This window comes from Styela clava, chromosome 3, assembly GCF_964204865.1.
Source record: "Styela clava chromosome 3, kaStyClav1.hap1.2, whole genome shotgun sequence".
In the NCBI taxonomy this organism is placed as follows: Eukaryota; Metazoa; Chordata; class Ascidiacea; order Stolidobranchia; family Styelidae; genus Styela; species Styela clava.
In genome coordinates, this window is record NC_135252.1 from 7,759,666 (window position 1) to 7,814,110 (window position 54,445).

General features: G+C 34.7%; 6 protein-coding genes and 1 long non-coding RNA gene across 7 annotated transcripts in view; 4 read left to right on the forward strand and 3 right to left on the reverse strand.

The window, feature by feature from the left end:
- Positions 1 to 4,842: 4,842 nt before the first annotated feature.
- On the forward strand, positions 4,843 to 6,632 carry LOC120342919 (uncharacterized). Its single transcript, XM_039411967.2, has 4 exons — positions 4,843 to 5,162; positions 5,462 to 5,570; positions 5,944 to 6,061; positions 6,423 to 6,632. Exons 1-4 carry the CDS (start codon positions 4,921 to 4,923, stop codon positions 6,515 to 6,517), a joined length of 564 nt encoding a protein of 187 aa, XP_039267901.2. The 5' UTR covers positions 4,843 to 4,920; the 3' UTR covers positions 6,518 to 6,632.
- Positions 6,633 to 16,320: 9,688 nt separating this feature from the next.
- LOC120342866 (uncharacterized) lies at positions 16,321 to 18,252 on the forward strand. The gene is made up of 4 exons (XM_039411856.2): positions 16,321 to 16,592; positions 16,923 to 17,031; positions 17,315 to 17,432; positions 18,024 to 18,252. The coding sequence occupies exons 1-4, from the start codon at positions 16,372 to 16,374 to the stop codon at positions 18,116 to 18,118; spliced, it is 543 nt and encodes a 180-aa protein (XP_039267790.2). The 5' UTR covers positions 16,321 to 16,371; the 3' UTR covers positions 18,119 to 18,252.
- Positions 18,253 to 20,232: 1,980 nt separating this feature from the next.
- On the reverse strand, positions 20,233 to 21,687 carry LOC144420803 (uncharacterized). Its single transcript, XM_078110462.1, has 4 exons — positions 21,434 to 21,687; positions 21,201 to 21,282; positions 20,990 to 21,077; positions 20,233 to 20,408 (listed from the first exon to the last, which is right to left on the reverse strand). The coding sequence occupies exons 1-4, from the start codon at positions 21,580 to 21,582 to the stop codon at positions 20,395 to 20,397; spliced, it is 333 nt and encodes a 110-aa protein (XP_077966588.1). The 5' UTR covers positions 21,583 to 21,687; the 3' UTR covers positions 20,233 to 20,394.
- Positions 21,688 to 23,380: 1,693 nt separating this feature from the next.
- On the reverse strand, positions 23,381 to 24,785 carry LOC144420977 (uncharacterized). The gene is made up of 3 exons (XR_013474829.1): positions 24,687 to 24,785; positions 23,781 to 23,895; positions 23,381 to 23,536 (listed from the first exon to the last, which is right to left on the reverse strand). It is a non-coding gene; the product is annotated as an uncharacterized LOC144420977 (long non-coding RNA).
- Positions 24,786 to 30,062: 5,277 nt separating this feature from the next.
- LOC120342642 (uncharacterized) lies at positions 30,063 to 31,901 on the reverse strand. The gene is made up of 3 exons (XM_039411560.2): positions 31,673 to 31,901; positions 31,146 to 31,411; positions 30,063 to 30,692 (listed from the first exon to the last, which is right to left on the reverse strand). Exons 1-3 carry the CDS (start codon positions 31,862 to 31,864, stop codon positions 30,521 to 30,523), a joined length of 630 nt encoding a protein of 209 aa, XP_039267494.2. The 5' UTR covers positions 31,865 to 31,901; the 3' UTR covers positions 30,063 to 30,520.
- A 4,114-nt stretch (positions 31,902 to 36,015) lies between these two features.
- LOC120342677 (uncharacterized) lies at positions 36,016 to 39,336 on the forward strand. Its single transcript, XM_039411612.2, has one exon. The coding sequence runs from the start codon at positions 36,596 to 36,598 to the stop codon at positions 38,273 to 38,275; it is 1,680 nt and encodes a 559-aa protein (XP_039267546.2). The 5' UTR covers positions 36,016 to 36,595; the 3' UTR covers positions 38,276 to 39,336.
- A 12,686-nt stretch (positions 39,337 to 52,022) lies between these two features.
- The window catches only part of LOC120342990 (uncharacterized), a 3,389-nt gene continuing 966 nt past the window's right edge, over positions 52,023 to 54,445 (forward strand). The window contains exons 1-5 of the mRNA XM_039412052.2: positions 52,023 to 52,111; positions 52,193 to 52,395; positions 52,892 to 52,933; positions 53,628 to 53,846; positions 54,107 to 54,199. Coding sequence (XP_039267986.2) covers positions 52,084 to 52,111; positions 52,193 to 52,395; positions 52,892 to 52,933; positions 53,628 to 53,846; positions 54,107 to 54,199 — 585 coding nt within the window. The 5' untranslated portion in view covers positions 52,023 to 52,083. The remainder of the gene's footprint in view (positions 52,112 to 52,192; positions 52,396 to 52,891; positions 52,934 to 53,627; positions 53,847 to 54,106; positions 54,200 to 54,445) is intronic.

Genomic DNA, 54,445 nt, shown 5'->3' on the forward strand with positions numbered 1-54,445 from the left:
AAAATTCAGGCCAGGTCTTATTTACGGGGAAACACGGTATTACTTTAAAAAAACAAGAGAGCAACGCTCAAATATATGGACACGTAGACGAGAGCGAATCATTCCTTCTTACCGGTACCTTTGACGCAACCGGTACCCTCAAAAAAGTTCCGGATTTCCAGTAGCAAGGTTTTTGCAAGATCAAAACGTACATCCAGTCATCACGCGGACTACTTCTGTGTTCCCATGGATAAATATAATACAGCGAAATTTTGGACGAAATATCAAATTTCATAGAATTTATACAAAATTTAGAAATAAATAAAAATAATAGCCTTCTGGAGAAAAATTCCATCTTCAACCACTGAAAATTTCAAAGCAGTTGGTCGAGTAATCGAAGAGAAAAGCGACTTTTTAATAACTATGTCAAAGAACAAGCATAAAAACAACAATAACAACAAAAAAGCTACGCCCAAATATATGGACACGTCTGTTCGCAGTACAATATGGTTTACCCAACGACTAACATATCGTACCGTCAAATCACAGTCTACAAATATGTTCACACCAAGCGAAGCAGTACAGTAGGACACAAAATGGCGTACGATGTCCGCAGAACGTTCGGTGACGTCATAGCAAACAAAAACAAATCTCACAGAACTAACAGAAATATTTGAAATAAATAAAAGTAATAGCCTTCTGGAGAAAAATTTCATCTTTGACCACTAAAAATTTCAAAGCAATTGGTCCAGTGATTAAAGAGAAAAGCGCTTTTTTAATATTTCCACTAGGTGTCCAAAAAGTGTCAAAGAAGAACAAGAACAACATAACAACAAAACGATCGTTATGTCCACTAAACGTGTCCAATAAAAATACAAGAGAGCTACGCCTAAATATATGAACACGTCTGTTCGCAGTACAGTACGGTTTACCGTATCGTCAGATCACAGTCTACAAATATATTCACACCAAGCGAAGCAGTACAGTAGGACACAAAATGGCAATCGATGCTCGCAGAACGTTTAATGACGTCATAGCAAACAAAAACAAATCTCACAGAGCTAACAGAAATATTTAAAATAAATAAAAGTAATAGCCTTCTGTAAATGTAATTGTAATTTGCTGAAATTTTGGCTCAATTACACTTTCAATTTGACCAGAGGTCACCAAACTACGGCGTCCTTTCATCTGGCCAGCAATAATACGAAAACGGGCGAAATATTTTCCCAAAGGGCGTTTCCCAAGAATCGGCTTCCCTTTTTATTCGTAATATTAGCCAATCAGCAAAATGCGAAAAAGTGACGTAACAATATGCCTTTTCGCATCCGTTTTAGTAGTTTAAGACACTTAGACAGATTTTCAGTCGTGGTTGTAAACAATACCACATTTTGCGATTTCGAATGCTATTCGTTAGTTTGCAGCTTGACGAAAACCCAATATTGTATTGGAAGAAAAAATCTGAGGAATTTCCCAGGCTTGCTTCTTTAGCCAAGGATTATTTATGACTAACAGCAACATCAGCCCCGTCAGAAATTGTTTTTTCAATTGCGGGTAACTTTTATACGTCAAGAAGAAATTTATTGGGGTCAGAAACGTTTCGCAGCCTAATTTTTATCAAGTGCAATCCAACAGTTTTTGAGCAAGTGAAACTGTAAATATGAACCAGAATGTTATTGGACAGGTTAGTGGACACAATTATCGTGTTGACCAAAACTTTGGGTAATTTGTGTTGTTGTTCTTGTTCTTCGACATAGTTATAGAAAAGTCGCTTTTCTCTTCGATTACTGGACCAAAATTTCAGTGGTTAAAGATGGAATTTTTTTCTAGAAGGCTATTACTTTTTTATTTCTAAATTTCGCGTGAAATCTGATATTTCGTCCAAGATTTCGCTGTAATATTTTATCCATGGGAACACTGGCTGTCTGGTTTGATTCTTGCTACGCGTAACTCGAATTTATTTGAGGGTAGCGGTAGCGTCAAGGGTAAGAATTGCTTTGCTCTGTTGTAGTCACTTGTAATGTGTCCATATTTTATTATATTATCCATATTAATTTTAAATGTAATTGTAATTTGATATTTTTTGCACAGAGTAACTGTGATGGTAATTGTAATTGAACTGAATTACTGTAATTGATCCAACTCTGGTCGGAAGACTTAACTTTGGTCAGAATATAGAATGAGAATAAAATCAAACAAGAGAGCGATGCTCAAATATATGGACACAAAAGCCAAAACGAGTATGTATACGGGTACGGGTATACATCTGTCCATGGGAAGAGTAAGTCAAGATGTGTTCTGTATATACATATTTTCTGGTATAATCTGACGGTGAAATGAGCCGGCCTCCGATTTACCCGCCTCTGGATTGTGTGTAACAGACCCGTGAGCTATGTTTCATGATTATTATTGTCCTAACTTATGCAGGAACTAGATGGCACTTTGCAGTGTTTCTATTCTCGCAAACATTGCTGGTTTGGGAAACATAATTTTTTAGACCAAATCAACAACCACAGAAATCTGAAATAACAATAGAGAAATCGTAGTGATTTTAAAATGCGGTTGAAAGCCGACCGAAAATTCGAATACCCAGGTTGGAGTTCCCTTTCATGAAATCGTTAAAAAATTTGTCGTAGCATCATTAATGTGTTTGTGTTACGGGTATTCATATGCGTGCAAACACACATACATTTTCATAAAATAGGGTACTCGGCGTATATATATTTTCATTATTCATCATAAGCACTTCGCAATGAATGCATTTCGTGCCGACCAAATATTGATCACACTATATATAAATATAAGATATAATATAAGTTAGTACATTTAGTATCCAGCATATAGCTCAAATATCGGATATATTCTCCTTCCTGATACAGTGCTGCATGTGTAAAGCTCAAAACTGCACAATACCAACCAAGGAGTATTAGAATCTATAAAAGGTGCAACAGCAAGTATCTCATTGGTGCAAATTAAATTTTATAATAATATATATGACGCATAGTACTATTTTCTACAATTAAATATATTTACGACTCATTCATAAATTCAGCTTTGCGATCCATGTGGTAATGTATCGTATTTCAATGAGAAGTTCATAACAGCCCAGTTATCGCGCTCTGAAGGTTCACAAAAAGTTGAAGAATTTTATTTGGCCAACTATACGTTTCCTATTTACTAAGTGTAGGCTACAATATCTGTATCCATGCAAGTGGCCAAAGCTCTCAATTGCATTAATGACCCCGAACCACATATCCGTCTCTATACCATAGGTTACTGTTTATATTCCGGTGTTAACGACTATTTCAAATATCTTGATATCGATCTTGCTGGTTTAAAATATTTACACTTTCTATTTTTCCAATAACATACCAATGCCATATGTAAACATTTTTTATTTTGTTAATAGGTAGCCTGACGTAAATCTCTGTTTTCCGGGATCTAAAAACAATATTATATTAACGTTGATACCATTAATTCTGAAAAAATAAAAACGTAAGTATTTTGAAAGTATTTCGAACTAGAAATAATTGCCACAAAGTTAGATGGATTCACTCCTTTTGAATTATTGATTCGTCAAGCAAAGCAAATGTTAATATGGAGGCATACATACAAATGAATAGACGCTGTTTTTTTGTTAAGTCTGGAGGGAGCGATACGACCAATACGATCATCCAAGTCACCAAATTAATTGTTACTCATAGGATTCACAGTTATTGGATGAATATGTGTGTAAAGGCTAATTATTTGAGTATCATACACATAACATTGTTTCCCCGAGAATAGGACTGGGTCTTATTTCAATTTTCTCTCTTTTCTTTCGAAAAATAACACCAAGGCTGGCTTATTTTTGGGGAATGTTTTTTGTTTTCATTCAGCAATAACAAAATTACAAAGTAGAGAATTACGAGATTTTTAAATATACAAAATATAAAAACCGATATCCATTTACTTATAAATAACACGTTTTTATTTAAAAAAAATTTGCGCTATCGACTAGATCTTATTTTAGGGGAGGACTTATATTAAAACCATTTTTGAAATTCAGGCTAGGTCTTATTTACGGGGAAACACGGTATTACTTTAAAAATATAAACAAGCACAAGTATGAAGAACTAACGATTGAACGTCCGATATGTCGGAAGACCTAACTTTGGTCACAATATAGAATGAGAATAAAATCAAACAAGAGAGCTAACGCGGAAAGGCCCCAAGATGTGCAATTTTTAATTTTGATGGCGTCATCGTACACAAAAAACGAATTCCATACAGCCAACAGAAATTTTTGAAATAAATAAAAGTAATAGCCTTTAAGCGAAAAATACAATCTTAAACCAAATAAACAGGTTTTATTTATTATTGTTGATTTGTGTAGTTTGCGTATTTGTATAGTTCTAGCTGCTGTTGACCAATTTATTTTATCACGCAAAAAAATAATATTTTTGAAAAGCTTATTAATATCTGCTATCGAAAATAAAATCCCAGGACATCAGTTTCCTTTGGTAAATTTCCTTCAAAACGTCGCGGAGGTGTTATCTATCCGTATGGGTTTCGACTAATATGTTGAGTCACGACAAAATAGGAAACGTGCGCCTATAAAATGCACATCGTGGTTACACTTTGCCAATCTCGGTAAGATTCACACAATAGCAGAGTAAATTTTTGCGTGAAATGATATGATAGATATTCATGATCATACTCACCAAAAAGTTTATTACGGTGCGTGTACATATTTGGTCAGTGTTGCGATTTATTTTCCTGTCCCTGACAAATTGTTTAGGAAATATTGAATGGGTAAATATTAAATAATTACTTTCTGCACGACAGACTTTTTCATAAACTGTGTACATTTTTTTTTCACATTACCATATTAATATTATATCCATCAACAAAAAATGTATAATTATCGAAGTTCAATCAGGCATAGGTTGCACAAACAGCACGATGAATGTGAAGCTTGTTTTTGTTCTTCTTCTGATTGCAATCATTGCAATTGATTCGGGTGATTCTTGGAGACGGAGACGAAGACGGAGAAGAAGGTATCGTCCTGTTCAAGTGATAAAAAGAGTGGCAACAAGAGTGAAGAGAGTCGCTTATAGAGTCGGACAAAAGGCAGTAGGAGCTGTCAAAAAAATCGTTGGAGAGAAAGTTTGGAAGTTTGGGCAGAAAGTAATAAGTAACTGGAGGTTTGTCTCTATAAAAAAAAATTGTATAACAGATTGGTAATTGTTAAAAATAATTACGAGGTGAAATTTTGATATAAATGACCATATGGATTAAATTGAAGTAAACATTTGAACAAATACCTTGAACATTGGCAGCCCAAAACGTATCTTTAACTTCAATAAACCATATATATATAAATGCATGTAAATTTTCTCAATTTTGATTTACTTCAACAGTCTTTAATTAAAATATTTTCTGCTCAAACACTAAAAAACAGGCGTGCTTTTATTTATCTTTTTATTGTTATTCATCTTTACAGTGACATCAAAAAGTTGATTGACTGCTTCAAAACTGTGAAAAAATTGCTGACGACATTCGGAGTATTGGGAGACAACCCTCTAGAGCAGTTAAAGACTTTGCGTGATACGGTGACTATATGATGATAATAATTTTACATTTTAGAATTATATATATGCCAATATTGGTAGTAAATTGCCATTTATTTTTCAAGATTTCAAAACATAAATATAGCAACAAAACCATGGCAATACCTAAAATATTATCAATTTATCTTTAATTGCTTTTTCACATCAAAAAGAAACAAAACACTGAAAAACAAATATTTTTGATTTCGGGCCAACAACCCCACCATTTATTTGCATCAACGATTTTTTATCGCGGGTCATATTTGTCTGTACAAGGTGAGCATATAAGTCACATGTAATAATTTTGTTTTTTAATTCACCGTAAGTTTATTGGACACGTAAACCTGAATGTATTGAGCTAATCTTTTTGTAATAGGATCCCCACGCATACAATGACATCATGAATGAGGTGGAAAATGTCGTTCAAGAAGAATATGGAGAGGAAGCTGACGAAATGATGCGTGGATTTGATACAGTCATGGAACTAGAAATGGGTACGATTTATTTTAAAGATGTTGTTAATTACTCATATTGTCGAACGCGTTGACTGTATATTATTCCTTTTTGGGTACTCTGGAATTTTACATTTTGCCGGTATATCGAATACAATTCGATCTCTAAAAGTTCATTTGCTGCTATTTTCATAAGAGATATTTTGATAATATTTGCATGGATTTTTTATGCTTGCCAAGTGCGAATAAATGATACAAGAAACTTTGTAATGAAGTGACTATCCATTTTGTAATGTGTGTCTCCTCTGGTTGAAAAGAAACTTAGCCCGATACAGCAGCAGGTCATTCCTAAGCTTAAATTATGGCGCGCGAAACTGCTTAAAAATTGATAATCTTGATTTAGATGACTTGCTCGATCTGTCGAGCGAATTGGATCGAATGGAAAATGATGAAATCCTCGACGACGACAACAGCGTTGATATGTTTTTCGAAAATTAACAGCACATGCTGCAACAAAGTGACCGAGTATCGGAACAAAAGAATCACTGTTTTGAATGAAGATTTTTTTTCCACATTTTTTATAGTTTGGAATAAATTCAGAAGCATATAAAAATTGATTCTTATATTCATTAGCAAGCAGTGGCATATGCAATGTCGGGAAGCGAACTGAATACTTGTTGTTTGGAACAAAGGCTGCATAATTAGCATAGTATAAATCATGTTCACATATACACATAAAGTTGGACATTGAACGCAATATCATCACAACGAAAATTATGAAATTGCATAACATTCAAATGCAACTTATCAAGCATTTTGATTACTTTATAAATTAAAATTTGTGTAAATTCAATAAATAATCTGCCAGAAAGAAAAGAAGCCTATAGATAGGTCATACATATTTAATCAGAATTTGCATCAATGGGAAACTTACTGTTGCATCTTTTCCGCAATTGGTATAATCGTTGGTTGCTATTATGCAGTTTTGATCTTTGCATTTGCAGTGATTATATCAAGACTGAGGCGATTTCTGGTAGTCAATTTCATGAAATTAATGCGCGAAAACAAGGATACGCATGCACAGTAAAGATAAACTTTTTCAAAGTTTTATAAATTTTTTCATAGTTTCAAAAGAGTTTAGAAAGGAAACCCCAATCTGAAAAAAATTATTTATTCGATCGGCTTTCAAAGGCTTTAAGTCACTATCTGCTCATTGGTATTTCAGAATTCTGTTGTCAAAAATTCAAATCTATAACCGCATGACATGCTGGAAAAATTTAACTGCAATGTAGCATTTGACTCTTGTATATATCTCACGAAACACGCTGTCACCCTCTATAGTTCATGCACCTCCGAAAGGGAGTCGCTGTTACAAAACAAGGTGCGAGAAAGAACAGATCATTGGTATAACTGATGATAACAATGTAGAAATCAAAATTCACTGAGCACTTTGGTTTGAGATGAGTCCTTTTAAGTTTGGCAGTCGGATGCTAACGTTGTCCATACCGCATGCCGCATAATATATCTGTCAATATTGCCACAATGGACAGATATTTGAAATGAAAAAACAAAAAACGCCAAGAGAACCCGTGAACTGGTGGTTGTTTGTTCCTCCTTAATCCCTGTCAGATAAGAAAACTTATTTTCATCGAATATGCCCAGGTATCGCATTAATCTGCCTTTGCTATTTCTAGACACTTGCCGCCTGTTTTTATTCTCATTAGTCTCATTTTGTAGGCTTAGTTTGAAAACTTTTATTTATACTTTAGCTTTTTGTAGCCATGAATTTGAACCCGCACCTTGCGGGTATAAAAATGTTGGATATCTACTTTTTATCGAGTAATATCCTCTGATACATACAACGAAAAGTAAAACTCACTGCATAAGGACTGTGTATTGCGACAAACAAATCGTGGGACCTATAGATTTCATGGCGAAATTCAAGTTGTGTTTACATTTTGTTGAATACATATTTTCTGGTATACATTCTGACGCTAAAATGAGCCGGTGAGCCGGCCTCCGATTCACCCGCTTTTGGATTGTGTATAACAGACCCGTGAGCTATGTTTCATGATTCTTATTGTTCTAACTTGGCGACAACGGTTATGCAAGAACTAGATGCCACTTCGCAGTATTTCTTTTCCCGCAAACATTGCTGGTTTGGGAAACAAAATTTTATAGATCGAAATTAACAACCACAGAAATCTGAAATAACGATAGAGAAATCGTAGTGACTTTAAAATGCAATTGAAAGCCGATCAAAAATTTGAATACTCGAAGTTGAGTACCCCTTTGAAACTCTTTTATGAAATCGTGAAAAGATTTGCCGTAGCATTATTAATGTTTTTGTTTTACGGGAATTCATATTCGTGCGAACACACATACATTTTCATGAATAGGGTACTAGGCGTATATATATATATATATATATATGACATATAATAAAAATTTGTATATATATATATATATATACAAATTTTTATTATATGTCATAAGCATTTCGCAATAAATGCATTTCGTGCCGAGCAAATATTGATCACACTTTATATAAAATATAATATAGGTTAGTACATTCAGTATCCAGCATAAAGCTCAAATATCGTATATATTCTCCGTCCTGATACAGTGCTGCGTGTGTGGAGCTCAAAACTACACAATATCAACAAAGGTTTATTAAAATCTAGAAAAGATGCAACAGCAAGTTTCTCATTGGTGCAAATTAAATTTTTTAATAATATCTATGACGCATAGTAATCTTTTCCACAATTAAATAGGTTTACGACCCATTTATAAATTCAGCTTTGTGATCCACGTGGTAATGTATGGTATTTCTATGAGAAGTTCATAACAGCCCAGTTATCGCGCTCTGGAGGTTCACAAAAAGTTGAAGAATTTTATTTGGCCAACTACGTTTTCTATTTACTAAGCTCTCAATTGCATTAATGACCCCGAACCACATATCCGTCTCTATACCAGGTTACTGTTTATATTCCGGTGTTAACGACTATTTCAGATATATATCTGAAAAGTCGTGCCCTCGCTTCGACACCTTACAATTAATGCCATCTTATTTTATTGATGTTTTCGCCCACAAAAGCGACAATCGATCTTGCTGGTTTAAAATATTTACACTTTCTATTTTTCAAATAACATACCATTACTATATGCAAACATTATTTATTTTGATAATAGGTAGCCTGACGTAAATCTCTGTTTTCCGGGATCTAAGAACAATATTATATCCACGTTGATACGATTAATTCTGAAAAATTAAAAAACGTAAGTATTTTGAAAGTATTTCGAACTGAAATAATTGACACAAAGATAGATCGATTAATTTTTTTCCGATTTATCGATTCGTCAACCAAAACAAATGAACAGACAATGTTTTTTTGGTAAAGATAGGAGGGAGCGATACGACCAATACGGTCATCCAAGTCAGTTCTCCCCAAATTTACTGTTATGCATTGGATTTACAGTTATTGGATAAATACGCGTGTCAAGGCAAATTATTTGAGTTTCATACACATACCGTTGTTTTCCCGAGAATAAGACCGGGTTCTATTTCAATTTTTTTATCGCAAAATAACACTAGGGCTTATTTCGGGGGGGGGGGTGTCTAATATTTTTATTTATCAAAAACAAAATTACATAGTAGAGAATTACGAGATTTTCAAATATACAAAATATAAAAACGGATATCCATTTACTTACAAATAACACGTTTTTATTTAAAAAAAAAAATCACGTTATCGACTAGGTCTTATCATAGAGGAGGGGTTATCCAACACCATTTTTAAAATTCAGGCTAGGTCTTATTTACGGGCAAACACGGTATTACTTTAAAAAAAATAAACAAGCACAAGTATGAAAAACTAATGATTGAAGTTAGTTATCAGGTTTGTCCCCATGGTCAACATTAAATGGACTTTGGAAGAATGCTAGACTAGGCCGATATGTCGAGACGTAACTTTGGTCACAATATAGAATGAGAATAAAATCAAACAGGAGAGCGATGCTCAAATATATGGACACAAAAGCCAAAACAAAGTAGTACGGGTATGCATCTGTCACAGTATAGATTGACCACAAATACCGCAGTATTCACGACTTCGCCCGACCACTAACGCGGAAACGCCACAAGATGCGCAATTTTTAATTTTGATGACGTCATCGCACACAAAAAACGAATCCCATGGACCCAACAGAAATTTTTGAATAAAAAATAAAAGTAATAGCCTTTTAGCGAAAATAACAATCTTAAACCAAATAAACAGGATGTTTTATTCACTATTATTGATTTGTTTAGTTTGTGTATTCTTATAGTTCTAGCTGCTGTTGACCAATTTAAAATATTTTATCATGCAAAAAAATAATATATTTGAAAAGCTTCTTATTATCTGCTATCGAAAATAAAATTTCAGTGCATCAGTTTCCTTCGGTAAATTTCTTTTAAAACGTCGCGAAGGTGTTGTCTATCCGTATGAATTTCGACTAATATTATGAGTCACGACAAAATAGGAAACGCGCGCCGATAAAATCCACACCGTGGTTACCCTTTGTAAATCTTGGTAAGATTCACACAATAGCACAAGTATATTTTTCTACTGATCATGCGCCAGAGATGATATGACAGATATTCATTATCAAACAATATTCATCTCAACAAAAATGTATTACGGTCGGGCAAATATAGTTGATCCATTGATTAGTGCGCTTGCGTGGTCGTATTATGAGAGTGTAGATATTTGGTCAGCCTTGCCATTCAATCTTCTGCTCTTAATAAATTGGTTAGTAAATACAGAATGGTTGAACATTGAAAATTTATATTCCACACGACAAAACCCTTCATAAATTGTGTATTTCTATCATATTTTACATTATTTTCTCACCCCACCATAATAATATTATACTCATCAACAATAAAGTAATAATTATCGAAGTTTCATCAGACATAAGTTGCAAAAACAGCGCGATGAATTTGAAGCTTGTTTTTGTTCTGCTTGTGATTGCAATCATTGCAATTAATTCGGGTGATTCTAGGAGAAGGAGACGAAGGAGAAGGCATCGTTTCGGTCGGATGGTTAGAAAAGTGGTATCAAGGGTGAAGTGAGTCGTATATAGAGTCGGGCAAAAGGCAATAAGATCTGTCAAAAAAGTCGTTGGAGAGAAAGTTTGAAAATTTGGGCAGAAAGTGATAAGTAACTGGCGGTTTGTCTCTATAAAACAACTTGTATAACAAACTGATAATTGTTAAAACTAATCGAGAGGTGGAAACTTTGATATAAATGACCATATGGATTAAATTAAAGTAAACATTTATGCAAATACCTTGGAACATTGACAGCCTAAAAATGTATTTTTTAAATTTCAATAAACCATACATAAATGCAGGCGAATGTTCTCAATTTTGAATTATTTCAACAGTCACCAATTAAAATAATTGCTGTTGCTGTATGCTTTTATTTGTCTGTTTGATGATATACATCTTTACAGTGACATCAAAAAGTTAATTGACTGCTTCAAAACTGCGAAAAATCTTGTTGGCGAAGACTCTGCGTGATACGGTGACTACACGATGATAATAATTTTACAATTTAGAAGTATATGGCTATATTGTTAGTGAACCGCCAATTTTTTTTCAAGATTTAAAAACATAAATATGCTAACAAAGCCACGTCAATAGCCAAAATTTTATCAATTCATCTTCAATTTCTTTCCACGCCAAAAAGAGACAAAAACTAAAATAAGATATTTTGGGGCAACAACCCACCAATTTCAACAATGATTTGCTATCACGGGTCATATTTGTTTGCACACGGTTATCGTATAAGTCACATGTATAACTTTCGTGTTTTTAATGGACCGTAAGTTTATTCCAAGTAGACTTGAAGGTATTAAGCTGATCTTATTGTAATAGGATCTCAACGTATACACTGACATCATGAATGAAAAAAAAATGTCGTCGAAGAAGAATATGGAGAGGAAGCTGACGAAATGATGAATGGATTTGATACAGTCATGGAACTAGAATTGGGTATACGATCTATTTTAAAGATGTTGTTAATTACTCATATTGTCGAATGCGCTGGCCGTGTGCTCTGGCGTTTTACATTTTGCCGGTATATCGAATACAATTCGATCATTAGAAGTTCATTTGCTGCTATATATAAGGGATATTTTGATAATATTTGCATGAATTTTTTTATGCCTGCCAAGTGCGGATTAATCATAGGAGAAACTTTGCAATGAAGTGACTATCCATTTTGTAATGTGCGTTCCCGCTGGTTGAACGAAACTTAGCCCGATACAGCAGCAGGTCATTTCTCAGCCAAAATTATGGCACGCAAAACTGCTTAAAATTGATAATCTTGATTAAGATGACTTGCTTGATCTGTCGGGCAAATTGGATCAAATGGAAATTGATGAAATACTCGACGACGACACTAGCGTTGACATGTTTTTCGAAAACTAACAGCACATACATCAACAAAGTGACCGAGTATCGGAACAAAAGAATCACTGTTTTTGATGAAGATTTTTTCCCTACATTTTTATAGTCTGTAATAAATTCAGAAGCATATAAAAATTGATTTTTATATTCATTAGCAGGCCGTGGCATATCCAATGTCGGGAAACGATTTGAATGCTTGTTATTTGGAACATAGGCTATACTGAGCATAATTAGCATAGTATAAAATAAATCATGATAACATATACACATAAATTTGGATATAGAACGCAATATCATCACAACGAAAATGATAAAATTACAACATTTAAACATTTAAATGCAACTTATCAAGCATTTTGATTAATTTATAAATTAAAATTTATGTAAATTCAATTAACAATCTGCCGGACAGAAAAGAAGCCTATAGGTCATATATATTTAATCATAATTTGCATCAATGAGAAACTTACTGTTGCATCCCTTCCGCAATTGGTATATTTGTTGGTTGCGATTATGCAATTTTGAGCCAAGTTTACACTCGGGTATTGCATTAACATTCTGGCTTCACGCGACGTGAATTTATTAGGTGCACTTGTGTTGGGGTTGCGTTTAGCATGCCCGTGGACTATGTTTCGTGAGTGTTTTACTTAGTTTACTCAAGTATGTCTCTGATAATTCAAATAAATATTGCTGTTGAAGAACTTTTCTGCCTCTAGTACTAACCGTGGGAGGGGGAGACTAAGTAAATTTGTTTTTTACATTTTGGAAAATTTTGTTCCGACAGTGTGCGCGCAGCTGCTAAAACTCACTATTTTGCCGTAGTTTCACGGTGGTGCAGGGAGTGTGTTCATGAAAAATACATAAAACTGTTGTTCTATTATTCTTACTATTATTATTATTCTAAATTAATTAAAAATCCACAGAAATCTGAAATCACAATAGAGAAATCGTAGTGTCTGCGATTGAAAGTCGATCGAATACTCAGAGTGGAGATCCTTTCGAAACTATTTTTATAAAATCGTGAAAATTTTTTTCGTAGCATTATTAATGATTTGCGGGAATTCATATACGTGCAAACAAAGATACATTTTCATAAAAAAAGGTACTAGGTGTATATATTCTTCGTCCTGATACAGTGCTACATGTGTAAAGCTCAAAACTACACAATACCCACCGAGGTTCATTAAACTTGAGGAAAGGCAATTTTCTCATTTATGCAAATTTCATTAAATATCCATGACCTACCATATTCTTTACCACAATAAAATTATAATTATGCCCCATTCACCAAATAAGCTTCGCCATCCCGGTGGTAGTGTATGGTATTTCAATAGGAAGGTCATAGCAGCCATCGCGCCCTGGAGGTTCACAAAAGGTTGAAAAATTTTATTTTGGCCAACTACGTTTTCTATTTACTAAGCGTAGGCTACCACTATATCTGTATAAAATAACAGTGGCCAGAGCTCTCAATTGCATCAATAACTCCGAACCATATATATACCACGTCTCTATACTAGGTTACTGTTTATAGTCCGATGTTAACGACTATTCCAGGTATCAGAAAAGTCGTTACCCCACGTCTCTATACTAAGTTACTGTTTATATTCCGGTGTTAACGAGTATTCCAGGTATCAGAAAAGTCGTGCCCCCACGTCTCTATATCAAGTTACTGTTTATATTCCGGTGTTAATGACTATTCCAGATATCAGAAAAGCCGTGTTCCGCGTCTCTATACTTGTTTACTGCATTATAGTCCGGGGCTAACAACTATTCCGTGCAGGTATCAGAAAAGTCGTGTCCCCACGTCCCTATACTAGGTTACTGTTTATATTTCAGTGTTAACGACTATTTCAGATATCTGAAAAATCGTGCTCTCATGTCGACACCTTACAATTAATGTCATCTTGAAGTAAATATCGATCCTGCTGGTTTCAAATATTAACCCTTTCTATTTTTAAGTACCATACCATTGCTATTCATAACATATTCTATTTCGTAAATTGGTAGGCTCAACTGTAATCGCTGTTTTCTGGGATCTAAAAAATATTATGTCCACGTTAATACCATTGCTCCTAAAAAATACAAGAATTCAAAATAGTATTTTAAAAGTGTTTCAATTTTTCACTTCCCCGCAGTAAACCAATTGCATAATATTGCTCACAGTAGTGACGTATATATACTAGAAATAAAAGCCATAAAGCTAGGCTTGAGAATCCGATATGTTGGGATACCTAACTCTGGTCACAATGCAGAATGAGAATATAATGAAACAAGAGAGCGATGCTCAAATATGTGGACACGAAGACCAAAACAAAGTTGTACTGGTATGCAATCTGTCACAGTGGACTGACTACCCAGCCACAGTCTTCACGACTTCGCCTGACCGCGAACGCAGAACCGCCACAAGGTGCGGTCCAGTTTTGATGACGTCATCGCACACCAAAAACGAATAACATAGAGAGCAAAAATAAATAAAAGTAATGGCCTTCTAGCGAAAAATACAGTCTAAAACCTCATAAATAGGTTGCTTTATTTACTATTGTTGATTTATGTAATTTGCATATTCTTATTGTTCTAGTACTAGTTGATCAATTTAAACTACTTTATCACGCAAAAAATTATTTTTTTAAAATCTTCTCATATTGTTGACTTATTATGTATATATCATATTATTTGCTACCGGGAAATAAAATTCCAGTTCATCAGTTTCCTTCGATAAATTTCCTGGAACGTCGGGAAGCTGTTATCTATCCGTATGAATTTTGACTAATAATACACACCGTGGTAACTCTTTGTCAATCTTGGTAAGATTCACATAATATTAAAGTATATTTTTCTACTGGTCATGCGCCTGAGATGATATGACAGATATTCATTATCATATAATATTCTTCTCATCAAAATTTTTTTACGGTCGGGCCAAAATTCATTTTATAGTTCAATGTGATGATACATTGATTAGTGCGCTGGCTTGGTTGTATTATGTGGGTGTAGATGTTGGGTCTGTCTTGCTATTTAATCTCCTGCCCCTAATAAATTGATTAGGAAATATTGAATGTTTTTTTTCTTTCTTTATGTCAATACCAACTCAATTCAAAACTGCGGTTGAATAAATGTTAGCTCTTTGTTTAGAAGCCACGCAACCTTCCCACTCTCGGAATATAGCCAATTATGAAGTAATGAAAAACAATAAAATAGGTAGGGCGGTAAAATAACACCATAATATGCCAAACCACGACTTCCCAGAATGAGAGTATTGAATAAAATTTCCATATTTCTATACAACTGCAGCAACATTTTCAGGAAAGTGGATGGTGCTAGATATACAAGATAGTTTCCTATTTTTTGTTATATCCACAAACAACTAGAAATGAGTTAATGTGTGTGGTGGGGAAAACAGCGAATGCGGCAAAACATTCACAATTTCTCTGAATAATATAATATTTAAATATAGTGAATGAAATGCTATAACATTGCGAGGGTGTTCATATAACGGATATCGTTTCTTGACTAATATATTTAAAGACAAACAAAAACAGGAAATAAGGGCTTATAAAAAGGATAACCGTAGTCTATACACGACAGTCTAGGTTTGTTCATTCGATCGACCTCGGTGATTTCTACACTTTTTTGCGCACAAGTAAGCTGCCGAGAGCAAACAACACATGCAAGATATCTTAGTCATTGCTTCCAAATTAATTCTTCAAATCATTTGAGTACATCTGCAACTATATATTGTTTGGCAGTGTTAATAATTTAAAAATCTAAAACTTCACTATGAAAACCCACGCATGATTATGTTACCTTGACTAAAATAAAATTTTAACATTTGTAATTCATATATTATCGTAAATAAATTAATATCTATAATATTTGACAACAGATTCGTTGGTACAGAATGCATATCAAACTCGTTTTAATTTTTGCGTTGATCGCAATCCTTGCGATAAACTGCGGAGATTCCATTAGATTCAGGCGATTTCGTCTTCGACGAATCGTTAGGAAGGTTGGAAGATTTACAAGAAAAATTGGAAGAGGGTTAATACGAGGCATTAAAAGGGTTGGTAAAATTGGAAGCAAGATCTGGAAGTTTGGGAAAAAAGTGATATCAAACTGGAGGTGTGTTTATTTATCTATTAATACAAGTAGTTACTTTTTTATTTGTAAAGTAAATTAGTTATTAAAGTATAGAGACAAACTTGTATTGTATACAATCCGCCAATAAACCCATTCCATCCGCCTTATATTATTAAAATATCAAGCCATTCCGATGCCTAATAAACAGCATATACAAATAAATATAAAATGGATGTTTATATATTATTTAAATAGCCTAATTGCGAAATAATAAATCACTACATTACTAATTGATTAGAGAATCAAAAAAATATCGAGCGACTGTTTCGCTGATCATGTATTAATAATATATTACATTCTATATTTTATCAGCGAAGTAAAAAAATTGATCAGTTGCTTCAAAACAGTAAAACGTCTGTTGTCTACCTTTGGAATATTGGGCGATAATCCCGTGCAACAGATGAAAATTTTGCGTGACGAGGTAACATTACGATCATTTTAACTCAATTATAAGTTTTATGTGCCTTCGGCAATATTTCGTGTAGAAAATAACACTGCAGAGAAAAAGGAATCCCGAGTTGACGGTGTACCCATAGTTTTATTGACACAACCGAGTTTCAAATATACGAAACTTGGAAACATTTTTTTATGAAACATTGAGTCACTCATAAATTTAAATATGCATTTCCTAATGTTATATCGCACGCTAATAATTCTTAGTCATATTCATTGTCAATATTGACTCCATCATATTTTTGTAATAGAATCCTCAAGCATACAGTGACATCATGACTGAAATAGAAAAAGTTGTCCAAGAAGAATATGGAGAGGAAACTGACGAAATGATGAAAGGGTTTGACACAGTCATGGAACTAGATATGAGTAAAGTTTTAAAGGATATTCCAAGTTACTCATATATATTTATTTTTTAGTGCTGCTATGGAAAAAGGGTGGTGCATATGCAAAACAGCAGCAAAATTAAAATGAGATAACTGGCTAGATGCAACAGGCGACCACAAGCCAGAAGAATAAAATTGAAATGCATAAATATGATGAGCAGGCTAACTATCGAAACTGAACACCCGAACCCAAATATTCTCCATAAATCTATAAATGCTGGAATAGCCCAATAAATTTAATATTATTTATATTCCCTACGGAACTACTTATTGCGTTCTGTAATATTAATATTTCTAGAGAAAGTTTTGTTTGTAGAACAAACTTAAGCCTGAAGTTAATTAATAAGATACCAGGCTCGACACTTTGATAAGAATAATAACAGCCTCTATACATACCATTTTCTGGGCGTAGTCACATCGACATAAACACACGATGGAATGTTATGCGTAGCCATAAATCCGAAATATAATTAGGCAAAACAATTATAGAAATTACATGCTTTCTTTAATTTGTGGCGCCCAAGTTCAGTCTTTAAACATAGGTACTTCAACATGTTGTCATCTTGTATTACAGACGACTTACTCGATCTATCAGACGATCTGGACCAAATGGGAAATGATGAAATTCTCGATGACGAAGACAACGTTGCCATGTTTTTCGAAAATTGATTGGACACGTGAATGAATATATATATATATATGTCATATATATATATAAATATAAACATGAGCTGACACTCTTGATCCTTTTTAGTGAAATTATATATACAGTATTGAATATTTCAATAAATTCACTTGCTCTATTCTTTGTTTAGTAGAATGCGCATGCCAACACTGTCTTTCTGGGTGAAAGCTTGCATAGTCTAATGCCGAAATTCTTAATTTGGCGTTCTGACACCAATTAGAAAGTTTTGTAGATTAATTTACCATAGGGAAAATCGACCACATTCATATAGGACAGGGATGGCGAACCTTTTTCAATGAATGGGTCAAAAATTATAATTTTATCGCAGAACAGAAGAGAGTGGGTCACAGATATTTAATTCACGTTTGTATCTTTAAGAAACAAATCTTATAAGCTGGTGTTGGTGTAGTTTTGGGCTTTACTTATGCAGCACTTCTATTAGGGACTTTTTATGGCACTCGGTTTTATGATATTAGAGTACGAAAAAAACGCATATGAATTACCAAAAACGTTTAGGATGATGCGTTAAATTATTTTACGGTTCTACGGAACAGAAGAGAGTGGGTCCCAGATATTTAATTCACGTTTGTATCTATAAGAAACAAATCTTATAAGCTGGTGTTGGTGTAGTTTTGGGTTTTACTTATGCAGCACTTCTATCAGGGACTTTTTATGGCACTCGGTTTTATGATATTAGAGTACCAAAAAAACGCATATGAATTATCAAAAACGTTTAGGATGATGCGTTAAATTATTTTACGGTTCTAGTGTTTGGAGGTAATTCCGCTTTGATAGTGTTAAAATTTTGGATCACACCTCCAATCACATTAAGGCACTTTTACACTGCCCCATTGTTATATCAGATTACTAGATTTTTATTTCAAGTCTGAAAGATTTTGTTTTCTCAGCGGCATTGTAGGCGAGAAACTAATAAAATGCAAAGTAGCATCTAGTTCTTGTATAACCCCTAAAACAGTCTGCAGATGCACTTCCGAAAGAGACAGGCGTTTGCGAGAAATGAACAGATCAATTGTAATGTTATGTCATAAACGATGTCAGGCCCAATAGCTGAATAACGGTATACAACAGTGCATACATGCGTCCAAGATTAGGGGTTTTGAAAATTACCATACCGGCCCGAAAATCAACATTTTGAATTTGAGCTATCGCAGCCCTGATTGTCCAACTGATCACAAATAAAAGGCGGTGGGTCACTTTGTGACCCGCGGGTCAGTGGTTCGCCATCCTTGATATAGGACCTTCTGGGGCATGTTGAAGATAAATAATCATACTTCGAATCCTCATTTTTATGTCGATCAACGAAACATCGAGAAACAATGGAGTATTCAATAAAGGTCCAAGCTAATTGCGCATTACATGCCGTCTTTTCGGAGTACTTTTTGACAATTAATTCGCATTTGTTAAACCCGACGCGAAGTGTTGAATGTGTTTTATATTTCCGTATTTCATAGATTTTGTCAATAGGGTGTCGTGATCAAAAGGGTTGAATAACACTGAAGGAGAGAGAGAGAGAATTTATTGCTTTCGTCAAACCAGAAAACCAATCGTAAACGTCTGGTACCACTCAGTACAAATTACTTAAATAAATACTTCACGGGGGAAGGGGATTCGTTTTCCAGCCTGGCGTGATAATGCTTGGTAGCATTTCACAATTAAGATAATAAATGTATTAGATAATCCAGAAATAAGTTCATCATGCATAACAAATTGTGCCTAGCTCGCATCACAGCGCCATTGCGCGGTGTCCGGGTTAGATACTAAATATGAGCTTAATATTCATACTTTCATGCGGTCGTGTGATGGCGTAAATTTGCCGAAACGAAGGCCATTTCCAATTACACTAGATTTCTAACCGAACCGAAGCCGTGCATCAACTTTTCGTTGAAGCATAAAAAAACTGTTATCCACGGTGCTCACTGCCCATATTATAGTCTTATACTTCTACAAAATTTCGAATCAAATATATATATATATACTTCAATTATGCGACAACACACGATGTACAAGCGTTATGTCGATTTCTATGGTTATCATCATTTGCATGGTAATCATCCTCTTGGGGTGCATTATGATTAAAGATACATGATAACACACTGAATTTCATTATTCAACATATTAGAAAGATCAAACATACAATACTATATAAAGATGAAATATTTCACTGCTCCAAGAAAGTACGCAAAAATTTTTTTCCAAAATTGTACCACAGTGTTTTGTATTTCCCCACTGCTTTTTCATCTTATGCTCTTTTGTCTGAATGTAAAATTAAATCCGATTGAAATATTGAAAAGGTGTCAAAAGTTAGTTCAAAGATGTCGATTGAGTAAAAACCGAATAAAGTCTAGATCTAGAATATGATTTGATACGTGTATCAAACCCGATTTAATGTCACATTCGGTTTTTAACAGAAATTTCTACCGTTAAAAATTGAATGCTCTTAAATAAAAAAAAATTCTATAAGATTCTCACGAATTTCGGGTCCTGATTAGTTATTTGGGCGCTGTTTGCTTTTTACTTTCAACGAGAAGTCGCGGTTTTGCCACGAGTACATCATTCCATAAACGCAATGCAATGGAGCGAAACAAAGAGTGTCATGTCATCGTAACCAAGTTACAGCATTTTTATAGAATCATAAACTAAAATAAATTTGGCAGTTTTGTAGTCATATATTGTTGCATACAATTTTGATGATTCAACGTGGTATATGATTTTAGAAAAATATGGTAACTTATAGTCGCCTTAGTGGTTATGTACTGCAGAAAACAACAATACTTGACGTGAGCTACTGCTACTAAAATGCAAAATTATCTTTGCAACAGCGAATCTAAAATTACCTTCCGTACTAACGCTAACGTCTGAGATTTCAGGGATGATTTCATTTTCGATTGCCTCATCAAAATATTGTTGCGAATCTTCATCTTTCTGTAATACATTGGAATCATAAACATTAATAACGTAGGGACGTACACTTATTAAACTGTTTATACATAATAATTAAAAAAACGTGATTGTCTTCCAAACTTCTATATAATTTAAACTTGTCACCTGATCATCCAATGTTTGTAATCTGCGTCCCTCTTCATCACCTGCAAACATGGCTGCCGTCATCCCCGCTTTTACGAGTTCACTGAATTAAAAGATATCAATCAGTATATACCTGAAATATTTGTTCTAATGTTTATGCTAGTCGCAAAAAGATCAATCCATTTAAAATTTAGTTCGCTTTTCCTTTATATATACCTTATCGTAGTAAATGTGTGTAATATAAATATACTCACGGGTGGTCTTCCAAATACTTGGTAGTTTTACCCACCACATCGGACACTGCACTTTTTACGCTATCTATCAGAAATGCTTCGCTCGCTTGATGACAGAAAATACAAACCATCGACACACCGACGAATATTGAACATTTCCCGAGTTCCATGACAATCGTCTTGTTACCTGGATATTGCAACTATAACACAGTGTATGAATAAAAAACCTAAATGTTGAAGCCTTCTTGAAACATATGGGGCTAATTCTTATCGATCATAAGGATGAATCATAATCATAGTCAGTTAGGCCCGACTCCTTGAAACCCTCTCATTGTGTTGCAATGCGTATGTTTCAAGGAAATATAGATACTTCCTAACACGTCCAGAAATAATGTTTGTAATTGTTTCTTGGGGAACAAACATATTGTTGCTTGTCTTACAAATATGTATCTTCAAAATATGCAAAGATTATGGCTTGTAGGAGCCATTATTATAAATGAACCCGCAGATTGTGATCTGAATAATAAAACATATGCGCTACGTATAGTCTAACCTTAAAAGTTGCCCCCTAGTGATTTCATTGGTAAACAATCATAATGTGAAATCTCAAATTAGTGCTATCTTTTTAGCATATTTCAAGCACTAAACCGTCCAATCCCACTATCGAGATTATTAGCCACACTGCAGGAATTGTTTCATTAAAATTCTCATTCATTCCTAGAAATACGGTACATAATCAACATTATTTTTACAAATCACTTGGCCTTTCAATCGATATGTAGCACAAAAAAATTCTTCCACATAATTGCGGACTGATAAGTATAAAATACTAGCGTTATTCGGTTTTCTGTATAAGGAGATTATTCTTGGATATTAATATGCGTTTGATAGGTTGATGAAGTCAATTTTATTTCACATGTCCAACAAATCGTTCTTCTCCGAGAGTTTGAAAAATTAATTTTTGCACTGATGGGGCCTGATTAGATGAATTCTTATAGAATTTTTTTTGGAAGCCAGGCGTCTCATACAATCACTGAAATGATATTCAAGCATTATCTGGAGCGCAAGCAAAACGGTGAGTTTAACTGCCTACGCTGAAGTATGGAATCATATTTTTTTATAAAGCCGCTTCCAATTTTAGATGATAGAATTAGTCGCCGTATTATCATGAAATTTTGAATTTGAAGCGCTCGTCGGAAGTCACACACGCTGCTCTAATCATGCTTCAAATTTCGAACCAGCTGAGAAGCTCATTTCCTGCTATAGCTTACGCCATTGCAGTATGTGCATGTATATCGCTATTGTGAATAGTGATTGTTCCAAAGAGAGAAAGCGATAAAAATAATAATGTGTTGAGAGCTTGCAGTGTCATGAACAGTTTTGTCTTCTTAAAGCGCTATAGGCCCTTCTTTTGTTATGCTGAAGTTTTTTATTATTTACCTAATAATATATTCATATTTATTAAAGACGTAGATTGTACTTTTTGCAATTTTTATAACCATGGATAGGGCAGAAATTTCACCTGAACTGAATTGGATGATAAACCAAATGGCCGAAGACATCGTTCGCGAAGTATGCGTGAAGTGCACCTGTCCACATGGTGAAGCAACTATTTCTGAGAATGAAGGCATTAAAAGCTCAGATTCTGTATCTAATGAAACGACCCACAAAGCAACGTTCGGTTTTCATCAGACTAAATCATCAGAATTGTCAGAAAACGGGCGATGCAAACACTAATTCCCGATTGCTTTGTTATACTGTGACCTGGGAATAATAGTCTGCGTCTTGATGTTCATATGGACTCATAAGCCAAATTCAATAAAAGAGTTAGAAATTCAAATGGGATACATTCTATCATAAATAGTGTCACTACAGGAAGCCTGACTGAAGATGGCCTATCAATCAACAAAACATGCCATGCTGTAGTACCTACTTTATATTATATTTGTTAAAATGCCATATATATTGTATATTTTAAATTTGAAAAAATATAATGATATGATCGAATGATGTAAAATTATTGTTGATGTCGTTCCAAGCCTGTTTTGTCATTCACGGTCCCGGACAATTATTCAAAATCAGCAACGCTTTCGAACCGTCTACTTCCTTCAGCATCGTTGGTATCTGAATTTATCACAGAAAAGTTTATAACTTGTATGTTATTATAACTCATAACTGTAAATTGATTTGTCTGAAATAAATCAGTCATTTTTGTATTATTATTAAGTGTGTGAAATTATTTCCACTTTTTGAAAATTCAAATACAGTATTACGTCAAATATGTAAAAAATGAGGTATCAATATAGTCATTCAAATTTCCTCATGTTGCATTAGATAATTTTGCGACAAATAACTGTAGCTGTAATACCTCTATTTATGAAGTCGTCGAAGTCCATCAACACGTCATGGGCATTTTCCTCCTCCATCTTTTCAACCAGTTCATCTTTTAAGTTGTTCATATATTGATCGTAGGAATCATTATCCTGCGTTACAATGAAACATCAGTATATATAAACAAAAACAAAAAGCTAATCATCCAAATGGTCAGATGGTAGGCTAACTGTTTACTATAAATAGAATTGCTTTTTATGGGTCTGAGAATTGTAAAATTCTAATGTGATTTTCCATTGATATTTTGTCACATTTGATATTAAACGCAAATTTGTGCTCATAGTGTTTGTTTGAGCAAAAAGCAATTTAAGTCATTATGCCAATATAGGAATATTTTAATGGTAGTTCCGGTTTAGTTATTGATTGTCTATTCTATATGACAACATAAACTGAAAATGAATTAGGTTAATCAAGCCATCAATTTATTTTTCAGTTTTTGTAGTCTTCGGTGCATATATAAATACTATAACACAGAAATGTACTGAAAATAATATCGGAAGTTGTCATTCATAGGCGAATAGTATGGCTGGTAATTGATTTGGTGTGCGCCAGGAGATATATTCTCAGCAGAACCTTTAGTATAATCATATGAGGTTTGTTGATAGTATTTTGCATTTACGTTTATAACGCTGGCAATATATAATTTTATAATGGAATAAAAAAAATCAACATAATATTGAATTCAATTTTTATTACCGCGTGAGATTTTATGCTATTTACCCTATTTTACCCTACAGCATTAAAATCGTTTGCGTCACACATCCTCAATATACTTCCCGGATTTTGTGAAAGAACTGTTTAGTGATGGACAACGATTGCAAGTGCACAACTTCATGAAACTTTTATGGTCACTTCTATAAAATTGCAACGCAGTTGATATTACCATTTCACGTAGTTTCTTGACCGTGTCCACAAAATCGCCCGACTCGTCCATAAGCACCATAGCAGCTGTAGTCAGTACTTCTCTGTTATAAATATGTGAATAAATTGAAAAAATACCCGGTGTTTAGATGCACAAAATTACTAAATTTATATGACAAAAACCAAGCCTAATCATTGAGATATTTTAGCATCATTTATTAATAGCAGACGACTTCGTATGTTCATACTCACGGGTTCTTTTTAACAAAATTAGCGGCCCCAGTTGCAGCATCTTTCACGCCCTCGAAGGCTTTTCTGAAGTCAGGCTTCCAGCCTGAATGTCCACGTCGTACATTCACAAACAAAATAAACGTTAAAATGAAGGTTAATCTCATATCTATTGCTATTTTTTAAAATCGAAATTCTTATGCTGAGTCGCATTTATTCTATATATATATATATTTATTACAAAACTGTTTAAATGTGTTCACGTCAACTTCCTTGTATCCGCCAGGTGACAGTATTACTACGACTAAAAATCTAAAAAAAAACGATCTGGTATCCAACCATCGTAACTTATCATCCCTCTACGTTTTGCAGATGCAAATTCCAACTGAACATTTTTTTCAATAACCTATGAATAGTAATAAAATATCGTAACATTATGGTCCAAGGTATGCGTATGCTGCGTATTGTACATATCTCACAGGTACAGTTTTATATTTTATTGTTTCTGCATTTCTTACTGGAACATCCAATACGATACTCACAACATGCCAATTGTTTCGAAATGATTGTACCACCATGGCATATGTTAATTTAAGCCGTGGGGTCTTCTTTGTTAAAAAGTTTCCGTTTTGAGGTACTTTGGATGCACAACGATAAACTCGACCGTTTGCCCTAATGGCTGTCTATGGGTTTCTGTTTGGACAATTTACAAATAAAAATAGTATTCATTTTTGCCCTGTCATCGTTCAGACAGTTGTGGATGATTGTGACCTGATATTCCCTTGTTTTTTTTTCTTCTTGGTCGATGTCTTTGTTGTGAATCACAAGTTGTATTGACCTCGTGAGTTGATGCCAACGCATAAGCCAACGTTCATATTTTCAACCAAAATATTTGATTGATTTTTCCTTGGATTGATAGTTCCATATACAGTATGACACAACATATATTGACGTATGCCAGGTTTCAATAACAATAAGAATATATTCAAATTTTAGCAAATGATTATCAAATATTGGAAAATGCGTAAAGTGTGACTTATAACATTTTATTTATATCACGCATACTTTGTTAAAAAGTACAAATGTGAAGGATGTACTTGAGAACTTATAAATTTAATTTGCATTCACGCGTTGGAAACATCAAAAATTTAGTCAAATTGGTATACTATTCACCGACAGGTGAATTTTTCATGACGCGAACGATATGTTTACAATTAAACATTACATGCCAGATTACGTTGTATTTGTTTATGGTCAACTAACTCCAGAGTTCATCAATGTCGCTGGATAACCAGTTTGGAGATCAAAATGTATGGACCGAAAATATCACCGCTTGGTACAACGTGTGATAGAAATTTTCAATCTGTCTACTTGATTGAATCATATTTTTGCTGATAGCGTATATAAAAAAGGTCATTCCGCAAATTAAACTTATCCCCTTGAACTGAGTGTAATATTTTTAATAAAATTCAAAAAAATCATTTTAGCGGAATAATTCAATGTTTGCTCGATAATGTGCCTTACACTGGAATAATGTTTAGATGACTTAAAATTGAATGTAACTTCAATTTCGTGGTAAAACCTTCGATGCAAATAGAAAAATGCGAGCAAAATTTACAGCCACATTTAGCTATGTTTCGCAAATTGAAAGCTTCGTTGACGGGCCAAAATTGTTATTTTCAAATATCTTTTCTCTGCATTTTGGTAAAATATTTTTATGTGACACGTGAACTTGAAACGTGAATAAATGACACTACTGTAGAAAAAAAAAAACAGCACTAGATCCCTGATATGGCGTAGCAAGTAACACCCAGGCCATAGAGCAATAAGTCATTTTCATTCAGTGTTTTGTACACATATGAAAAATTTCGATATTGCGACCGCGTTAATCAAACGTGTCAAACGGATTAAAAATGTTCGCGTGACTCGAAAGCTTTTAGCGACTTAAACACCTTGTAAGCCCCCGGATTTGAATAGATATGCAGGAAATTGTTATTAATTTGGTGCCTGCAGTCATTCATACCACAACCATGATTGTGTTTATTTGTATACCACATATTACATCAGTATTAAACATATATAAATTGACCACCTGTGGTTTGCTTCGAAATAGGCAGCAAATGATCACGTAAGCCCATGTTTAATATCAAAACATTCATTTTCTTCATAACATCCTTTCTAGACGGAAAATAATAATTGAACCGTCGAATAATTTTTCTTCAATTATTATTTCATTTAATCACAGTGGTTATTTAAAAATTTTAATATTCGTGTTACTTTTATTATTAGTCAATGGCTGGTAAAAATTAAGAATTCTGAAAACTGTGCCATTGTCACCGTAGCCAACAGCCACACGGTGATAGATTTCAACGGTCGTATTTAAATAACTCTAGAGAGCAATGCACAAATATATCCGTACAGTATAAATATATCGGTACCGTAGCGGTAAGGCCTGATCACCTGATCACCGAGTTTGCTGAAAAATCCGCGAACAAAAGTGACTGAAAAAATGGACAATAAGGCATAAAATAGTGGGGATAATTTTGTGTCCCATAAAAAAAATTGTAAATAAAATAAAACAACAGACTTTGAGTAGTTCGACCCTTCTTCGAGTACTGAAAATTTGAAATCAATCTACATTTAGTTTTTGGTAGTCCATTAGTTGCGAGGATAAGCGCTTTTGCGTGTTTTTTTTACAACAACTTTTTTTTACAACAACAAGAAGAATTTAGACGAAGCGATCCTCAGGTCCGCGTCGTCTCCAAATAATATATTTAAAATGCTACAACATTTAGGTGGCTTTGTCAGCATTAGTATCACAAAGTTAGCATTCTATCGCGACTAGTCATTTAAATATTGACCATCGCAATTATGAACTCTAGTCCTCGTAGATGTCGATCAGAAAACATAAATAAACACAAATATATCTACCAGTTCGACTAATTCGTTTGACTTTCTTCAACCTGAAATATGAACCTACTCTTGCCCGTAATATAAATCCGTAGGTTAAAAGGTCGATTCCTGATTCATTCAATATTTATACCAATGTTTATATTGGGTCTGATTTACTTTTCCGTTGTCAAAATCGGCGACAGTTTTGGAACGGTCGTTGGCGGCGTCGTACTTCAAATAAATATAAAATTTAGATATTATATAATGATTTTTCAAATGGCCATCGCTTAGTTTTCGCTCTTAGGGGGATAAGTGTTCGTGTAGACTTCGGGGGTGACTATGAACGTGGTGATTTCTTTGAGCCAAAGATATTACCATTTATTCCATTCACTCCTGGAACCAATCGTATAAAGAAGTTCCATTTTTGTTGTAAATTCTAATCTCCATAATATCAAACTATGGAATCGTATTTGCACTCACACAACGCTTCTAATCTGCAAGTCGTGCAAAACTTCCACAACTGAACCTCGCTACAAGAAATCACATGCGATAAAATTTGATTTTATTACTCATGCCAGATTGCAACCTAAAAATGTCGTACGTATTCGATCTGAAAATTATCTATACACGAAAAAATTTGAAACCTAATACGGTCACAATACATTGCGAATATAACAATATTCAAATAACTCAACTCAATAAATCATATTAAACATAATTTTGTCAGTCGAAGTTGATAGCTATTTTAACCTCAAGTTGTTTATTATCGTTATCTTCCCAATATAGTGTTACACGTGGGAAGATAATAACATTCTATAGCAGCATCTGAGTTTTTATAATTTCCGCCAAATAACGTCACGGTAAAGTAAACGTGTAACTTCACACAGGTCAATTATGAACATCATACAGTTGATAAAAGCTAAATAGGGCCTAATAGATGTAAATGTGATATATCTAAGATGAGAGTGTGTACTTTACACAAAATATATACTGAATGGGTCATAACTGTTATGCAATAATATCTTGATGCCATATTATTTTTAACTTTTTTATTAACGTTTGTCATGAAGACAACGTCAATTGAAAACGATAAACACATCCGAACTTGAAAAATGTTGCTTCGATACTGCATTGAACAACAGTTTGTTCGTAGACTCTCGGAAATTTTGGCTCAGAAGAAGAAAAAGTAGTTGAAGAACCCGGATATATATATTTTGTCGTGTTATGATGCATCTTCTTTGTAATAAAACAAATTATTCGTCTCATTGGCATGTTCTTGGTGCCTTGCTTGTATTTTCTGAAGTAACCGCTTTGAAAATATTGAAGTGCATCAAACATTCATGTTATATATTATGTAAAATATATTGTATGTAATAAGAACATGCGAATTCTTGTCCAATTACTATTGTCCAATTATAATTACGAGCCCTCTGACGAACAGAAATTTGGAAACTCAGACCTCTTTTGAACTTGACGAGATAACGACCATTGGCTATTATTAGCAAACGTTCAAAATATCGCTTTATTTAGTAATTCTGGATTGGCAACCTTTCTTATCAAACCAATTGGGATTTTCTACTTACTTTTTGTAATCTTCAAAGTATTTCGCTATAACTAATTTCGTTTCAGTATAGATCGCAATGTCTGCAGTAGTCATATATATTTAAAATACTTGCTAGGTTATATGGTTATGAAGTTCTATGAATTAATAAATAGAAACTGATAGCATTATTATAGGACTAAAGAATGTATAAGATGTATACCTTCACCGACAAAAAAATCGATCATATTTAGGAATTTTTTTTCACAACCAATTTAAAGTAACGGTATATTTTTCTAATATAATTTTATTTATATACACGTTCTATTTTGCTAGTATCACATTATTTTTACATATTCATGGCTTTGGCATTCATCAGTTTAAAAATATGCCTCAGACAACGTGTCCGTTCACACATCAAAGTTCAAAGACATGCTGAGACAGGAAACCCAAGAATGACGCACAAAAATAATATACTGAAATAATTTTTCCAAAGGGAATTTGCTCGAGGACAAATTTGGTCGGACAATTTAATCTAATAATAAAACCTCCTTGATCCAAATTTAAAGATCGATACTTCGATCACAATGTATAAACCTATTTCATACATATGTTAGTCCGTACGGTATTTGAGGTTATGTTTTAATAAAAAAGGATTTTTCCTCAAATATTTTCCGCTCGTATTTTTTCAATCGAACTCCATTATATCCTACAAAGCTTGTTTGATAGTTCTAACTTCTTTAACCCTGCTGTGTGTTACATATAGAATTACCAGATCTGACCGCGTGATAACCTACGGAACAAAATTTCACCTATATTTAAAACCTCACTGCATCAAGCGGTCAAATAAACGTTGGCGACGTACATTTTTTAATATATATTTGAAAAATACACGATTTGAAGAGCGTAAATAATATAAATATAAGAATGAAAACAAAAAGTACATCAACCAATGGAAAATGAGATTTTAGGTATCACTATCCCAATATCTCTAACGGGATGGCAGAACGTAAAAGCTGTCCGCAATTACTTATGAGTAACATAAAAAATATCTAAAGATTTTCGAGATTGTTGAAATGAATAGTCAGATATGACCGGTTATACAAACTTCGATGACCACCCAACTCCTGATTATGGGCCAATGTTTTTTTCTTACTCTAAAGTTCTGAATTTTGATATAATGGGGTAATTTATTTTTAACTAGCTTTCTTTTTGTTGTTGTTGTTCTTCAGAGACCTTGTCCGTTGCGCGATTGGAAAATTTACTCCACAAAGCTTGGAACTGTCGCCCTTTTCAACAATTCTTGCGTGGCATCTATCATCATACTTGACTTCACATAACGAATTCAGCTTTTCCTTCGACATTTGTCTGAAAAAAAAGGCTAGTTTTCCGAATATATGCTCAATTTTCATTTGTTGTGTGCTTTCATTTGTTATTTAAAGTTGTGTGCATAAATAACAGATGAATCAACAAGACTCAATATTATTTTATGATGGGTTTCTATGTTAGTTATATTGCATAAGTTCCAAGTTATGCAGCTATCATAAACTTCAACGATGCACCAATTAACGTTTAATTATCCCAACTTAAGTGTGATGTTGAGTGCTCCGTAAATTAGTTCAACGTATTAGCACTTTTAAAGAACCCGAAAAAAGCTGTTAATATTGACGGCTCAGAGTATGAAAAACTAGGCGCCGATAACGCTTACACAAACTAAATCTAATCAGGCATGTGTTCGTATATCTACATCAAACTTTTCGACCTATTCAACATTTTTATATTTATATCAACGTCCATCCAACATATTGCAAACGTACACACCTCTGACAACAGAACGATTCCTTTTCGACGTAATAGAAATGCACGTATTTTAAGGCGGGAAAACTAAAAGTTCCTGATTCCTCATCAAAAATTGGAGAGGGCGCGTCTTCACATTCAATAGATATTGCTTTCTTTTTAGGAAGTTCAACTTCCTCATCAATTACATCATGCGCTGTATCAATAGAAATTCCCTTTAAGCGATTGCCTAATGAGCTTTTCTTCATCCCTTTCTCGTTGTATTCATCAACTGCTTCGATGCATGAATTCTAAATAATAGTAAAATATCCTATAATCTTGATAATATTACATATCGTATTCAACATTTTATTCCGCCTTTATAAAACAATTTAAAATTTCGTGCGTAAAATTTTGGATTAAATCATATTTTCAATAATATTGTGTTATAATAATACAAATATGCTTAATTGTGTATTCCAGTAGTCATGCGTTACGTTAGACAATATACCTATACGTCTTTTGTCTAAACTAAACAATTCAGTGAAGTTACTATCCTTTAAAAGTCTCACCGTGTATTTTTTTACTTCTCTGCATATGCAAGTACTGCACGATTCTTGTAAATCACCAACAATCACCCAGTAGTCTATAGCTTTAGTTGGGATTTTTTGGTTTTCCGAACCTTTACAGCCTTTGCGTGTGCTGCATTTTAAGCACAAAGCTGAGGCAATAAAACATAAATAAATGCATACATATGCCTTCATGATACAAGGTAACAACAAATCGCCAATGAATTTGGGAATGCCACAACAATAGTTAAGACTGTGGCGATCCCGAATGTGATCGTCTTTATATACTTCTATGAAATCTAAAACCAAGCCTGGGGCGTTTTTGTGTTAACAATATTTTCGAACGTTCTATAAAATTTCATTAGACATTTTTTACCGGGTCCTTAAAAGGTAATAACCAACGATAAACATTGAATAGTACGCGAAAATTTTGTCACTCATTGGAGAAGAATGCTTTTGTACAAAGATATTATGGCTATTAAATTTAAATAAACCTCTCAGTCGATTTCATTAGTATATACCGGTATGTATCAATATTTTTGTTTATTTTGATTTTAGTCAAGTGTTGGAGAATTAAAAGAATGAGTCTGTCTGGTATGAGTTGACGTATTTCACGAAAAACCACTTTGCGCGAATTTTGCCACGAACCATATCATTTCATCTTGTATAGTCTTATATCTAATATAACTGTGACTTGACCGGCCGTTGGTTACGGCTTGTACACCAATATGCTCACATGCCCATGCATCTGGAACAGTTAATGAACTGGTTATCCGGTGATCCGAACTGAAATGATAACTGAGAGAGAAGCCACAGTTGTCATATTGTTAAGTTGACTTAATACAAAAGCCGCATTTCACTTACTTACAATTGATATTGATTTAAGAGTTGAATAGAAATATGTACATCTATTTGTCATATATGTACGAGTATATAAACAAGTAATAGCTATATGTTACGACAATGGGAGTTATAAATAGTAGAAGGATTTACTGAACATTATATTCTTCAACACAGATTTTAATGGACCAATTGGCTGAAGAAAGAAACGACATTGCTTAGCATTCGACTACAGGGTACCTCTGCCATCTAACGGTCGAATATACACACTACAAGTTTTACTATCACCACTAGAAGTTTGATGAACTGGAACATATTTTAACTACCGGTCAGTTATTTATGTTTTCTACCTGAAAGATAAGAATAAAATGTGAAAATCATGGTTCCCAGTGAAAACCTATAGGCTTACCACAAGGTTCTTTTCAAGCGGTGATTTCAAATACTACACTATGTAGTTTTCTGTTGAGATTTTATTGTGCTTTCTTTATGGTGGATAGAAAAATGACATGATTGGTACATGTATCACAGCAACTGGCCCTCCTAGCTTTGTCATTCAGAATTGAATTGATACCGTATGTTTCTGTTGTGGGGCACGGAAGACACGGAAAGTCTCGTGGAAATATGTAATGAATATGAAAATTTGTATTTTATATACAGCAATATTTCACACCAGCATTTTTTCCAGTGCGGGCGCAATTTCTTCGCTATATAAACTACACATATTGTTAAATCGTGAGGAAGGTTTGATCTATGCCAACCCTGCACTTTTAATGTAAAGTAGCGTTCTAATTGGAAAATAGTGAACGATATTCCTCATATTAGTCCCATTAAATAATTTAATCCAATAACTGTTTGAAATAATTGCACGGAGCAAAATAGGATTATGGTGCGATTATTCCAAGCAATCAGATTTACTTAATTTAAGTAATGGATATTCGTAATACTACGAGATATAACATAAATTTGAACATATAGGTTTTATATTTTTAACCCTAAAGCTAGACCCACTCTTTCGTCGCATAAAATTGACACTACTAATGAAAGAAGACGCATTTCATTGCAGCGCTAATGGTACAACTTTACCGTTCATCTTTTATTCAGTTTGATTCGTTGTCATTGATATGGTCACAACTGATAAATTTGTCTGTTATGGAACGTAATTTTGGTGTTTAACTACACATATTTAAAACGAAATAGTCGGCATCTGAGGTCACAGCGTTACAAATTTGGAGATGTACCGATGTATCGGCAATTTTTCGGTATCGGCTAAATGTATTATGGAACGTAATTTTGGTGTTTAACTGTACATATTTAAAACAAAATAGTCGGCATCTGAGGTCACAACGTTACAAATTTGGAGATGTACCGATGTATCGGCAAGTATTCGGTATCGGCTAAATGTAGACCGATATATTTAGCTTTTCAATACGAATCAGAATGTTTTGAAAAATAAGTTAAAATACTAATCTTGAAATAATTTTTTTCTCGGATAGATCGTGAACTATGTTGCGCCCTGCACGTCGCCACCCCAGCGAGAAGAAACATGAATAGGATTCTGACTTGTTTTAGCTATTTATCAGCCAAACTGGCTCAACTAATTTGGCTATATCCGCAGCCAAATTTTTGATATTACATGGTAATTAGAAAGAAATATATCAATCGAATATTAGTGGACGTTCCAATGTGTAAAAAACAACGATATATTGGCGCAAAATCTTGCGCACGTAACTCAGTGTATCAGTTCGATAGGATAAGGAGGCTGAATACTTTCCACCAACAGTAGCCAAACCCTATGATTTTTCTGATTGAGCATCTGAATCAATTAACGCATTTGGATTTCAAACATCAGTTAGTTAAATAATACATATATATATATACACACAGTATATAGATAGCTGTGACCGTCAGCTGATTTTCTTTTTAGGAATTTCACATTTACAAAACTTTCACCAATCATGAGTTGTTCATCGTTAATCTACCTTATGCTAAAGACTTTTATTACTTATCGATTTTAATCGGTAAGTATGTTGATGGGTGTTTGTCTGTTGGATGCACGCGAAATCTCACGAAAGCGAGATTGAATCTGCTCCAGATTTTGCATGTGCATTCATCATATGTCGTACCAGAAGCCTGTTGATTTTGGATGAATTATGTCGTATAATTAGCTAGTTATTAATCAATTAGTGATGGGACACAAGGTGTCACTATGGAGTAAGAGCGCTGTTTTGGGTCCCCCTAAGTTTCGATCAATAAGTCTTCGGTATCTGACCGATATTCTCGTGTTTAACCTTGTGGCATTGCCTACATGCTGGCATCATAGAGGATAACTTCATTGATAATCGATCGAAAACTCATTGTTTGCGCCTCACGAAATCATGTATAAGAGACTTTTAGAATGCGGTTACAATACATTTTTCATGGCAGATCCACCTAATTATGAACCGCTATTGTTAGAAAGCTTCAATGATATACTTTGGGATATTAATTTTGCTATTCCATTAATTAGGTAGTCTGTCTCGTCGTTGCAATGAAATGCAATCGATTTAAGGGAACTATTGTTCAAATGGAAATCAATTATACAAGCGGCGAACTTCTTGGTAAAAACATGACAAGCATTGTAGAATTCGCGCACGTGGAGAAAGCAACTCACGTTTCCACTACGTGAATTAATACGCAACGATACATATTTCAAATTGTAATTAATGCAAATGATGCCGGACAGCAATAGTGCTTTTTACAAAATACTCTGCGACGACCATCAATCCCATCGTGCCTAGATGCCGAAACAAGTTCGTCATCATACAGCTGAATTCCTTGTTTCGGTCCGATTTGCCACAAAATAATGGTGTGTGATATGTTAGCTAAACAAGAGTGTACTGTACACCATTGGTTTTTAACCATTTGGTGGAGAGGAACTGAGGTGAAACATATTTCCAAGGCTGGAGAACCCCCTGTCTGCCTGTGTAATAGTTCAATTGTCTGAATGGTATAAATATGTATGAGCAAACCTAATACTGACAAAACAAAGTGATTTTCAAATTATAGAAAGTTTAATAATTTTGACAAATCTTATAGGTACCGGTATATGATTATATATAAACGATATAAATATATTAATATGGACTCTACGATTTGAATTAAAACTTGTGGAACCCCTGGACTACCAGCGTAAAAGTAGAAAAGGGAGATGATTCGGGCGTTTACGATCTTACAATCGTAAGACAATGCTCTTTTAGGTTCATTGTTAGGGTATCGAAGATAAGTTATCTATCTTGTAAGAAAATCAAATACAAACTCTAACGGCTATATTTACTTTGGTGATATAATCGCCGTTTTTGTAAGTGACATTTCAGGTCAACCCAACGTTATCATAACTATTATCGAACTCTTTGTATGCACTTCAGTCTTCAGCTTCAGTCTTACACGCATGCTTTTGAATTTAAAACAAAGCTCCATCTCTCCGACGAGAATATATGACCTAGGGTTAACTCTATTGTGGCGTGATGGCATCGAACGAATCACAGACGCCGCACACACATTCACGCGCGTTTGTTACAAATATGAAAATCTCTTGTGACGTAACAGGGCTTGTGATGGGAGTTGTCGGGTTACTTTCGTACGTCGACCTTATCAAGGGACGGCCGCGAACCATATGTACTTTGTATTCAGTGGACTGATGCCGCTCAAGGTCTTCATTTGCGCAAGAATTTTAGTTGTTTGGTTAGTACAAAGGTCGATTACGCATTGTTTAAACATGGAAAACAACATATTAATAGTTGTAGAAAAGTTTTGTGGTCGAGTGGGTATATTTAAGGTCACGTCTGTAGCACAGACAGGACAAAGACAGAAGGAATATGTTACCGGTGCGGTACAAAGAAAATTAGAATTATTTGATGTCGTAGCCTATATTCTGGATTTTAGAAGTGCCGTAAATTAATGTTAAGTTATTTTAATTCGAAATTGAAGTTTCAATTGACATCTCCCGACTGCCTCATTTCGCTCTCAGGCCTGCAGGGAGAATGGACTAAATTTAACTTCTGGTACCTCTTTTAGAATTTCTAACCTTATCTGACAACTTAAAAAAATATGGTTCGAGAACGTAAAGCGAGCACCGTTCACATTGGTTGCACTCCGCGCAACTTATCTTTTTCTGGATGTGGTTTTCTTGGAGTTTATCATATTGGCGTCGCCAGCTGCTTCAAACAACATGCTCCAGAATTCCTTCAAAATCTGAATAGACTATATGGTTGTTCTGCTGGTTCTATTGTAGGAGCTATGCTTCTATCAGATGTTTGCTGTGGTGAATTGTGTCGATCCACTTTGGATATAGTCCGTAATGTTCGATCTCGTTACCTTGGTCCACTGAGTCCAGGCTTTAAAGCAAATAGAGTACTTTTAGATGGCCTAAGAAGAGTTCTGCCTCCGGATGCACACAAAAAATGTGATGGAAGATTATTCATCTCATTGACGAGGGTGCGTGATCGAAAGAATATAATAGTCAGTGAATATCCTACTCGAGATTCATTGATTAGTGCATTGCTTTGTAGCTGTTTTGTTCCTTTTTATTCAGGATTCATTCCTCCAATGTACCAAGGTGTGTACTATGTTGACGGTGGTTTAACTAACAATCTTCCTGCAGGATCAGACACAATCACTGTCTCTCCATGGTCTGGGGGTAGTGATATTTGTCCAAGGGATGATACGGCTATATCACTAGTTGACATAAATATTGCAAACACTAGTGTGCAGATGACTGTGCGCAACCTACATAGAGTATCCATTATGTTTTTTCCTCCAGAAGGCGAGATTTTGAGTGACTTCTGCAAACAAGGCTTTCGGGAAGCTTTGCGATACTTGAAAGAACATGGTCTGTTCGAAACCATAAATCCCACACTGCGCAGTATGTCGTTCTCAAATGAGCTTGCCCATGTTGATATGAAACAGGAGCAGAAACATAGACTCTCCATGTCGTCAAAATGGTGTGCATTGAAATCCAATGCATCACTTTGTCTAAAAGAATTGGAATGGGAAGAAGACGATGTGTGTTCTGGATCATCAGATGAAGATTATTTGACAATGACCGCTGGAACACCTTCAGAAACTTCGTCATCTACCTCTGGATGTGCATCTTCTGAATTTGAAATGAGTGATGATGACTGTGATAATAATCATAATCATGAAAACAATATTACTTCATCGGAATTGTATAAAGTTCATGTTCACAACTACCCACATCTAAAGTTTCTGCCGGTTGCTGGTGTTGTTCATATGTCATCGATGGAAGACTTTACTTCATTACTACATTTAAATTTGCCACATGTTGTGTTGCAGGCACTTGAGGAATCTTATCTTCATAAAAATAGTGGATGGTATTTTCCTATAAACAAAATGTTTTCAATCTGTGGTCGGCCTTTAGTATTGGCTAAAATGCCACTTGATAAGTCCTACTCTCTGGCCTTGCTTATACTTAAAAATGCGAACTACATACCTCAAAATTTTCAATGGGTATTGTGGTACATTTCCACTGTAGTTCACCATGTTCAGGAGCATTTTCAATTGAAAGGTTCAGAGTTAATTACAAAATTGAAGACTACAAAAGACAATTTATCTGATGAAGTTAAAGTTTTGGCTTGTCAATTGTGCATTATTATTCAATTAATTCTACAGAAAATTTGTTTTGGTAAAGACCTACCAGATTTATCCTGGGCATTGAAGATTGTTGGTGGTGTAAATACAATTTCTAAGTTCTCCAGTTATTTAACATAAAATTCACTCAGATCATCAAATAATATTTGTACCAATAATTCTGCTATTTTATAAGAATATTTTGGAAATATGGATATAGACCCTTGCGTAATATTTTCTCAATGTCAATGTATAAATATTGGCATTTTAAATCATTCTATAGTTAATTAACTAGAACACCTGCACTTTTATTTTGTGGGTGTTGAGTTATGGAAATCATCGCATGATATATGCATATTCAAAGTCTAAAGTTCATTTATCAGTATTCAAACGTCAAAAGTTCGTCTCAAATGTAAATATTCCATTTTATTACATCACTTATTTAATTTAAAGTGTTCTTGTCAGCGTGTTTTCTAATTGCTTTTATTCAATTACTTCAAAGAATTTACTTAAATTCATGCTTTGTAAATATTTATTCGACTTGGTGCCCTTCTATCATTATTGTGCAATTCTTGTATGTATGAAATGGTTTTAATTTTGAGAATTTGTTGTTCATTTTTAATTTTGTGTCATTTAAAAGTTCTAATCTTATTGATCTGTGTACTCACTGCTCAGTAGATATATGAATTTGTGGTGCGGCATCTTAGGTACTAGAACACATGGCTTTTAAACCGCAACTATGCTAAGATAAACCAGTGGTTCGCGACCTGTTTTACAAGCGACTCAAATTTTTGGAAATCTAGCGACCAAAGAATATTGCTTAAATACTCGGAGTTATGTAATTCTTAAGCCTTATATCAAGAGTCGGCAACCATTTGTCGGTCACGGGCAAAAATTAAGGGTTGCAAGTGTTTGGCGGGCCGCACATATTTTTAGAAATTTGAAAACCGAACGGATGATACTTTTTATAATAAAAATCAAGCAGTGATACATCTCTCGGTTAGAGTATAGATTTAATTTCTCATTGCATTAAATATTGAAATCCCGTTTGAATACTTTCGGCGCCATTGAACCCTTTGCACGTAGCATCAACTTTTCTGCGTTTCGTTGCAATTTGTCTAATTAAAATTAAATTATAGGCTCATTAAACGAGTAATTGTGAATTTTATACTTGTTCTATTATAATTTAGTCTACACGTGTCTCACAATCAATTCTGTTACGTAAAGAATTTAATCGTCAAAACAGCTGTTTGTTACTATAATTCAGGGAAGCGGCGCGGGCCGGATTATATATATTACTAATACGAAACAACCGTTTTTACATGAAATTAATTTTCCCAAAAATTAACTCAAAAGTGAGAGGGCTGCGCTTATTTGTCATAGCGAGTTTCGAAATCGTGGCGTGGGTTTACTTAGACAAAACAACAGTTGTCAAGTTTTTACCCCGTGATACTTCCCACATATACAGGGTGATCAGACCAGGTGCGGACAAATGTTTATTAAAATATCCACAATATAAATGTGAAAGATTAAAAAATTGTTTTGCAGAAAATAGCATTATAAAGATAAATGATAGAATTCATTGGTATTTTTTGATATCCCTACTTTGCCTATAGCATATATATTGAGAAAACTCTGTTTGATTTTATTCTCAGATTTCCACGATACACAGCATACTAATCTTAAAACATTTATCCACACTAGCTTTGAATGGTTTACAATTTACATCGTCTTCTCTCTCCTTATCGAATGATATCGGAGTCGTATTTATACGTTGATCATAAATCCAATTAAATGCTGTAAACGTGAGCTCGTGATTCACGTTATAAACAGAAATTCCTATTATCTCAACAAGGGTAATTAGGTACATCGTACAGATGGGAACTTAGATATAATTATTTCAATCAGTGCCAAAGGTCTTGAGAATATAAATTTTAATTTGATAATGACTGGGTGGAACATGTTATGTTTCTTAAACTGGTGTAATTTGATTCCTACGAAAGTCTTTGTTCGAATTTTGGGAAAAATTAACTTTGTCATGATGATTTCAACATGAAATGGGGTACATTTGGGGGTTAGTTGCTATATGCCTATCCACTACTCGCCTAGATCTGTTTGAAACTTGACTGCACGTGGCACGTATGGTTTCTTCTGAAATTTTGTCCCAACAAGTCATCAATCTATGCTTTAGATTAGAGCAGTTGTTCCAACCTGAGGTACGCGCACCACTAATGGTACGCAAGCAGCTTTAAATTATTGAAACCAATCCTTATCTTTTAGAGTTCGCCCTCGCCCGTTACTGTCCACCAAAAACGTAAAAGGCATGTTTTCGCCGTTTTACGTCACAATGCGTCTACATTAATAAATCGGCGAATAAGTGAGCGTTCGTGATAGCAGCTAGCACTGATCAAAGTGTCGTCCAAGGTTTCGGATAATTTAGTGGTTATGGTGAGATGCATTGTGACGTAACGCGAAAAATGGCAAAACATGCCCGTTACGTTTTAGATGGACAGTAACGAGCGAGAGCGATAATTCGATTATCCGACAAATCGATTGTGCAACTGTCCCGGATTGTTTTGAATGTCGTACGCAGATTGCAGTTTGTTGGTCACGAAGTGGCTTTCCAAATCTTTGGATTGTGGTTTTCAACCTTTGATTATTGGTGGAGCGCAACCCCAATGAAACATTTCGGAAGATTGAGGGAATCCGTGAACTTTAAAGATCTTATGCAAAAAACATTATTTGGTTAATAAAATACTCATATATATTTATATAAAAACAAAGGTGACCGTACATTTGAACCCACGTACATTTGAACCCATGCGTATATCCACGGGTTCAATCTATAAGCGGGTGCTAAAACCCATGGGTTAGGGCTAGTATGGGTTTAACTATCCGTGAAACAAAAAAAATTCCATAGGCGCAATAGCATACAGGTGCAAATGCCATGGGTTCAAATGTACGTGGGTTCAAATGTAATGGAACCAAAAGCAAACCCAATACCGGCAAAATCAAATGATCTTCCTAGTGTTGTGTTATGGAATTACCGCTAGATGTAGATCAAGAGATATGAGATGTTACTTTCAAATACTCTTGGAAAGGGGGTGGCCAATCAGTCTGAGACCAAGAGCCGCATTTCGTACTTTATTACCGCGACAAGCCAGATCATAAATAAGAACACATTTGAACATCAGATATACCTTTATTCAGCTTTGCTAGAATGCTAGTTTATTGTAAATTTCATACACCAACATGATTATGACAGAAATTTACAGGCCATTTAGTGTTATACATGCTACTTAGTGGAACTTCTGACGTTCCTTGGATTGAACAATCCTTTTTAAATCTGATTTGTATGTCGTTGTAGCCAATCGAAGCACTTCTTCCACATGGGTGTCAGTCAGAACTGATCAATGCTTTGTTTTCACGTGATTTAGGATGAAAAACACAGATTCGCAGACGTATGTTGACCAGCACCGGATCAACCATTAAACAATATAAGCACGTGCTTAGGGCACCAAGCGAAGGGGGGCACCACAGAAATTTTAGAGCAGAATTTCATATAGTTTATCGATGTTTTTTAAAATATTACGAGTTCATCAGACGACTCAAACTTCAAAATTTTCGCTTATTTTTCGTCTTCAAGTATCATATTAATCTTCTTCATGGACCTTTCTCCGAGCATCGACTTCCTTATTTACATCGTGACATTGGCCAATCAGCAAGAGGCAAAAGGTGACGTAACATTGTACCCTTTTCCCATCCGCTCAGACACTTTTCTCACCCAGACAGATTTTCCGGCGTGGTCGTAAACATTATCTCGTTTTCGCGTTTTCGAACTCTATTCGTTAGTTTTCAGTTGTGTTTCGGAAATTTGAATATAAATCAGGTAATTCAATAATCACTCTGTCTTCCTATGAGTTTTAATTTAATTGCAGTAATAAAAAATTAGTGTAGAAATAGCTGTGATAGACTAGGCTAGACTTCTTTACCGGTACTTGTAAGAAACAGATTGTTGTATGCGATGAATCATAATGATGGTTTGAAATATATACCTCATTTTACAGGCGCCAACTCGCGAAACCACTCTTAAAATAAGGCCCGAAAATTTTGCAATGGTAAGGTATAGTAGGAATTTTTCGGGGGTCAAAGGTCGGGGAAAAGTCCAATAAAAATAAACAGTGAGACTTATTCATTGGACACGAAATGGGCCTATGAGTCGTTTTCTTAAATTGTTGTTTTTTCTTCCTAGTATTCTCCTTGTTGCTGCATTTTTGTTTTGAAAAAATTTCTTTTTTCTTCAACAATTGGACCAAAACTATTTGCACTATGTGGCGGTTCCACGATCGCATTTCAACGATCTGGTGGTTAGCGAAGTTGGGAGTTTTTTAATAAGGTAGACCAGGGTGGTCCAAACCCTGTCATGCTGATACATTTCGTGCGGCTCACAGAACAATTTTAGCGTATATTTGTATCTAACAGAATGAACGTTTTTGATTTTTTTGGTATTCCAACTGGGGTTGGTATCCCGAGTTTCGAACCCTTTTTCTAACGCTTTGTGACTTTATTTTAGTAAAAACACTCCTCTGTTTTCAAGCGTCGGCCATGTGACAGTAGTGACGAAACGCAGAGCCGACTTAACGCCGCCCAATCCATTTTTTTTAGCTGGGTCCCGAAATACCAACTTAGTCGGACTCGGTAGATATTTGACGATGGCACTAAGCTTGCTCACGCTGCAAGTTTTTAAATTACTCAAATATAACAATTTGTAATAAAATTTGTCACAAGAAAAGTGAGATGAGGAAAATTAACTTTAAAATAACTAAAGGCTTTATATATCTTCTTCAAAAGAACGCCACCCATGCAACATAATAATATATAGTATGATTAGGACGGTAAACTCTCGTTGTTTATTAAATTTAAAGTAAGTAACCTCGCGATATTTCGATCACTTTTGGGTTTTCTCCGACTTGCGGCCCGCGAGACCTCCTCAAAAGTTTTTGCGGTCCTACAACCTAGAACCACTCTGAGGTAGACTACTAGGAACCGGTAAAATTCCAAACTACGGTTGTGACTTGTATGCTTTGGTATTTCGATTCACGTTGAGACTGGAGGCATGAATCTTTATTGTCACACTCCCGCAGGATTAGATCTCAACCGATATATCGACCCGATATTGCGTGTTTGCCGATATATCATATCGGCAGTAAACGGCCGATATATATATCGATCATCTTCAAATAATTTGCAGCCTCACCCGAGCCGAGACTAGAGGGAAATTTCAAACAATCCGTCTTGGAATTTAATGTGTCGTCGTCGACGTAACTTGTGACGTTATATCTGCACACCAATTACATCACTCAAACTTCGTTTTCGAAACGATTACGACAGCCGTTGTAGTGCAATAAACGCGACACACAACAAAGAATTTGATTGTGACTTAATAACGGACGATTGCATGATAAAGTGAATGGAGGCTCTTCTGCCGTGCCTTCGACGTAATAAAAGAAGAATGCACGATGAATCATATGTTTATTCGAAACGTGATTAATTGTAGTTTGCAAGTTATTTTTCCCTTAAAATACCCGAGGCGAAAAGAGCCGCATGCGGCTCGCGAGCCGCGGGTTGGCCACCCCCGTCCTGGAAGAAGGTAGTAGGCATTTAACTGCTTTTATGACGAATGAAGGTTTCTTTCAGTATTGAAGAATTTCCTATGGCGTGACCTCAGCACCAGGATGATGTCAAAAAGTAATTTCAGACATTTCATCGAATATTCCTAATTGTATGATATGGCTGGGCACGATCGCATTTTTAACAAAGTGTTACAAAATTTACGAAATTGTCATGCAGCTTTAAATCTGAATGAATGTTCATTTCGTCAGAATGAAATTAAATTTATGGGTCATAGATAGTATTAGTGGTGACGAAGTAAACGCAATCATGTTTAATGTGAAGGCGATTTTAAATTCACTAATTCCTAAATCTACTGAAGTTGCTTAATTTATGTGAAGTGCAAATTTTTACTTGCGCGCCAACTTTGTCGTATTTCAATCCAAATGATTAAACATTTGTTTCCGCCTCACTTGATGCCTCAAGTGTAGCTCTTTGAAGCAATTCTGTTGAAATTTAAACATGTCCGGGGGAAACCTGTAACCTTTGCTTCGAGAACGTTGTCAACAACTGAAAAAAAAATACTCCACAGTCGAACGTGTAGCATCAACATGTATTTTTGCTGTTGGACACTGGCATGTGTATCTATATGGTCGTAAATTGTCCTTGAGAACAACCTTTATCTATACCTATACCAAACTGAATCGCTGCATCTTCGTTTCGTTGGCGCTCCCGTATATGCGCACCAAGATGGCGCACAACCTGAACATAGTATGTGTACTAGAGATGTACCGATGTATCGGTATCGGGTATCGGTATCGGCAATATCGCCCTTTTTTTCGGTATCGGCCATGTATCGGTATCGGTTAGATTAAGGCCGATATTTCCGATATATTTACCTTTTTGATATGGTCCAGAATGTTTTAAAAGATAAGTTGGAATACTACTTTTCAATTTATTTTTTGTCTGGAGAGATCGTGAGCTATGAGCCATACATGTCCCTATCCCCGCGAGAGAATAGGATTCACGTATTTTTAGCTATTTTCGCTGTCAAATTTTTATATTGACATTTTTAATATTACATAGTAATTATGAAGAAATATATCAACACGGCACATAACAAAAAGCAATTAGGCGCCCAGTTTTAAATCATACAGTGGAATCATACAGTTGGACTTTTGGCACGGGTATAAATTCTGACTGTTTGTCGTCAAGTACGAGTGTCATTTAGTCCGACGACATCGATAAACTAAATTCCGACACAATTATCCCACTACGCAGATATTAATTTTGTTTAACTACACAATTTCTTTATAGATATATTGACATGACCGCCTAGTCCCAGAGGGCCTAGAGTCCTATTAACATTATTAACAGCGATATTAACATATTATTAACAGCGATATTAACATTAAATTCAAATTGGACATCCCGGCTTATGAGTTTTCTAATTGAACACCGAGATTACTAGCGTTACTGTACAGTGTATCTTAATCAGTTAAAGCAAACACCAAACATTAATTTCATATTATGTGATATATCTTTATTTCGATCTGAAATAATGTGTTCTCAAAGACCACAACGCTCAAAGACCATTGTGCGCCATCTTGTTGCACATACTGCGGGAGCGCCAACGAAACAAAGATGCTGGAATTCAGTTTGGTAACCTGATATCGATTCATATATTGAAGAATCGTGAATCTTGTTTGTTATCAGAAAAATAGTTGAAACTTTTCAAACCGCCATTAAAACCTTAAATATATTGATGATCCTTGGCAAGAGATAGATTTGGACATTTGTTGAAATTCAAGCAGCTTCGCAGAGTTTTGAATTATTGGTAGGGGTATACTCAAAATGGCCTGAAATTGCAGCTACTAATACACTAATACAGTGACTACTCAATCATTAATAAACGTTCTGAAAGATTTGTTTTCCAGTTTTACAGATCACGATAATGAACCGCAAAAGCCACAAAATCGTCAAACAGCAATGACGCAATGGAGCAGTAATACGCTTTACCAGATGTATGAAAGGTTTAAAACGCAAACTGCCTGGGTTCTCACAAATTCAATTCTCGCCTTTAAGATCCTTTACGTGTGATAAGTAGAAAAGGAGCACTCAAGCTAAAATATGGAACAATTTGGAACGCCTCGTGTTGTGTTTTATCAAACTCTCATAAAAAACTGATAACTAAAGAGGCGGCGATGATTGCGAATCTGAAAAGATTTTTTAATATGCGAAGGAAACGGTTTCAGAAGAAATTCGACGATCACTTGTTCGTAAAAGATCTCGACGCAGTACAATACCTCAACGACGACCGACGTATATGAATAACTAAGTTCTTGATTGAGTGAGGGAAATGTTGTGTTGATGAATTTCCGCTAGAGTTGATCAAGAGATATGATGTCCTCGTCAACCATGTTACATTGCGCAAATTCTTTAGGACATTCGAATATTGAACCGGTCACGCTAGCTTGTTGCACCTTGGTCAATTATATATATACTAACTTTTCAGTTAACTTGTATAATTTCCGTTTAATAATAGTGACAAACCTAATAGATATTTAATTATATTCAAACAATATACATATAGGAGATTCAGATTCAGTAGACTCTTAGATTTGGATGTAAAATTAACAAGAGGCTCAAATTTATGGACACGAAAGCCAAAACAAAGTAGTACGTCTATGCAATCTGTCACAGTAGACTACCGGTACCGCAATCTTCGCGATTTTGCCTGGCCACCAGTACGCTCAATTTTTATATTTGGTAACGTCATCGCACATAAAAAAAAAAGCGAAGCGAATTTAAACTATGAAAATTTGAGAGCGAGATCCGCCTCATTTCGCTGAGCCCGAGATCCGCAGATGTGCGTTCGCGGAACCGCTAGAAATAATTTTTCCTGTCCAAAAACGATCCATAGGCCCACTTCGCGTCCAATGACTAACAACCGATTCCATTGTCCAAAGAAAACTGTTCATCGACAAATTGTTGAATTATTATTCAAGGTCAAAAACCAAATCGTCACGAAACTGAAAATGTCGAATTTTGTTTAGTCTACAGTTGGGCAAAGCAACAGATGTCGCTTGTAAAAAAGGTTGGGAACCACTGGTTTATCTTAGTATAGTTGCGGTTTAAAAGCCATGTGTACTAGTACTTAAGATACCGCAGCACAACTTTATATGTCTACCTAGCAGTGAGCACGCAGATCAATAAGAGCAAAAATGAACAACAAATTCTCATTTTAAAACCTCAAATTTTATATATACTGAACTGAATGGCGCTGAATATTGTTGAAAAAAATTCTATTTTTGTTGTTGTGTTGTGTGTTCTCAGTTTTTGTATTTATATGTACGCTCAGTTCAGTTAGTCTCAAATATTCTTGTGGAATTGTTTTTCAACAAATTCCTGTCACTGAAGAAAAATGGTTGAAAAACTTGATTTGACTTCCTGTCCATATTGCCTTCTTAGCGTCACCTATATGTGATAATTTACCGAGTTTGGTTCATTTTACTGTTTGTTTTTATATAATATAAATGCATACATTACTTATGCCACACAACCAGTGGGGAATTTTATTGCGATGTTTTTACAAATATTTGTATTTTTGACTCATTTAGTATTATTGTAACACATATTCACAAACACATTAAATAATTCTGTAATCCAGAGTGCGAGTTTCGCGTATCACACCCTTACGATCCATTGGGGATTTAATGATATACGGAAGCAAAGTTTATGCGTTTTGAGGGAGGAATGAAACGTTTTTAAATTGGGGAAATGGGAACCATCACTGCTCTATATATACATATATATAAAGATGTTCATATACCAGTGTTATTAATATTACTTGCACACTATTTCCAATACATCTTGTTATGCTGGATCATCGATACCTTTAACAATGGATCAAAATAACCATTGCATAGTTGTTACGCTGTCTTATCGGCAACCGCAAAGGAATTAATGAAGAAGGGGTACTTTGTGAAAATGTCGTGTTTAGGCGCACGGTACACGGGATATTTGAAAGTAATAAAAAACTTTAGCTCAACGATTAAAACAATGGAAGATCTTGAAAAAATGCCTATGTTTCAAAAATTGGTTAATTTGTCACAGGATGGATTCGTTTATAATATATATACGGATATTTTGTACAAAGCCGCCGCCACTAATGTAAAATTCAAGGAAAACAGCATTTTCTAAAATAACAAATTATCCAGTTGCGGTTCTGGTTAAGAATGATTTGAGAATTTGCGGCGCAATCTACTTTACTGGCCCTCGGAAATCGGAAGGAATTCGGAAATTTCCATACAACTGTTGCCGCAATTAGGCAGGCCACTTGCGAAAAATCCACTTTTTTGACGAATCATGTTTTTTCCGTTATGTTAAGTATTCGATCCACGGCCGATCTAAGCATTTTGAGTGTCTTGTCATGTCAATTTAATTGTGCTCATGGTATCTCTCCTTGTTGCGAGATATCGGTTTCCAAGATATCGCTGTGAGAAAGATCCGAAAATTTACGATAAAATCTCAGACTGTATAATTTATTTTGTTATAATTAATAACTGATTGGACATACTTTACATAGATTATCAGCCAGGATTCAAAAATACATATTCATCCCCTCTAAATGGCTTTTGAGACAGTTGCCGCGATTATGCCACTCGCTAACAAAGCCTTTTTGATCGGGTTATGATTTTTCGGTTACGCAGAGTATTCAATTGACGACCAATACGAGTCTATGTATAATTGTGTGTTTAATGTAACCTGCAGTTAAGTCGAGAAAATGAGAACATTACTATGAAAAATCACGGCAATCCACGCAATAAAAAAGTGTTTCGAACTGCCCGATTTTATCTAGTTCTGATTCGTATTTTTGCAATGTAACGAATTTATACAAATTTGATCTGTTATTGCAACACTATGGTAGCCCATCGTTGTCACGCGTAAAATTGAAAAATAAAATAAAAAACTTAAAATAAAAGTAAAATAAAAAAATGGTTCTAAAAAAACATAAAAAAAAATTAAAAAAAAAAAAAAAAAAAAATTAAAAAAAAAAATTAAAAATAAAAACGAAAATAAAATAAAAACGGAGTAAAAAAAGCATAAAAAAATTGAAAAAAAAAACGTGAATAAAAAGAAAATATAAACGGTTGACAACGAAGGGCCGCCTCGTGGCCCATCGTTGTCACGCGTTTTTATTTTGAGAAAATTTGCTTCTGCTTGGGACCAACGTTGTCATGCATAATCCTACGCGCACAATCGGTGTTCCCTGAGTTTCTAACTCATTACTGATTTTCTTGAGCAATATTCAATAAATTTAATATGCAAATGTTCTATGAATTCTCCATGATACAAGTTCAACTAAAAGTAATATATATATTTAAAATATTGATAAGAGAATATAGAATTGAATACGAAAATTCGAGAATCTTGTTTTCACGTGTAGAAGGTAGTTGAATTGGAGAACGTTGCTTAAATGTTCAGTTGTCGGGACACTCGTGCGATACCGATACTGTCTGATCGTACCCGGTACCCAGCATACAGTCACTCATGAAACGAGTGGGAGATACGGATAGTCTAGTAGAATAATACGGTGAATCGAGGGATGGATTGAAAAAAATGGTTGAGCCCGCGCGATTCATCATTCGTCTGGATCGGTACATTACGGCTGCACGGTATGCCTTACCGTATGCACATGCCGACATGCACGTTCCATTGAAATCAGGTCTAACCATAATCGCCTTCCAGCCTCGTGGTTGTACGATCAGACAGTAGTGGCTAGAGCCGACGGACGAGTCTAACTAGGCTACTTTATGCACACAGTCCTTTTTCTAATAATTTAAGTCTGTGCTTTGTGAATTATTCACATTTTAGTTTTGCAGTTATTACAAATTACGATTACTATACAGGTACTTATTATAATGGCTGAAAAGAGATATTGCATGGGTACAATTGCGGTCAGACGGTACCGGTATCGCAAGAGTGTCCAGACAACTGAGCAGTTGAGCAGCATTCTCCAATTCAATTACCTTCTACACGTAAAAACAAATTTCCCGAATTTTCGTACTCAAATCTATATTTTCTTATCATCATTATAAATATATTACTTCTAGTCGAACTTGTAGCATTGAGAATTTATAGAACATTTTCGTTTTGAATTTATTGAATATTGCTCAAGAAAATCAGTAGTGAGTCAGAAACCCAGGAAACACCGTTTGTGCGCGTAGGATTATGCATGACAACGTTGGTCCCAAGCAGAAGCAAATTTTATCAAAATAAAATCGCGTGACAACGATGGGCCACGAGGCGGCCCATAGTTGTCAATCTTTTTATTTTCTTTTTTTTTCAATTTTTTTTTCTTTGCTTTTTTTTATTCCGTTTTTATTTTATTTTCGTTTTTATTTTTAATTTTTTTTTGTGCATTTTATTTTTTTTTTAATGTTTTTTCGCAACTATTTTTTTATTTTACTTTTTTTTTAAGTTTTTTTATTTTATTTTTTAATTTTACCAGTGACAACGATGGGCCACCATACAACACTGACTCCGCTCTATCATAATGCCACCACCCAAGATAATTTTCAAGATATATACGACAAGATATAACGTTAGGAATATCCCTAGATCTGCGATAAAATATCAAAGACTACAATATATTTTTAGTATATTATGCAATAAAACAGTACAGTGATACTCCGATAGTGGACCAAAAAATAAAACGAGTTCAAAATGCTGCGGTATTCAAACGGAAATTCGGATCTCGAACTTGAACGAAACGCGCGGCTGAGTGAGATGACGCCACCAAAACAGCATCTAATCGATACAGTTCAAGACTGACAGACAAAAATCTTGGTATGCAGTTGAGAGTTTCCAAATCGCCAGTTTGTCCTAATAGTAAGCGCTTAGTGAAGCAAAAAGGTTTCCAGAAAACTCTTTGAGCCGAAAAGTCATTGAATGTGCCTTTTTTATTTTACTCTGCAATATATTATTGAATAACTTCAGCTTTATGGATAAAGTTGTTCGTTTTTGATGATGGAAATTAACAGGTATCCTAGTATGACTAAAAAGTTGTGCGGCCCGCTTACTCAGTGGTGACTGATAAAGTAGCCCGCGATAGGATATAGGTTCGTCACCCCTGGACTATAGATAGTCACGCCGAGCTGACGAGAAAACAATCAGCAATTATAACAAAATAATCCCCGTCAAGATCGCACGCGTTATTCAGTCTTTCGAAAATGTCAAAAAAAGAGAGCTGAACCTCTCCTGGCTTCGCCGCTTATAATGTTTATGGGGCGCTAATTTGAATATAGACGAGAGAGCAATGCTTAAATATATGGACACGAATGCTCAGTTCCTAGCCATATGAATATTTGATGATCTGATCTTCATTTTTGTTTGAAACATTTGAACCCTACATTTTTAGTTATGTTAATCTTAGAGCAGCAGCAAGTTGCATTAGATATGCGCCCACCCGCGGGTATAGACGCTTCGTGTTTGTTCAGTACGGTCTCAAACTTCGCCAAACAAAATGGTGGAAGAACTAGCGCAGCCTGAATTGTAAAGCAATTTCTAGTTCATTAATTTGTTTACCTGCATTCTAAATATACCGAGTCTACTGATTTTACCACACAACGTAAACACAAAACGAAATTAGGCCACATCAGATATTGAAAAGTGTACATGTAAAATTCCACGACTTAAAACAGTGGTTCTTAACCACGTCAAACTTCCTACCGGCCCGCCAGATATATTCCAATATTATATCTGGATTCCAAAATGCAAGGCATTGATCGCCTGGACATTTATTTCGCGATTTTTAACTCTTATTGATGCGTTAACCAAACTCGGTCAAAGGCCCTGTGTCCATTTCAAGCCCTAAACGACTGGGTGACATTGTCACAGTTTTGGATATCGCTTGAAAAAGAATATCTTCAGCTCAGTGACAAAGCCAATAAATTACAGATGTTTTTTGTTCAACTTACTTATGTGAGAAAAACTTTTCATCGTTATCGCTCATCAAAACCAAACAGAGAATTCGCCTTGCAGAAAGTTTAATGGAACCGCGTTTAACATGTATGATGTCAAAAAGACAGCAGCAAATTTATCATTAAATTGAATTGTCTGCTTTCGAATTGTATAATTTTGTCGTAATTGCATTCACTTATCAAGCAAAAAAATGGAACCAGACGACGCACTCTGATGGTTACCCACAGCTATGTCTTTAGAAGATAACAAACATAAATGCATGTAAGGTTTTTCTAACCGACAAAGACACCGAGTTGAACTTCCATAATAAAAAGGCATGTAAGTCGGTAACTCCGTTTTAGTTGTGAAACCCAATGTTTGCTATGTTGCGACATCTTATCGGTAAGCTGAGGTTATAATAGCATTCTGTTATACAAAAAATCACTGTGACAATATTACTTGACTTGTTTCGATTATTTTCAGGCTGCGCAGTTATTGGAATTCTTTGTACAAGTAAGAAAATCGGCGGTGATCCAATTAAATCAAGATTTGATGATGAAACTTTTCCTCGAAATAGCAATATCTGCAAACCGTTGTTCAAAGAACCGAAGTGCCTGGCAAGTTTCCAACAATGTGATAAATCCTTGAACTTGCAGCAATCGATTTTATCATCGCAATTGACATTGGTAAGCATCAATTACAATTTATGCAATGTGCGACTACAATACCAGGATATCACCACATACTTATTTGTTAAATAATAATCTTCAAATCAAGATAATCAAAGTGTGCTTTTATGCGTAAATAATAACAGATTGTTCATACTATTTTGATCGTTGTAAAATATTAAAATGTTGCGTCTCAGATTAGTATAACTTTTCACATAGAGATAATTAAAATGCAAATTGGGTAAGGTCTGCCAACAATGCGTCTGCAAAAAAGTTGTTCATCATTATATTAAGAGTCTAAGTGAACGAAATAACGATTCAGAACCCTCAACAGAGGTCTTTTTTTCAATATTATATAAAAAAAAAATGGGGTTCTACCGAGAATCATAATTATAAAAATGTATACAATGAACTTGGCAAAGCTAAAAGTTTAAATCCACGGCAAAACGTCTCATGATTTTGTTACAACTACTGCAACACTGTCTGATAGACAAATAAAAAATATTATTTTCAGGTGAAACATGGCGGGATCTGGGAACAAAGGAGTTATCACGGCGTGAGTGTTATGTTTAATCACCTTTTGCCATGAATTTACTTGTTTTGTTTATAAATGACTAGAATGAGTATGTTCCAATTTCAGACGGACTCGATTATTTCTGGAATCGAATATTCCAGCCTTACAGCTATTAAAATTTTTACTAAACGAATATTTTAAAGGCGAAACCATGAACTACTAAATATGTCATATAGTCAAAATATATTGCTATGTATGTGCATTTCGCTGTTTTTTCTCTTCGCCGTCGGCGCTAGCTTTATTTTTTTTAAGGCATAGTCTCAATCTCAATACGAGATATGAACATCAGTCTCCCACAAAGCGCAATTGACGGGGCGATAGAGACCTTTACCTAATATTTCCTTACAATCCAAAGTACCGTTGCATGGAAGATTAGATAAACATAAATGCTCATCTTTAATGGTATTTAAATTATAATCTTAATAAACACTCAAATGGTTGCTATTTCGAAGTCGACCCAAAAGCCCGAAGCGACATAACCCGATGGTTAAATTATTACCATAAAACAGCGAACAAACGTTTGAATATAATACGCAACAACATTTAATATTTGGTTTCTGAGCGGCAAGACGCGTAATTTTTCTTCTGAGATGTAATTTCGTTTATTCCATTATTCGAGTTGATGGCTACGGATAAACAAATCTCAAACTAATTACCGATTTCGATATTTTTTCAGAGAAAATTGCCAAGAAGAATGGTTCAATTACCATTCATGTTTCACAGATATCGAGAAATGCTCTCTATTGCGCAAAATTATTTGGTTACGACAGCAAAAGTTGAATTGAACACAAGCTACACTGCAATAAGAGCAAATTTATTTTCTCTTTGTTCGGCAATGCATCTTAAGCGTCACATTCAAAACAGAAAAGTCGAATTTGACGAGGGAAATAACAATGTGAGTGCACTCTATTTTAGCAGTGAAGTTATTAGGTCATTATATTGATTGTTTTGGCTAATTTTGTGCTTGCATTCAGCATAAAATTTCTAGAAGTCAACAACGAGACATATCTATTTCACAAAGTGTATTTTAATGAAATATGTCACGGACCTATATTTTATTGAGCAACTCAAATAATTTTGTCAAATAACTCAATAATATTTTGAAAAGTGATAATGATAAAAAATAATCACGAATCTAATACCAAACTATTTCAGACCAATGCTTTTCTATTCGATATCCTTGATGACGAATCTTTCAGAATCTGGAAAAAGAGAATGGGACGTTTATATAACCGTCACTCTCGCAAGGTAAAATCTTTAGAATAAATGTAGGAAAGTAAACGTTAATATCTCCAACGTTTTCTACTTCAAATTTTATTTGTATAACGAACATCTATTGGATGCAAAATTTCCCTCGGAAGTACATAAGTAGTTCATAGTTCTATGTTAAATTCAATTTAGAAAGTTCACGTTTTGTTGAGATATATGAATATACCCGATCAACGAATATCGAATACGTACCCCCTACGTTTGTTTGAATACTAAAATTTAAGT

Bases quoted from the DNA above. Each gene is read 5' to 3' on its own strand.
- LOC120342642 (XM_039411560.2), bottom strand. From the start codon at position 31,864: ATGAAGGCATATGTATGCATTTATTTATGTTTTATTGCCTCAGCTTTG. The intron at 31,412-31,672 runs GTGAGACTTTTA...ACTATTATTTAG, and splicing joins GAGAAGTAAAAAAATACACG to AATTCATGCATCGAAGCAGT. The intron at 30,693-31,145 runs GTGTGTACGTTT...CTTTTTTTTCAG, and splicing joins GAATCGTTCTGTTGTCAGAG to ACAAATGTCGAAGGAAAAGC.
- LOC120342919 (XM_039411967.2), top strand. From the start codon at position 4,921: ATGAATGTGAAGCTTGTTTTTGTTCTTCTTCTGATTGCAATCATTGCA. The intron at 5,571-5,943 runs GTGACTATATGA...TTTTTGTAATAG, and splicing joins TAAAGACTTTGCGTGATACG to GATCCCCACGCATACAATGA. The intron at 6,062-6,422 runs GTACGATTTATT...ATCTTGATTTAG, and splicing joins AGTCATGGAACTAGAAATGG to ATGACTTGCTCGATCTGTCG.
- LOC120342866 (XM_039411856.2), top strand. From the start codon at position 16,372: ATGCATATCAAACTCGTTTTAATTTTTGCGTTGATCGCAATCCTTGCG. The intron at 16,593-16,922 runs GTGTGTTTATTT...ATATTTTATCAG, and splicing joins AAAGTGATATCAAACTGGAG to CGAAGTAAAAAAATTGATCA. The intron at 17,032-17,314 runs GTAACATTACGA...TTTTTGTAATAG, and splicing joins TGAAAATTTTGCGTGACGAG to AATCCTCAAGCATACAGTGA.
- LOC144420803 (XM_078110462.1), bottom strand. From the start codon at position 21,582: ATGGAACTCGGGAAATGTTCAATATTCGTCGGTGTGTCGATGGTTTGT. The intron at 21,283-21,433 runs GTGAGTATATTT...CTTTTAATTCAG, and splicing joins AAGTATTTGGAAGACCACCC to TGAACTCGTAAAAGCGGGGA. The intron at 21,078-21,200 runs GTGACAAGTTTA...AATGTATTACAG, and splicing joins TACAAACATTGGATGATCAG to AAAGATGAAGATTCGCAACA.
- LOC120342677 (XM_039411612.2), top strand. From the start codon at position 36,596: ATGGTTCGAGAACGTAAAGCGAGCACCGTTCACATTGGTTGCACTCCG.